The sequence below is a fragment of the Medicago sativa genome, chromosome 4 (assembly GCF_051527215.1).
Source record: "Medicago sativa cultivar Bolivia chromosome 4, Bolivia_mono, whole genome shotgun sequence".
Taxonomy (NCBI): Eukaryota; Viridiplantae; Streptophyta; class Magnoliopsida; order Fabales; family Fabaceae; genus Medicago; species Medicago sativa.
Genome location: NC_140752.1, coordinates 63,014,887 through 63,075,834, shown reverse-complemented (window position 1 = coordinate 63,075,834; position 60,948 = coordinate 63,014,887). Strand labels below are relative to the sequence as shown.

Sequence of the window (60,948 nt, the reverse complement as noted above, 5' to 3'; positions counted from 1 at the left end):
CCCACAAATAATTTTTTTCTGAACAAATTATCAATTTCTATGAAATATAATTATCTATTTTACTTTAATTAATATTTTTCAATTTATCTACATTACTTGAAAAAATAAAAACAAAATAAAAAACAGAAAAAAGATTAGACTAACATCTCACCCCGATCCTAATCCTAAATTAAATTCATGTTTATCATTATATCTAAATTATTCTTGTTAAAAAAGAAACCAAAAAAGATAAGATTATTTTAATTTTAACATGAATCCATTCTAATCCAAAAAAACAAAATTTATGTTTATCCATGCAAACATAGTAGTTTGTTACGTTAACATTATCGTAATTACTGAATAAGTATTGGATGATAACGAGTATTAGTAGCAGATCAACACTAATCACACTCTTTTCAACACTATCTACATACAACAAATTCTGTTACTCTTTCACTAAAATCACGATCCAATATACTTATAAATACACACCTAACCACATGCACTCAAAAACACATCAAAATTTTTCTCTATAAAATTTTCCCTTTCATTTGTTTTTTCGTGTGATCGTTCGATTTTTTGTGTCGTTGCTATGGATATCGATCTTTCTCCTCAATCGGCGAAGAAAGTGTACGGTGGTGATGGTGGATCGTACTACGCTTGGTCACCTTCTGAGCTTCCTATGTTGCGTCAAGGTAACATTGGTGCTGCAAAGTTAGCTCTTCTGAAGAATGGTTTTGCTGTTCCGAGGTACTCTGATTCTTCTAAGGTTGCTTATGTTCTTCAAGGTAAATAAACTTTATTCATGATCTAATTCATTTTTTGTTTTGTTTTTGTATTTGATGATATTTTCTGTTATTGAAGATAATTATTTGTTTTTATGTTGATCCCTCAATTGGGGTTATGATAGCAATTTAAAATTGTGATCGCCATAAATCCTATTCTCCGTGGCACCGACACTTTTGATTGACGACGTATCTGATGTCTGCCACCAACACTTCATTCATAAAAAGTTTTATTTGTCATTATGTTTGGATGATTATAAAAGGGTTAGTTTGTTAGGGGGTTAGTTTGTTAGGGATTATAAAAAAGGTTATTTTGATACTTAGTAATGTAAAGATTAATTTTTACTTTTTAGAGATTTTTCAAAAAAGTTGAAACGGTTTTGTGTTTGGATACCAGAAAAAAATCACTAAAATCGGTTAAAAAAATGAATTTCTGAGAAGGTTCTAAAAACACTTATCATTTGAAGTAGTTTTTAGATTATCATCTTTTTAACATTTGTATCAAACGGATGGAATCATCTATACGTGATTATTTTGTTTAAAAATTACAAAAAGATGATTATTCATGAGAAAAGCTATACCAAAGGGCTCTTTGATTTCGTTTTTGCGATACAGTTAAAATAACTCTATTTTTATACATCATGGTTTCAGTTTCAACTTTTTCTGTGTTTTAATTATTTTATTTCCTATTTTATACTGCTTTTGTGATTACCAATATTGATATTATAGTAGTAGAATTGTTTTTGTGATTACCAATATTGATGGTATAATAGAATTGTTGTGATACTTAATAGTGAGGATTTGTTGATACAGGAAGTGGAGTTGCTGGAATTGTGCTACCTGAATCAGAAGAAAAGGTTGTTGCAATTAAGGAGGGTGATGCTTTAGCACTCCCCTTTGGTGTTGTGACATGGTGGTACAACAAAGAGGACACTGAGTTGGTTGTTCTGTTCCTCGGCGATACTTCAAAAGCACACAAGGCTGGTGAGTTTACTGATTTTTTCCTGACTGGTCCTAATGGAATCTTTACTGGATTTTCAACTGAGTTTGTGGGAAGGGCTTGGGACTTGGACGAGAACAATGTGAAGACACTTGTTGGAAAGCAATCCGCCAAAGGGATTGTGAAGCTTGATGGAAAAATCAGCCTTCCTGAGCCTAAAGAGGAACACAAGAAAGGCATGGCTTTGAACTGTTTGGAGGCACCATTGGATGTTGATATTAAGAATGGTGGAAGTGTTGTTGTCTTGAACACCAAGAACCTTCCTTTGGTTGGTGAGGTTGGTTTAGGAGCTGATCTTGTGAGGATTGATGGAAGATCCATGTGCTCTCCTGGATTCTCTTGTGATTCTGCTTTGCAGGTTACTTACATTGTTAGGGGAAGTGGCCGTGTTCAGGTTGTTGGTGTTGATGGTAAGAGAGTCTTGGAGACCACTTTGAAGGCTGGAGATTTGTTCATTGTACCGAGGTTTTTCGTTGTTTCGAAGATTGCTGACAATGATGGAATGGAGTGGTTCTCTATCATCACTACCCCTAAGTGAGTTTTTCTTAACTTTTAATCAAATTGCAAATACTGTTATCCTTTTGTTGTTTGATATTTGTTGTTATACATGCATACTGTTATCCTTTTGTTGTTTGATATTTGTTGTTATACATGCATGTGATTACTGATAACCGATGCACTCATTATCTGTCTAGTGTATACATAGATTTTGGCTATTCTATACTCCCAAATTTGTGTTTCTTTGAAATTTGAAGTCACTCTCAACATAACACAAGAGCTTTCATGTTTCTTTTTCTGTATGTAATCAAATATATTTACTAGGAAGGATTGAACAATTTAGTTACCACTAGCCTTGTAATATCAAGGTATATTGTTTTTACTTGTACTTTGTTGTCAATTATACTTATGATTTCTTACCGTGGTATTGTTGTTTTTTCAGTCCTGTATTTACACACATGGCTGGAAGTTCTTCGGTGTGGAAGGCGCTATCACCTACAGTTCTGCAGGCTGCTTTCAATGTAGATCCAGAAGTTGAGAAGCTTTTCCGTTCAAAGAGGACTGCTGATGCCATTTTCTTCCCTCCTCCAAATTAAAGTAGAATGGAAATAAGTTTTTTTAGTTTTGTCATGGCATTGGAAATAAGCTTTAATAAGCTGTTATAGACAATAGTTTTGATCTACTTTATAAAGTTTCTGCGCTTTTATTTTGGATTTATAAGGAATTGATTGCCTCAATTGGTTTTAAGGGCTTACCTCTATTTTGATCTGTCTTTGATATTTATATTGCTGCCTTAGATATAGTTATTTTTCTTACCATTAGATACAATTCTTGCATGATGAATACAAATAAAGAATGAAGACAGTAAACAGCTGAAAAAATTTCCTTTTAAGTATAAGTCTGGCTTGAATTCATAACTTGTTTTGGATTTACATTCTTTGAATTTGCAATAGTTTAATTTCTCTGCATTTAGGCTAATTGTGGTGCATTCATGGCAATGTGTTTGATAATGTCTTTTTCAAGATTAGCTTAAAGGCTGGGAAACTCTTTGACTCAATGTTGGGAAACTTAATTTTTGACTCAAAATGTTGTGAAATTTTGGAACTTGAAATTTAGAGAATCTAGTTTACCGTAGATAAGTTCATAGAAATTGAAACAGTGGTAAATATCAAAGGGTAAAGAAAAACTGAATTCACGAGGCTATACTCATCACTCTCTTAGATATATACATTCTTCTTAATTCCCTTTACATCGATTTTCCTCCATCAAGCAATTAAAAATTTTCTTTGGAGAGGTTCTCCACATCTCTAAATTATTTTTGACATGATAATCAGTCTGGTGGATGCTAGCATCACATATCATCTACTTGGTAATTGCTAATTGCTCTTTGTTGGCCTCGTAAAATAGGGACAAACGAACTATATATTCTAATCCCAGGTGTGCAGTATTAAGTATCTTAAAAACTAGGCCACCCACCAAAAACTCTAATTATCGTTAAAAAATAAATCCTATCAACCTATGCAAAATAAATCAAAACAAGCGTTTAAATCTACTTAAAAAAAAAAAAATCCAAAATCATACTTATAGTGAGCTAAAGAGAAAAAAAAAATCCAAAATCATATTTATAGGGAGCTAAATCCAAAATTTATACCTAAAACGATTTTGCAAACATAGATCAAAGAAATGAAAATGATGAAGGAAAAAGAAATAGAAACACATAAACATCAAAATCAGACCCCAAGATCGTTATACAAAGTTCCCTAACCAGCGGATTGATCTAGAAACTTAGTATTCAATTGAAGGTTTTGCATAAAACGGCGAAATTCAATATAAAACTCTATTTACAATCTCTTCATAGGTTAACTTAGGTTAGAGAAAAGGTCTAACCTAGAGGGAGGCTCAAAAGATGTTAGTTAGTTCGATAACAACTAATTACATGAGTAAATGACCCAAAACCCACAATAAGTTCCTCTGCACTTTGATCATTAAAGCGTCTAAACCGAGCTTCACATCCAACATAGACATTGTTGTTCTGCTTCTTAGCTTTCCGGTGCATGCTCACACACTGCAATTAGTTAACTAACATAAGTTATGACTTGTATAAGGATAAAAAGGTTAAGATAAATCTCAATAAAGATCCAAATATAGTACACTATACCAAAAAATAATTATCATGCACTACCGAAAAGACACTAGCATGTCTATTAGTTTGTTTAATTGTATATCCATATTATTGTATTTTATTGTAAAATAATTACGGCAAATAAAAAAAATAGGCTTAATAGCAGTTTTCGCCCTCTAACTTTTACGAAGTTGCGATTTTGGACCCCTAAGAAAAAAAACTACAAAACCGCCCCTAAGTTTTGCAACTGTAGCAGTTTTGGCTCCCAAGGCCAAAAAAAATAACACGTGGCACCTCACTTAGGGTGCCGCGTCAGCGTAGACCGAGTCAAAATTGGCCTTGAGAGCCAAAACTGCCACATGCGCAAAACTTAGGGGGCGGTTTTGTAGTTTTTTTTTAAGGGGGCCAAAATCGCAACTTTGGAAAAGTTAGGGGGCTATAACTGCTATTAAGCCAAAAAAAATATAGCAAGGTCAAACTTACCTTTATAAAATTGTGGATAAATTGTACACAATTAAATTAAAATCAATCACATGCACTCCACTAATTGTACTAAACATAGAATTTCAGTTCTCGTGTGCTTAGCTCAGTTGATATGGACAATCCATTATATATGAAAGCTCAGGTTTAAACCCCGACAAAAAAAAAAAAATTTAAAACAAAGTTAGAGGAGTAAGATTATTTTAATTAATTGTAAGTAACTTATCCATAATTTTTCAAAAATTACTTATAATCATAGAGAAAACATTTTGTTGACGGCATTGTAAGAAAATGGCGCCATTGAACTCTCTTTCGAAAGAGTATCCACTCATCGACTCTAACTTCCAAACTTTCTGCGCTTCCCACGCCATTTATTCTGGTAGTTCACTCTTCCTCTTCTCTTCCCATTTTTCCCTTTTTCATCTTTCAATTTCATCTAACACCATCAATATTCATTTTTCATCTCAGTCAAAGATTTCCTCCTTCATGATCTAGACGCATTATTCGCTTCCGCCGCTAATCACTCCAATTCGCAAAGACTCAACCAGGTTAGGGTTAGGGTTAGCTATACACTCATTCTGCTTTAATCGTTTTTGTAGAATTGTGATTATTATTATTATGTTTTTAATATTCTGTTATTCGTGATTCTAATTTGAATTTTGTAACTGTTTAGGGTATTCATCAACTTCTATCAATAGTTGATGCTTTACATCCACCAGTGCTCAACGGTTTGCAGCTAATTGAAGATGCTAAACGGAATAAGCACGTTTTATCCACTGGTTGTGAAGGGTAATCTCAGACTTAATTCATGCTATAGTTTGATTACGTTGTTAATTAATATATTATCATGCCTTCGTAGTATCTTGCATTGCATTTTGGAAGTAAATGTGTTTGCATACGGCGTTTATGCATGATTTTTCTAATACTTATGATGTGCATATAACCTTTGTGGCACCGACACGACACAACACATGTGATTATATTTAATTAATTTTTTTTTTCTTTCAAATTTTTACCCGTGTCTACGTGTCCATGTCAGTGTCGTGTTCGATGTAGCATGTAAGTGGTGGAACAGGAATCTAGGAAGGTTGAAAGTGAAATGCAACTCATTTACTTTCCACCCTACATAATATAGCAACTTTTATTGCATGAAATTGATATGATTTGAGTGATTCTCCACAATTTTCCACAGTTTGAATAGTGCTTTATTTTGTCTTGCGGGATTTGGAATTTTTGCGGTTTATAATAGAGTTCTTGGTAAATGTTGTATTTTGTTTATAATAAGGTCTAACTGTGGCTTGAAAGTACCACAACTCAGTATATTTGAATCTGTTTAATTTAGGATTGATGCATTGCTTGGAGGTGGGTTACGTGTAGGACAGTTAACTGAACTTGTTGGACCATCCTCTTCTGGCAAGACACAGGTCAGAGTTTAATTTCTATTACGTGTAACTCATATATTGAGTAGGAGTATAGACGGGTTGAGGCAGGTCTGCCTCATCCACAGCCAATTTCTAATCATTGGAGGGAGAGGCTTATTCTGTGGGGGTGGGTTTGAGGGGGGAATGGTATTAATTTGGTACTTTTGTAATACAAATGTGATAGTGATACAATTGGTTATTTGTGAAAAAAATATTCATAATGCAGGGGCAGCCCTGAAACAGGCTAGGTTGCGCAACCTGTGTTCCAAAATGCATGTTACTCGTTTTTAAAAATGGGCATAAACAGCCAAAAACAAATTTCAAATAACCCCGTGTCAGATTTACCATTGAAGAGTCCTAGCCCACTTGCCTACACTTTTTGCACCCTCTCTTCTCGGTTATTCTCTGGTTTTAGGTCCCCTTGTCTTGTTCGAAGGGATAGGTCTAAGAAACTTAAAAGCCGAGGTTGGCATGAAGGGAGGTGAAATTGAAGAGAGTTGGAGGTGCGGTGGAAGATCATGAAATATTAGAGGATGAACTAAATGACCTTGACTTTGGAGATAGTGTAGTTAGTAGATTATGTTTTTTTTTGAAGGGTTGAACGTTCAAACTTTGTACAGCCACCCACTTTTTTGTCATTTGATTTGTGACTTGAATTTTGAAGTACACATAAGATATATCAATTTATACTTTTTGATTATGTACCGTACGATTTATAAAAAAAATTGATTCATGATTCGGAATGCAAGTCATCCTATTCACAATTTGAACCTTGATTCGAAAACCATGGCAAAAAAAGAAAAGAAAGTGCACTACAAAAGAATAAGAAATTTATGTTCTTATTCATCCGATATAAGAGAAAAATCGCAATATAAATAAAGCTTAAGTACAAAAAATGTATTTCATGGGTACTTGCATGGTTATGATCTCTTCTCCTACTCCTAGTTTATCAAATGGTACTGTCAGTATCTCACTTGCCCTATCAAGGCATTTATTTCATCCCTAATTTTGGGTGTCTTAAGAATAAGCGACGCGTATAAACCAAAATGATTTACTTTTGCTCTGTTGATAATATTGCCGCTACCATAGGGTTTCCATCTATATTATTGTTGATATGCACATAATGCTACTGAATCATCTCTTATTTGATAGACATACTATAAATTGTTATCTTCTATTTGTTCTGTTCAAGTGTAACTTGGCTTGTTTATGAATAATTATTAGGTTTGCTTGATGTCTGCCTCAACTGTTGCAAAGAATAAGTGTTCAGTTATATATTTAGATACCGGCAACTCCTTTTCACCCCAGCGTATTGCACATTTTGTCGGACAGTCTTCTGATTATGGCTCAGTAAATCAGGTTAGTCTGGATTCAGACTTGCTGTCCATTGTTTGGTCCTTGTTTTTTTGTTTGTTAACTGGTCATAAAATTGTCTGTAAAAAATCCATCTATTTGGCTGATCGTAGACTTCTACAGAACATATTGGACAGGATAATTTGCTACCCAGTGTTTGATGTATATCAGATGTTTGATCTGCTGCATCAACTGAAGATTAATCTGAGATCCGAGGTTTTCATTGACGTGAATATTTGTACCTGATGCAACTTAATTGGTTTTGTATTTCTTTCCATCAAATAATTGGCTACTGTATACTGGCACAGATCGTCAAATCAGATCATCAAGTGCAACTACTTGTTGTTGATTCAATTTCTTCACTGATTACTCCCATCCTCAGGGGCAATGGTCCTCAGGGTATAGTACATATTTGCATGCAAAATTTCTTGGTATGCTTACCATTTATGATTTTATTCTCTTTTGTATACCTTCATATTTTTTTTCTAGTCTGTTGGCTTTCTTGACATGCTCAGAATTAAAAGATACCATCGGGCACTTGGCTACTTATATTATCGGTTATTCATAATCACGGATCATTCTAGTTGTCCTAGACCCCAGTCAAATTATATAATCTAATGTCAATCCCCAAATTTCCTTGAGTCAAGTACCGACTGTAATTTGCTCAGTTGTGCTGTTGTTGTTCATGTTCGTTATTTAGAATTTTCTATGCTAATGCATTCCTTTTATCAGATTTACTTGTTATAATTATTTGTAGTGAAGGAAATTGCCTGAGTTAATGAGCAGTGCTTGCTCTTCTACATTTTTAAGAAGGATATGCAAGGCTGTCCAACTCTTGAGTGTTACGTAAACTCGGGGAGAGAGTTCATATAATATAAAATTAATCTTAAAAAACTGATAAATGACATCTATACATGATATATTAAGTTAGTAACACATTAATAATTAAACATTTCAACTTCATAATAAAGCAAAGTAGCAAAACACAACATTACCGTAATTTGGAGATTCAGATTAAGGAGGTTCGTCAGAGACTGTACAGCACCTCCTCTGATTTTTATTGGAGATTTGTTGGTTGAAGGTCTTTGCTGGAAGAAGAGAGGCTTATGTTCAAAGGGAACCCGAGGTAAAATTTCTAAGAGGGGAAAAGGTTATGATGAGCTCGGGGTGAAACTTTGTGTAAACAGTTTGAAGGTTTGAGTAGCAGGCCAGAGGTTTTACCTGAAGGTTGGAGGTTGGGTGAGCTTTGATCATAAAGGCTGAAGGGAGCAAATGAAATGCGGTCAAAGGTGTTTTGGGGCTTTTTTGTGTGCTGTCATTAGATTTGCTGACTTAGTAAACTTGTGAGAGTGGGGATATAAGATTGGTTTAGTGGTTAGGGTGGGAGAGTCAAGGAGTGGAGTGATAAGGAGGTTGATGGTTCTATCCCCACCCACAACATACACTAACATAGACCAACATTCTAATGTTTGTCATTAAAAAAAAAATAAAACTTGTGAGTTTGAGATAGTTTACCTGAGTTTACCAAAAAGGAAGTTTGTTGGGAGTATTAACCTGTGTCTGATACCTAGAAATGCACAGTCATTGTGTTAACTTGTGAGTTAGACAACCGTATTGGTTTGATGTTCGTCTTATCACTTACTATGTGCCAAGACAGCAACTTTGAGGACCAGGCTTCAGGTATTATAGTCTGGTAGTTCATCCTCAAAAGTCAAAACTGAATCCTGTTTTATGTTCAAGCATACAATACAAGTCGTTTATCATCTGGTAACCACTTATAGCATTTTGTAATCATGTATCAAATCAAGTGCGTCATCATAGTTTCAAAGTTCAATCCCTAGTTGCCATTTCTATTCCACTGAAAAACATAAAAACAAGAGATTAGATATTCCTTAAAAAAGTATATATATTTTTCCGTCAAGGTAGATTGATTCATTGGACTGTTTCGTAATGAGGAATCGGGTGATATGGATCATAAGCCATTCTGCAAATTGTTGAGGTTGAGATCTTGTCTATTATGTCTTACTGCATTTTAGTTTTGTTGTGATATTTTTTATGCCGTTTTCCTAGCATGTTTAGTCATGTTTTTCCTTATTTTTTTTTTGGTTAAGAGAGGCTTATATGCTGTGATAATAGGTTGGATAATTATTGACATGTACATAAACTTTATTTGCATATTATGGGTGATTTCAGGACACGCTTTAATGATATCTTCTGGGTTTTTACTGAAGCAGCTAGCACATGAGCATAATATTGCAGTGTTGGTAAGTTTTACTTTTGTTTTGCTTCTTTCTTGCCAATGCCAATGCCAATGATAATCTTTCAATGACTGTGAGAAAATTCTAATTAGTTGGAAATTTTTCTCGGCTCCTCTTAATTCAAATTGATATGGAAATATAATTTTTTTTAATTTCTTCAATCTGATCTGTTTGGCCAAATATGATATTTCAATAAAAGGTTTGGCCTGTATCTTTGATATGTATGAGAAACAATAAATGGATTCCTTCTATAGAGTTCTTCATCATGGGAACCGGCTACTGTCTAAACCATATTACCTGACTGTATGCTTTGCAGTTGCACATCTCTTCCTTGTTTCTTCCTCATCCTTTATTTTCTGAGATGTTATTTATTACGATATTATTTTAAAATCACGTTTCTAGCAGCAGTAAATTCTATAGATTTGTTTTTTCATATTAATAGTTTCTACCATAGTTTAGTGCCAATTATTTTTTTTAGTTTGTATTTTTAGTTACTTCTAGGACATTTTACCTTACAAATATTATATCAGATAAATTTACGAACACCCCCTCACTCTTAATTACATCTAAATGTTGCATAACTCTCGAGGGTCTCCACCAACGTGTCTTACCTTCTTAATCAACTGAGTTTTAAGACATCAATCATTATTGGTGGTTGTCAGATGACATCTTATCTGCTGTAAGCTTCTATGGGTAACAATCAATGGTTTTTTTAAACATTTTTGTGCTCTATAATTTGGCTCTAAAATGATTACTGTCCACAGATGATCATCTTAATTGTATTATTTTGTAGCGATTCAGCTCAACATTGTTTTATATATTATAGTAAGGCCGAATCACTGAAGGCACTTTCAAGTTTGGTCATCATTAAAACATAAGAAAATATCTTATAATATCTTTGATAATATATTAGTGTATGTCTTTTCCTAGGATTAGCACTGAACTTAGATTAGTTCTTAGGTTTATTTTTTATATTACTTATTATTATTATTATTATTATTATTATTATTATTATCATCATCATTATCATTATTATTATTATTATTATTATTATTATTATTATTATTATTATTATTATTATTATTATTATTATTATTATTATTATTATTATTATTATTATTATTATTATTATTATTTGTTTCCTGATTTATTTCCCTATTTATTTTAGGACTGAATCTATATATCTCTATAAACAGGGATTAATGTTTAGTCTTTTATATCAAATTAGTATTAAGTATATCTCACTATGAGATTTTGCAAACTTATATACAAGAGAGAATAAGAAAATAAGGAAACTAAATCAATCCTAATAAATATCGAATAATCAACAATTATATTTCTTCTTTTTCTTCTTTTATCTAAAAAAAAAAACCCATAACTTCAACAGTCAGATGCGATTTACCTTGTCTGCTTGCTCATAAGGTCAAAGTGGTGATTACGCTAGAACTGCTAGTGTCTGCTTGTCCTAGAATAATGGTGTAAAAACAGATGGAAATGAAAAAAGATTGCAAACAATTGAAGAATTTCTTATTGATGTGGTGAGATTGAAAGAGAAGATACAAAAGGTATACAATGAAGATGATAACCTTGCACACAAGGCTACCCCAAACCAAAGGAGCACTCTTCTTTTCACACTAGAGCTATCTCGAGCCACTAATCTTAATTATTCAAAGCTATCTTTTCCCTCTATGAATTGAGGACTATTTAAAGACTTTTTAAAAATAAACCCACTTGGGTTGGCTTAGTGGTCTTGGCTTGGGATCTGGGAGTGTGCTCCTCCTTGAGGTCTCAGGTTCGATTCTCTCTAGTGCCAATTTAGGTGGGCTAATTTAGCTTCTTCAAAAAAAAAAAAAAAAACCAAAATAACTACCCTTAACAACCACCTAACAAGCTTATTAACTTACTAACTAACTTCTACTTTAATTCTTAACTACCCTAATTAACCTATACAATATATTCTAACAAGAACCTTCAAAAAGCCCCCCGTTTGATGTGCTAGAATCATATGTTAATGAGACAATGATGTATCGGAGAGAAGTAAGGTGGTTTCTGTCTGGTGAGCTTGTGTCAAACTTAGCCTTATAAAAACAGTATCCAGAAAAAACTATATAACTGATGTTTTTTTGTCATTGATTTCCTTATATGTGTTACAAAAGTACTATATTGTTTTTGTGGATTAAACAAAACAAGAAGACAGAAGTAACGAGGGCACTGTAAAGGCAGACAAGGGTTGAGTCAAAACTTGGCTCAATATTTTTTTAGAAAATTTCAAACATAAATGCAATGATTAGTATTGGCCGGGCTGCTATACATCCTTCAGATAATACATTCAATGGTAAATATTTTGTAGGTGACAAATCATGTGGTGGGTGGCGATGACGGTAATCCTAAACCAGCACTCGGAGAGAGTTGGAAGAGTGTCCCTCATGTACGGCTTTTACTTTCACGTGATTGTGGAAGCAATGTCAGCAACATCTCAATAATAAAACATCCAGCTATGGTAGGTGCCTGATCAGAAAGTTTCTTTATTGTGTGTTTTTTGTTTCTATATGTTAATACTGTTTTTTGTTTCTATTTTTGAACTAACTGTTGATTTATGGGTATCTTACTTTCAATTTATTGGAACTGCATTATTCTTGGGCACCATTGGGATTCTAATTTTCTCTTAAGTGTTTGTCATTAAAGGGTAGTCTGTTCATCTTTAAAAGATTTGAAACAGCTGTTGAAAATGGAAATTAATCAGTCTGAATTTACTGTTCTATTTCAGGCTTCTGGTAGGACCGCAACTTCGACTCGTCTGTTTGTTTGAAACTATTCTCACCCCTAATTGGCAATTCATCAAAGGAATATTGCCTTTTCATAGAAGTGTATGGAGAAACTTGTTTTTGTTACTGTTGTCAAAGGAGTGAGTCTTACATCTTTCTTAATTGGTGCCAACCCTAACTCACTCTTGCAAATGCTATCATTCCTAATTCTATATTGTATTGTATTTTGACACATTAGTGCAGCATTCTAATCATTGTTACTTTGAGTTTACTCGTGTTGGCATTCTACTGTCCAACACTCTATCCCATTGTACAACATCTTTGATCGTGCAACAAATTTTTTCCTCTTGAGCGGTATTTTTTTGGGTTAGCATTTCCCTTTTTTATTATATAAATCACCCGAAACTCTCCTCCCTTTACAGTCACCCGCTTAAATATGTCCTCTATTTCTCTATTACTCCATCCGATTCAAAATGAGTGTCGTTTTAGCCAATTGCACATATATTAAGGAATGGAATAAAGTAGTCAAATGTCGTAGCAATTTTACCAAATTATCCTAATCAACTATTGAAGGGTACAATTGAAAAGAAAAAGTTATTATTGCATTGGAAATTGAAAGTGACATTCATTTTGAAACAATTTTTTTTGGCTAAAACGACACTCAATTTGAAACAGAGGGAGTATTTTTTACAATAGACCTAAGATATTTTCTTTGAAAGAATAGACTCTAGATATTTAAACTATGTGACATACATGGTATGATATGGTCTCAATCTTTCACCTCTAGCTAGGTATGTTTCAACCTTTGTTAACTTACATTTGAAATACTTGTTTTTTTTTTGAGGGAACTTACATTTGAAATACTATGTACGCCTACTTCAACTTGAACATAAGTTAATTATACACTTTTAAAACTTGTCTCTAACCTCTCATTTATTCAACTCTCGAAATAAGACTATATCATCCGGAAGAAAAACATACAAATATCTATCAAGACTCCTGTAATTATGACTTAAGTTAAGTTTATAGAAGGTTCTGGTTATTATGCTCTTAATATTTTTTTGTTAAAAAAACTATGCACACAACACTCAATCATCATGACTAACATAGGTGAGGGTGGACTGGAGGCCTGGAGGGTGAAGCTTGCAAGAGGAGATTATATTGCAAAATCGCTATTTTATTAAATGGAAAAAACACATAAGTTAGTCTTAAATTGACGAAACACAGCACAATTATACATGAATCCAATTAAGACTTCTGCCATGCATGGAAACAACAATAAAAGGAAGCACGTACATGAATCCAGATACCTCATACATCCTACACGTGTTATTCAAAAACCTACTAAAATCCAAGGATTAATAATTTCATTCAAGTGGTCCCACATTTTGTCCTCTCAACTGGAACACACAGAAGATTATGAACTCTTGGAGCAGTCAATCCTGGGCGTTCATCAACATCAATATCACCAACATCATTTAAGATCTTCCCTGTTTTGTGGCCCACAACCTTAAAATCAAAACACTGAAAAATTGCACCAAGCAATGCTGGCACTTCTTGCATGGCTAATGAAACACCAGGACACATTCTTCTTCCAGACCCAAATGGTAGAAGCTGAAAATGTTGTCCCCTAACATAAATTGAATCTCCTTCACCATTTTTCAAGAATCTTTCAGGACGAAACTCTAATGGGTTTTTCCAAAATTTTGGATTTCTCCCAATAGACCAAACATTGACAAAGAGTAATGTGTTTTCTAGGATCACATAGTTTTCAACTTTGCATTCTGCTACGCATCTTCTTGTAACCATAGAAACTGGTGGGTGAAGACGAAATGTTTCTCTTATGATTGCTTGTAGATATGGCATATTTGAAATGTCGGATTCTTCAACAGTTTTATTTTTACCGACGATGTTGTCGATTTCTTCACGAGCTTTTTGAAGTTAAGATGGGTTTTTTATTAGTTCTACTAATGCCCATTCTGTTGATATTGCTGTTGTATCTGTTCCTGCTGTGAAGAAATCCTACAAATCCAAGGCATTATTCGAAGGAATTAGTTTTGTGACTCAAACTTTCTATAAACATTCAAATACATTTTGCATAGATGTTGAATTTGTATTGTTTTCAATAATGATTTTTCTAGATAAATTTTATTTGAGGTGTGATAGACACTAAATATATGTACTTATATTAAAATAATATAATATTAATTGCAGTTTTTAGATGATGAGTCAAAACTTTAAATGATTTATAATATGAGACTAAGGAAGAATATATTTTGTTTTTCGACACAAAAATGAAAATGTATATTTTCTTTTTGCTAAAAAAGGAGAGTATACTTTTTTTTTTTTGCTAAAAAAGGAGAGTATACTTAAAAATGACAAATATGCATGCATGTATATATAATGGATTTACCATAATCAAGGCCTTAATATGAACCCTTTGAATTTTCATTTCAGAGCTTTCATCCTCGACACAATCAAGTAGGATATCAAGAAAGTCTCTTATCTCCCCCTTCCCACTCTCTCCATTTCTCTTCTTCCTCCTCTCTTCACGTGTACAAATAATCCTTTCCACCAACGTATCAAACTTACAAAACAAGTCCTCTATCCTCTTCCCAAACCCTTGGAAGTCAACTTTCTTAAACAACCAAATAAAATCCGAAATATTAAACTCTCCGAAAATCTCGGTCACACCACGGACAACTTCCCTGGCTTCCTCAGCTTCCCCTAAGATCATCTTAGAAATAACATTATTCATCAACTTCAATAATTCCTCAGTTACATTCACAACCTCACATGTTTTGGCTTTCTTAGCCAAAAGTTTCATGAAACTTTGTGTCTCTTGTGATCTCAAGTGTTGGAAGTTGCTTATACTACGAGAGCCTAAAAGTTCATTCATGCTAAGTTTTTTAATGAACCTCCAATAATCACCGTAGGGCGCGAAAGCTAGTGATGAATCATAAGTTAGACGCTTAATTGCCGCGGTTTCAATGCGGCAAATAAAGGCGTGTTCGTTAGTTTGAAGGAGTTGTTTGGCAAAGTGAGGGGTGGAAGCGATCACGCAGAGGACGGAACCCATGTTAAGAGTGAATAACGGACCATATTTGGTGGAGAGATTGTGGAAGGATTGATGGAGGAGAGGACCTAAGAGGTGCATATGGCCAATAATTGGAAGTTTGAAAGGAGGTGATGGAGGGAGGTTTTTGTGACGGTTCAAATATGGTCGAAAAAGTAAGTACCAAACAAAAACTGAAAGCAAGAAAGAAAATGCCAATAGTACTTGAAGTTCCATTTCTTTAATTTTTCTTTTCTCATTGATGGAAGCTAAGTGAATCGAAGTCCTTATGTAGAGGAATTGGATGTGAATAGAACCGTTTAGATTTAATGTAAGTTTATTCTTTTATCGACGTAGAATTTAAAAGATCATGCATAACAATGTCATGTCTCCTAGGGTCATGTTGTGTCTACAAGGATTGATTTTGCCCTCCAAAAAGGCCTAGCGGCACAACTTGTTGCCTTTAAAAACTGAATTGTCGAATCTTCATCAAACAATTGAGTGACAAATGTTAATAGTTATTTTTTTTTTGGACAAGAATGTTAATAGTTATTTTATTTGTTAGTTTAGTTTTTTCCCCTTTCACACAGGTTTGAACTCGAAACCTCAAACTTATTTTCTCTTAGCTCAAATTAGTTGATCTACCCAAATAATAAATTGATTATATGATCTGTAGATAAACATTGATGATATATGATGAAAAACCGAAATAAATTTATCTTCATGTTCTATAATTAATCAAAAGGACATATTTCGTGTACACTTGTATGGATGTATACACGTTAAGAGAGAAAGATAGAGAGTGTGATTGGTTGATATGTTGTGATATAAAAAAGTGATAGAGATAAAGCAAGACGTTGAATAAGTGTAAAAATAAATTATGAGATGTTCAAATATCATTATTAAGTAACCATTCATTTGACATCTTCATATCAGAAATGATAAATGGACACATAAATCCAAACATAATACATACACCATATTGGTATTGTAGCTTTATACATCTTTTTTATTTTATTTTTTTAATTTGCATTCCTTCTCTCTCCTTCAAGCTATCTCTCAACCATCTTTCTCTATGTTAACTGCAACATCTCAGTTGCCACCGTCATCGTCAATTTTTCTTTGTTCTATCCTATTTTCGTGTGATTTTCGAACATATTTGCGACAGTGAGGACGGATCTGAGCTCAGTTTTCTCTCGTCGAAGTTTTAAATGGATCTCGGTTGAGTTTTCTCAGTGATGATTCGTTGCTGGTGAGTGAAGGTGAGAAAAAACACAAGAAGGGGGGTTGAATTGTGTTTTTAAAAAATTCTTCGTTTCTCTAAACAACTGAATACACTGATCAGAAGCTAAGTGAGACAGCTTCTGAAGTGATGATCAGAATCTAAATGCAGCGGAATAAAACAGAGAGAGAGAAGAAGAACGACACAAAGCAATTATACTGGTTCCTTCCACAATCCGGAAGTAGTCCAGTCCCCCTTGCACTTCCAAGGAGATTTCACTATGAGTAATATCTGATTACAAATGCTCAAGCACACAAGCAAGAGACTTCCAATGCTCAAGCACACAAGCAAGAGACTTCCAATGCTCAAGCACACAAGCAAGAGACTTCCTTTGCTCAAGAACACAATCAAGAGACTTCCTGCTCAAGCACAACTGCAAGAGACTTCCTAACTAAACAAAATTACACAGAAAATTGTTTAAGGTTGAACACTTGATATACAATCAGAGGTGCTCGCAATACAAATCAGATACAGACTCAATGGACTTAAGAATTTCTAAGATATGACTTTGAGACACAGAAATTCTAAGTGAATGCAGAACAATTTCAGCAGAGGTTTGGTACTTGTGAAAATCTTGTGAGTCTTTCGTTCAGCGTTCTTGCATTACCAAATCTCTAGGTCTTCACTCCTTTATATAGAGGTGTGAAAGAGACGTTGTGAAATTGCCAGCACACCAAAGAGTCGTTGTTGAAGCTTGATCTTTCACCAATGATCTTTTGCCTGATTTGGTTGTTGTCCTATGAAGAACAAATTTGAAATCCATTCCTTATCCAAAGGAACATCTATGCAGGCGAGACCGTATTCTGGAGCTGTTTTCTTGTCTTGAAGTGCAGACACAAAACAGAGTAGTGGAGAACGTGGTTGTACAATTCGTACAAAGTACAATGTCAACGCTTTCGTCCAAATTGCAAACACACACACCTTCAAACACCTTTGAAATGACCGTTGCAAGCTCCACTAATCCTTTGTTTGTGTTTTCGAATCCAATAGACAGCTTTTGCATTGATGATTCTTCAATTCTTGATTCTTTGCAAATCCAGTTGATATTCAGCTTCTGGTGAAATGACTTCTGATGAGGCAGCTTCTGATGATGCAGCTTCTGATGATGCAGCTTCTGATGAGATGACTTCTGCAGCTTCTGATGATGCAGCTTCTGATGATGTGACTTCTGGACCTCTTGTCTTCAGGAGCACTATTCTTCAGGAGCAGCTTACTTCAGGAGCGCTATTTCTTCAGGAGCAGCTTGACTTCAGGAGCGCTTTTTCTTCAGGAGCAAGTTGCCTTCAGGAGCGTCCAAGCTTCAAATTTTTGTTGTTTCCATAGCTCTTTATTTGCTCATTCAGAACCAATGATGATGTAACTTTAAACTTATGGTCCTGTACACTTGAACAAATATTAGCTAATCCAATTTACAATTTTTAATACCTTGTTATCATCAAAACTCTTTAAGGTTTATTGTTAAACACATTTTGTTCCAACAATCTCCCCCTTTTTGATGATGACAAACAAAAGTATTTAAAATTGATCAATTGTTGTTAATCTAATTAACAAGTTGACTTTGGGGTTCTGAGGTTTGTAAGCTCAACTCCCCCTGAGTCTGATAGTCTTTAAGGTGAGGTTTGTAAGCTCCCCCTAAGTTCTATCCAGGTTAATTAAATTCATTTTGCGCAATAATTATTATCAGAGCTTAAAAGCAAAATTGAATCATTGAAAGAATTTACTTATAGATAAGAAGAATGGTTCAATTAACTTTACTTGAATTTTGATACTCCTTCGTTCATTCATAGCTTATACCAATAAGGTAAAAAGATAGAAGTTTTTCAAAAATTTCAAATGCCATTAATGGGGCTCAGAGCCTTTAAATACTTGTCACATATACTCCCCCTTTTGTCATTATCAAAAAAAATTAGAATAAATTTAAGCATAAAAGACAAAAAGATATGAGAAAAAACTCAAACAGGAGAGAGTATAAAAGAAAATGAACTAAATAAGTCAGAGCAAAAATCATGTATATTCAATTGTCAGAAGCAGCTAAACAGTCAGAATCAGTAAGCATTCAGAAGCAAAAGAAATAAGACAAGATGATTTCAGAAGCAAGGACTAAGAAAATAAAACAAACAACAAACAAAGAAAAACACAAGGGTGTGCAACTAAGGGTTGGTTTGTTGTTGTTTCTTCATCTCTTCCATTTCTTCAATCTTCTTCTTCAACAATTCTTCAAGTTGTTGTTGCCTCTGAAGAAGAGCTTGTTCCCTTTCTCTAGCTTCTTGCTGCTGCTGTGCCATCTGTTTCTTCAGAAGCTTACACAGCCTTGCTTCTCTGGTCAAGTAATCCGTTTCAAAGAAGAAAGGCTGGTTTGCCAAGAGCAGTGTAGAACTTCTTACTCTAAGACTCTGATTCAGGTTTTCCATTAGCCTTCTGACTGAAGCTTGCTTGACTCTGATGCATTTAGCCTTGATTTCTTCAATAACCTCAGCTGCCCGGTTCTGAAGAGATACCCAGGAGTCTTCATATGCACCTGTGAGATCAATCGTCCTTCTTTGATCCACCAGATTGTGCATCTGACTCAAGATTGTCAGAAGCTCAGAATTGATATATCCAGATTCCAGGATGTTTGTGGGTGGATGTTCAAGGATTTCAAGATCAGAATCACTGATTTCTAAGTCTTGAATAGGGTTAGGAACTGGAATGGTAAGGTGTGTTTGTGTGTTAGAAGATGAGGGCTGGTCAGAATCAATGTGTGTGGTGGAGGTTGAGGCTTGAACATTGACTAGAGAGATGTCAACATCCATGGGAGTTGGTTCAGGAGAGTGTTCAGGTAAAGGTTGAAATTCAGTTTCAGATGGTGGTTGTTGTGGTGAAGTTGTTGTTTGAGTGTTGAGTTGGGGGTCAGTGATGGCTATTGGTGATTGTGGGAGTGTTGTGGGTTTTTGTGGTTCAGGTGTTTGTTGATGAGGGTTTTCTGAAACAACTTTTTCAGAAGCAGCTGCTTCTGGAGTTGTTTCAGAGGCTTTTTCTGAGGCTTTGTCTATGGGTAACTCACCTGAGTAGTGGAGAGCAAGATTGTCTAAGACAGAAGTGTCTTCTATTGGTTCAGGTGCTGATGGTGAAGAGGGTGAAGTGGGGATAGAGGTGACTGGAATCTGGATTACCTGATCTGCAGGGCCAGCTTCAGAAGTGATAGTACTAGGTGCTTTCAGAACCGCTTCTGAAGCTTTAACAGCCACTTCCTTGACTTCTTCAGACTTCTTCTTGAAAAATTCATCACAATTCTCCAGACCTGAAGCCTTGAGCCTTTGATCCCTCTCCAAATTGTATTGAGCTTCTTTCCTTTTTAATTCAGCTAGCATCTGAACAGCTTGCCCATCAGCTTCTTTCTCCATATCAGAAGTTACTTCAACCATTGGAGTGAAGATTAGTTCAGATGCCTTCTTCTTGTGCTCATTTGCCTTTATCCCATCAAGAGCTTTATTCAGATGCTCTTCTGTGATGACTGACTCTGATCTGTCCTTGCTTCTTTTTATGGGAATAGAAGCAGCCCTAATTTTCTTCTTCTCCATTCTATCTGCTAACTTATCAGCAGCGTATTCCTTAGCCATCCTTTCCATGACTGGAGTTACTTCAAACATAGAGTTTTTCAACTCAAGAGGAGCTTTCTTCTTCTTCAACTTGGGATCAGCTTCTTCTTTCTCTAACTCGTCCAGAGCTTCATCCAACTTCTCTTTATGGTAGACAGTTTCAGTCTTTCCTCTCTTTCTCTTAACAACTTTCAGTTGCTTGACCTTATCAGCAGCAGCTCCAGGAGCATTTTTAACTTTCTTCACTTTAACAGGAGCAGCTTCATCCTGAGTGCTTGCATCTTCCTCCAAGATGTACTCAGCTACTAAATTGGCTAAGATTTCAGGGTTGCTTTCTTTAAAGATGGGAGGAAAGTCCCTGATTATCTCAGTCTCAGCAGTTGTCATCTCTAACCACTTCTCATCTTTAGGGGCTTCTTTGAAGAACTTCATAGAGTGTAAGCTCCTGCTACTGATAGTCCTTTCAGCAGTAGAGACTTTGAAACATTTATCAGAAGCACTCCTTGTCCTTTTTAAGAACTCCAGCACCCTTCCTTGATGAAAGATTTCAGACAGCAATCTTCCATAGGGTACTTGTTTTCTTTCTCTTGTAATGCTTTCGTTTATGGCCCAGCAGAGATGATCCATTACATATCTTGGGAAGTTTATCTTTTCCAAAATAGCCATGAAGTAGATTGCTAGCTTCTGTTGATTGTTGGGTTGGTCAGATCCTCCTGCTCTTTGAAAGAAGCAATCATTACTGAACTTCACCAACATCCTGTTGTGAATCTCCATTTCAGAAGGCTTTGCATCCTTCTTCCCACCCAAAAGAGTGTTGTAGTAACCTTGTAGCAGGACATCTTCCTTCCTGACTATTTCTTGGAATCTTCCCTCTGCATGCCTTCTACAAGCTTTAGCTATAACTTCCTCAGTGATGGTTATAGGAATGCCCATCACTTCAGACCTTATTTCTAAGCTGTCAAATGATGTAGGATTCATACCCATGACCATTTTCCCTTTCTTTGACCCAGCTTGTTTGCTTACAACTTTTGCAGGCTTTTCATTGTACACTTCAGCTTTTAACCAAAAGTCCTTGACCAAATTCACATATGTTGGCCCATTTAGCATTCTGAAATACTCAGACAGCTCCTGTGTTTCTATTAAACCTTCCATGTTTACTTCGTACTTCTTGAGTGAAGTAAAATCCACTGGTGACTCTATTTGGACTATCAAGGATTCCCATGGAATATCCATAGTCTTTTCTTTGTAGATGGACCCAGATTCTGATACGCTTTGCTTGTTTGATGTAGATTCTGAAACTTTTGAGCTTGATGATGCCATTTGATGATTGACGAAGATTTGAAGAAGATGAAGATTTTTAGGGTTCTAAGGTTGAGAGAATGCGCTTACTTCGCAAGAGATTTGAGAGCAAATGTGTTTGTTGTGAGTGAGTAGTGTGTGAATTGACAAAGTGTTAAAAGTAAAACGATTGCAATTCAAAAGAGACAAACAAACATAACATTAATGACAAAATTGGGGGCGCGTGAAAAGTACTTTCAAAGCTTTTTAAATCATCATTGCCCTTTTAGTTATACACCAACACATACAGGCCACGTAAGAAGTTCACAGAGTAACTACCAAGTTAGTGGGCCAGAAGTTATTTTTTTTTTTTAAAAGGTAACTTCCAACGTTTCCACTAATTCAACTATTCAGAAGCAATAAATCCAGCTTCTGGACTTCAGATGCTGACGTCATCATCAGAAGCGAGTTTTCCTCAGAACCTCAATAAAGAGCTTCTGATGGACTACTGCTTCTGAACTAACTTCAGATCCTAAAATCCTATTCAGGAGCAAGCAAGCATTTAATCAGATACAAAGTGCATGTTCAAATTTTTCTTTATAAAATCAAATCTTTCAACAGTTAAAGGCTTAGTAAATATATCAGCCCATTGATTTTCAGTATCAATGAATTGTATATCTAAAATTCCTTTTTGAACATAATCTCTGATAAAATGGTGTTTGATTTCAATGTGCTTCGCTCTTGAATGCAAAATTGGATTTTTAGACAAACAAATAGCAGCAGTATTATCACAATAAATGGGAATACTGTTAGCAGTTATCTGATAATCTTCCAACTGATGTTTCATCCAAAGTAGTTGTGTACAACAACTTGCAGCTGAAATGTATTCTGCTTCTGCTGTAGACATAGCAATAGTTGTTTGTCTTTTGCTAGCCCAGGATATAAGATTATCGCCCAGAAATTGACAATTGCCACTGGTTGACTTTCTTTCAATCCTATCACCAGCATAATCAGCATCACAGAATCCAATTAGCTTATAATCTAAGGATTTCCTATAAAGGAGTCCAAGATTGGTTGTTCCTTTCAAATACCTGAAGATTCTCTTGATAGCAGTCATATGAGATTCTCTAGGATCTGATTGGAATCTTGCACACAAGCATACACTGAATAAAATATCTGGCCTAGATGCAGTGAGGTATAACAAAGAACCAATCATACCTCTATACAGCTTCTGATCTACTTTAGTTCCTTCATCTTCTTTGCTCAGATTGCACGTAGGATGCATTGGAGTGTTCATCACTTTACAATCTTCAAGTTTGAACTTCTTCAGAAGCTCCTTTGTGTACTTTGATTGATGAACATAGACTCCATCTTTGCATTGATTGATTTGAATGCCAAGGAAGAACTTCAGCTCTCCCATCATGCTCATTTCAAATTCATCCTGCATTAACTCAGAAAATTCCTTGCAAAGAGATGCATTAGTAGAACCAAATATTATATCATCAACATATATTTGCACAACAAGAATATCTTTCCCAAGGGTCCTTCTGAAGAGTGTAGTGTCAACCTGTCCTCTCTTAAAATCATTTTTGATTAAGAAATTACTTAGTCTATCATACCAAGCTCTGGGAGCTTGTTTCAAGCCATATAGTGATTTCTTCAATTTAAAAAACATGGTCAGGATATTTAATATCCTCAAATCCAGGAGGTTGCTTAACATACACTTCTTCTTCTATGACACCATTGAGAAATGCACTCTTGACATCCATCTGAAATAATATTATGCCATGATTAACTGCATAGGAAAGAAGTAACCTGATTGCTTCCAATCTTGCAACTGGAGCAAACGTTTCAGTGTAATCAATGCCTTCTTGTTGACTATACCCTTGTGCAACAAGTCTGGCTTTGTTTCTTGTTACTTCACCTTGCTCATTCAGCTTGTTTCTGAATACCCATTTTGTTCCAATAATGTTCTTGTGCTGAGGTTTGGGTACCAGATCCCACACATCATTTCTTTGAAATTGATTCAACTCTTCTTGCATAGCTAGGATCCATCCATCATCTGAAAGTGCTTCATCAACTGTTGTAGGTTCAATCATTGAGATTAGTCCAATCATTGACTCTTCTTGTCTGAAATGTGATCTTGTTCTTCTTGGACTATCTTTGTTTCCAATGATTAGCTCCTCAGGATGTGAAGACTTGTGTTTGAATGTGTTTCTGGGAGGATCTTCTTGATGTGAGCCATCTTGTGCTTCATCAGAAGCAGTTTCATCTTGCGCTTCTGATGTGGGTTCAGCTTCTGGACTATCTTCAGACTCAGCTATCTGATCAGGTTCTGGAGTAGCTTCAGGAACCTGTATCTCTGCAAAACTTTCACCCTGCTTTGAAGTTTTATCTTCAAGCTCCTTGTCATCAAATTTAACGTGCATAGATTCTTCAACAGAGAGTGTTTCTGAATTATACACTCTGTATGCCTTTGACCTTTCAGAGTAACCTAAAAAGATTCCTCTTTGGGCCTTGGCATCAAATTTCTTTAGGTAGAGCTTGTTGTTCAGAATGTAACAAGTACATCCAAATTGATGAAAGTAAGAGATATTGGGTTTTCTTCCTTTAAAGAGTTCATATGCTGTTTTCTCCAAAATAGGTCTAATATAGATCCTGTTTTGAACATAGCATGCTGTATTCACTGCTTCTGCCCAAAAATGTTTTGGTAAATTGTTTTCATGAATCATGGTTCTGGCCATTTCTTGTAAAGTTCTATTCTTTCTCTCTACAACTCCATTTTGTTGTGGTGTTCTAGGAGAAGAGAATTCATGGAAAATTCCATGTTTTTCACAAAAAGCTTCAAATGGCTCATTTTCAAATTCTCCACCATGATCACTTCTGACTTTCAAAATTTTTGATTCTTTTTCAGATTGAATTTGAGTGCAGAAGCTACTGAATACATCACACGCAACATCTTTACTCTTTATGAATTTCACCCAAGTCCATCTGCTGTAATCATCAACAATGACTAATCCATATCTACTTCCATATAAGGATGCAGTACTTACTGGTCCAAATAAATCAATATGGAGTAATTCTAAAGGTCTTGAGGTTGAAACAATATCTTTTGTTTTAAAAGATGATTTCACAATTTTCCCTCTCTGACATGCACCACAGAGTGCATCTGAATGATAGTCAATGTCTGGTAGCCCTTTCACCAGTTGTAACTTACTAAGCTTAGAGATTAACCTCCAGTTAGCATGTCCCAACCTTCTGTGCCACATCCATTTCTTATCATTCACTGATAGTAGGCAAATCACCTTCTGATCAGCCAGTTCAGAAAAATTGATTTTATAGACATTGTCAACTCTCTTTCCTTTGAACACAATGGATTTGTCTTCCTTGTTGATTACTGTACAGTTGGGTTTTTCAAAAAACACATCATAACCATTATCACAAAATTGACTAATGCTCAAAAGGTTATGTTCAAGACCATCTACCAACCATACATTATTAATCGAGGTAGAGGAGTTACCAATAGTTCCTGTACCTATGATCTTGCCTGACTGGTTGCCTCCAAATTTCACATTTCCTCCCTCTTTCATTGTTAGGCTGAGGAACATGGACTTGTCTCCTGTCATGTGTCTTGAGCAACCACTGTCTAGGTACCATGATCTTTGCTTTGGCACTGCTCTTAGACATACCTGCATCATTGACATTTTTAGATTTAGGTACCCATTGCTCTATGGGTCCTGGAAGGTTAGTACATAAGGCTTTACTCTTCACTTCTTGTACCTTGTGCTGTGAGTTGGATTGCTTCTGATTAACCATCACCTTAGGTTTTGGTACTTCAGAAGTAGTAACTGTCTTCTTCTGAAACTTAGACTTCAGAACCCCAGATTTTGGTTTCACCAGACTCTGAGGAATAGGTTCTGATCTTTTCAGGATCCTAACCTTTGAAGTTTTGGAATCAGATTTGATCATAGCCTTTGACTTAGAGTTCTTTGGCTTTGAAGTAATCTTAGCCTTAGAACTAGAAGCTTCAGGTTCTGATTGAACAACAGTTTCCAACTCAGCCCCTTCTGGTACAAAGAATGTTTTCAGACCTTCCTTGATGCATTCACAACAAGACTTTAGATTGGTTTTCTCCAGTTTCACTTCTGGAAAGCCAATTCCTCTGCCATTGTTCTTGTAAATGCTATAAATCATAGAAGCCACTCTGCTTCTGTCAATGCCAGATATAATAAAATCTTCAAGAGCAATTTCATGGTTACTTAAAGGTTTTTCATTACACTTTTCTTGTAGCTTCTGACATAAGAACCTGAGCTGATCTTCATATGTTTTACACATGAAGTCAAAGCCCCTAAGTCCTTGTTCAGAAGCTTTCAGATCCAATAAAGTTGATTTTTGCTGTTGTACCAAATCAGCATATTTTTCTTTTAAATCCTTCAACTCATTGGTTCTTACTTCAAAATGTGTAAGAAGTTCTTTAAGTGACTCAACAAGTTCATCTCTGGGAATTTTGGAATATACCTCATTTTCATCTTCTGAGTCTGAATTTGACCCAGCTTCTGAAGTTGCTGTTGCTACCAACCCAACAGCTACCTTTGCATCTTCATCAGCTTCCTCTTTATCAGATCCAGATTCACTACCCAAATCATCCCAGGTTGCCATTAAACTCTGCTTAATCTGCTTCTTGAATTTGCTTGGTTTGAATGTAGACCTCTTTGACTTGTCCTTTGACTTTTCTCTTTGAAGATCAGGGCATTCAGCAATGAAGTGACCTGGCTTCTTACAGTTGAAGCATCCCTTCTGATCTTCTTTCCTTGAGCTTCTGGAGTTACCCCTTCTGGAGAGAAACTTTCTGTTCTTCTTGGCCAGATATTGAAGTCTGTTCTAGAGCATGGCCATTTCTGCAGCATCTGGTTCAGAATCTGAACTTGACTGTTCTTCCTCTTCAGATTCAACCACTTTGAGAGCTTTTGATGACTTGCCTTTGGATGGAAGAGCTATTGATTTACTCTTCTTAGTAGACTCATGTTCATTAAGACTTAACTCATGAACTTTGAGAGAACTAACAAGATCTTCGACACTTAAAGTGTTTAAATCTTTAGCTTCCTCAATGGCAGTCACCTTCGGTCTCCATCTGGCAGGTAAGCTTCTGAGAATCTTGCTTACATGATCAGAAGCAACATAGCTCTTCTTTAGAATCTGTAGACCAGAAACTAAGGTTTGAAACCTTGAGTACATCTCCTCAATAGTTTCATCATCCTTCATTTTGAATAACTCATACTGATGTACAAGCAGGAGAGCCTTTGCTTCTTTGACCTTCTTGCTCCCTTCATAATTTGAACAGAGAGAAGCAAACATAGCTTTAGCAGTGGATTTGTCACTCATCTTCATGTATTCAGCTTTGGGTATGGCAGTGACAAGAGCTCCTCTGATAATATGATGCTTCTTGTAAAGTTTCCTCAGTTCTGGAGTATGTTTCTTTCTATCCACAGCAGCTCCTTCTTCATCAAGGACTAAACCACCAACGCCGTCTTCCAGAATATCCCACAATTCTTCATCTAGGCTCATGATGTAACTGTAAAAATTGGTCTTCCACCAAGAGAACTCTTCAGCATCTCCATTGAACTTTGGAACTTTTCCAACACTGGTTTTCTTACTATCACTATAATCATGTGAGACATTTTTATAGCTAGTATCACCATCAGGAGGAGGAGTAGTCATGTTTTTCTCAGATCTTTGACTGTTGCACGGTTAAGTGATACACAACAGACCAAGGCTCTAGATACCAATTGAAGGTGAGAAAAAACACAAGAAGGGGGGTTGAATTGTGTTTTTAAAAAATTCTTCGTTTCTCTAAACAACTGAATACACTGATCAGAAGCTAAGTGAGACAGCTTCTGAAGTGATGATCAGAATCTAAATGCAGCGGAATAAAACAGAGAGAGAGAAGAAGAACGACACAAAGCAATTATACTGGTTCCTTCCACAATCCGGAAGTAGTCCAGTCCCCCTTGCACTTCCAAGGAGATTTCACTATGAGTAATATCTGATTACAAATGCTCAAGCACACAAGCAAGAGACTTCCAATGCTCAAGCACACAAGCAAGAGACTTCCAATGCTCAAGCACACAAGCAAGAGACTTCCTTTGCTCAAGAACACAATCAAGAGACTTCCTGCTCAAGCACAACTGCAAGAGACTTCCTAACTAAACAAAATTACACAGAAAATTGTTTAAGGTTGAACACTTGATATACAATCAGAGGTGCTCGCAATACAAATCAGATACAGACTCAATGGACTTAAGAATTTCTAAGATATGACTTTGAGACACAGAAATTCTAAGTGAATGCAGAACAATTTCAGCAGAGGTTTGGTACTTGTGAAAATCTTGTGAGTCTTTCGTTCAGCGTTCTTGCATTACCAAATCTCTAGGTCTTCACTCCTTTATATAGAGGTGTGAAAGAGACGTTGTGAAATTGCCAGCACACCAAAGAGTCGTTGTTGAAGCTTGATCTTTCACCAATGATCTTTTGCCTGATTTGGTTGTTGTCCTATGAAGAACAAATTTGAAATCCATTCCTTATCCAAAGGAACATCTATGCAGGCGAGACCGTATTCTGGAGCTGTTTTCTTGTCTTGAAGTGCAGACACAAAACAGAGTAGTGGAGAACGTGGTTGTACAATTCGTACAAAGTACAATGTCAACGCTTTCGTCCAAATTGCAAACACACACACCTTCAAACACCTTTGAAATGACCGTTGCAAGCTCCACTAATCCTTTGTTTGTGTTTTCGAATCCAATAGACAGCTTTTGCATTGATGATTCTTCAATTCTTGATTCTTTGCAAATCCAGTTGATATTCAGCTTCTGGTGAAATGACTTCTGATGAGGCAGCTTCTGATGATGCAGCTTCTGATGATGCAGCTTCTGATGAGATGACTTCTGCAGCTTCTGATGATGCAGCTTCTGATGATGTGACTTCTGGACCTCTTGTCTTCAGGAGCACTATTCTTCAGGAGCAGCTTACTTCAGGAGCGCTATTTCTTCAGGAGCAGCTTGACTTCAGGAGCGCTTTTTCTTCAGGAGCAAGTTGCCTTCAGGAGCGTCCAAGCTTCAAATTTTTGTTGTTTCCATAGCTCTTTATTTGCTCATTCAGAACCAATGATGATGTAACTTTAAACTTATGGTCCTGTACACTTGAACAAATATTAGCTAATCCAATTTACAATTTTTAATACCTTGTTATCATCAAAACTCTTTAAGGTTTATTGTTAAACACATTTTGTTCCAACAGTGAGAACGGTGGTGGTCCGAACGGATTTTCGACGGTGTGAGGGGAATAGGATCGCCGACGGCGTGAAGTCGGTTGTCGTGGTGAACAGATGGAAGGGACGATGATGACACGGCGAGAACGATGGTTGTGGTAACCGATATGGATGGTGGTGGTGAACGGTGGCTGACAGTGATGAGAGAGAAAATGTTTGTTGTTGGTCAGAGAGAGAGAGAGAGAGAGAGAGAGAGAGAGAGAGAGAGAGATAGAGAGAGAGAGAGAGGGTGGGTTGGACTTTTATAAAATTGCCCCTCCTTTTAATGTAGAAATGTCAAAATTGCCCATGGTATTGTATTTGTGTCAAATAATTTGTGTTTGGTTATCATTTCTCTCTTCATATTAAGTGGCAGACCTACTTAGAAGACTAGAGTCTTCATCAACTTTTAAGAGTTACAGCTATAATTCTAACTTTTTTTTCCATACTAAAAATCTGATTTCGCACCACTCTTGATGATTTTTTTTCAAGCTAAAGAAAAATTATATTAAATAAAATTTTAACTTTTTTTTTGCACCACTCTTAATGAAAATGAGAACGAAAATACTCTCCAGGTAAGTAGGTTTTGTTTTTCATAAAAGGCCGAAGAGTGATTTAGGGTTTTGTTTTGCACCACTCTTACATCACTATGTTTTTTTCCAGTTAGTTCAATAACAAAAACAATAACATACACAGAAATAACATATACCAGCAACAAAAATAAAAAGAAATAACATATATCACACTTAAGCAAAAATTGATTATATTAACACCAACTGAGAGTCTTTACAAGCACAAGGTGTGTCAGAAAGAACCTCAAAAATTGATTAAATTAACACCAGCTGATGATATACCAACCCAAGACCTAACCATGCTCCACAAAGGGGCGAAAATGGGGCAAGAAAGGAACAAGTGACGCACCGTTTCCAATCCACTGCAACCAGTCACACAAAATTGAGAGTCATGAGAAATGATGTTATGCGTCACCAAATTGTCCCTAGTCAAAAACCTGGTACGAATAAGCTTCCAAACCAAAACAGAGACCTTCAAGGGAACCTATTGGCGTCAAATGAAGTATGAAGTAACTTCCACACTATGAGAGTCTTGACTAGTGAGCAAGTTATACGCTCCCCTACCGAGTAACCATCACAAAGGTCATGCCTTCACAACCACTGATCTGAAATGTTAGACTGCAAAGAAATATTATAAAGTAAACCCATGCACTCCCCTAACAACTCCTCCTCCCACGGCCACAACTGACAGCGCCACTGCCAAACCACCCCTCCTTCCTCCCAAACATATACCACACAATAAAGAAACTTTTTGATAAGCACATACCATAAATTAAAGGCGAGTTCGTTTATCTTGCACCACTCTTATTAATGAAATTTCAATAAAAATGGTGCAAAATAAATGAAAAAAGCTAACGAGTAGGAGTAAGGTTTGCTTGATTCTACCTCCAGATCAAAATGACACGCATACATAAGTGAAAAAAGATAAAAAAAAAAAGAATGAATTAAATAATGTATATTTTTAAAATAATTAATAAGTATTTTCAACGTGTTCCTTCAAAAAAAGTATTTTCAATGTGTGCGCGTCTAATGGCCGGATCCAGATTTTTTTTTTTCTAGTGGTGGCAAGAAAATAGTCCATGAAAGAAAAATATTTTAAGATTTTACCAAATATCCACAAATTCACAAATTTGAGCCAATGTTTTAAGCTTAGTTCCTATGATTTTTTTTTTGAACCAAGCTTAGTTCCTATGATTTAAGTTGCATTATTAACAAATTCACAACTTCATTAACTACAAGAATGAATTTAGGATGATGTGAGGATGGCCCACAAAAACAAATCTAACTACAAACAATGATGTTGAAACACAAAAATATGGGATACCAAATAATACAACACATGTACCGCATATAAAATATGGTAACCAATAATACCTTTTTTCTTTTTATTTTTTTTAAAAAAACATTTTTTTATCAATTATTTTTAAAAAGTTTTTTTTTATTGTAGAGGAGAATTTTGTTGTTAACCAATTTCACCACCTATTAACCAAAAATATGTATATTGTTAAATACTTTTGGAATCTATACACTTATGTCATTTTCTAAATTGTGTAAAATAATTGATCCACACCTTGCATTTTTGTGTTCAACGAAGTAATCTTGTGTAAAATAATTGATCCACACCTTGCATTTTTGTGTTCAACGAAGTAATCATAGTGATTAACGAAATTTATGTTATAAAAGTGGTTAACAACACCTATCCACTTTTTTTTTTTTTTTTTGTCAGGCCTATCCACTTTCCTTAAGGCTTTGTTTGCGAGTTTGGAGGGGAAGGAAAGGGAAGGCTTTGAGGGGTGGAAAATATGATGGAAAATGGAAAAATCTTTCAAATTTTTTAGAAGAGTAGTTTTTTAGAGAACGATAAATTAATGCATATGATTACTATATTTTTAATTTTAAAAATAAGATAACAACATAGATTAAATTTGAAGAATTCATATAAACTCTCCAAAATCCCCCAAAACCCTCCTCCAATACAATTTTTTAGTTCCCCCAAATGAGGAGGGTTTAGTATTATGAAGAAAAGTTAACCCCCCAAAGCCCTCCCTTCCCATTTTCCTCTATTTCTTCCACTTGCTCATTCCTTTTTTCCCAAGATTTCCCCTCCCTTCCCCTCCAAACTCGCAAACAAAGCCTAAATAGAAAAGCGGATGCACTTGTAGACTATGTGTGGCTAAAGCCCCACATGAAATTTCTCCCCCTTTTTTTAATAAAATAAATAAAATACATGTTAAAAATAAGATCTTTTGAATGCTTTGTCACTTGTTAGTGATACCAAAAAATAATTACAAGAAATGAGGGAAGAGAAGAACTTATATCTAAAGTTATTAAAATTTGTAATAAACATGATATTGATGTGCATGATATGGATGCACGGGATGTGCAAAGGAAGAAACCTAGACAACACTCTTCAACTTGTAGTGTTTCTAACTTACATCATTATAAGAATGATTGTTTATTTAGTAGTTTAGAGTTGCGCTTGTAAGAGCTCAATGCTAGGTTTGGTGGAGATGATGATGAACTTTTACAACGTGTTTCATGTTTGAGTCCAGCAAAGTCAGTTGCAGCTTTTGCCGTGAACAAATTATTGAGGATGACTAAGTTTTATCTAAATGATTTTATAGATGTGTTGGAAGTGGCGTTACGCCATCAACTTAAGAATTATGTTATAAATGTTCAATTTGACCCAAAATTTGCTAAGTTGAAAGGACTTTCAAATCTTTGTTCAAAACTTGTGAAAACAAATAAGTGCAACACATTTGGTATGATTTATAAGCTTTTGAAGTTGACTTTGCTCTTGCCGTTAGCAACTGCAAGTGTTGAACGTGTTTTTTCAGCTATAAAACTTTTGAAGAGTCCACTATGTAACAAAATGGGTGATCGGTGGCTCAATGACCGTCTTTGTAACTTATATAGAAATAGATGTTCTTTTAACAATTAGTAATGATGTCATTTTAACTTATTTTCATCAAATGGATATGAGATGATTTTCATTGTAATGTATTGTATCAAACAATATTATTTCTTATTTGAGTTTGTCTAACATGTGCAATATTGCATATGTTAAGGCAACTAAAAGTAGTAACTTTTCATTGAAAAACATCAATTATTTATTAAAAATTTATATATTTAATATAAAATATACAAGTTACAAGACAAACTTGCCATTTAAATTTCTTAACATATGCAAATTTGCACATGATAGAAAAAACCATTCTTATTTTTAATATAGTTTGCATTATTGTTTCTTCAAAATTTTAGCTCCACATATACTAAATGTCTGGATCCGCCCCTGTAAATATTTTTATTCACGTTGTCATTTAATGATCCCAAATATTTTTTATCTCATTTCTTCAACCTCGCGAATATATACACACATTAACGTATAGAGTAATATTTTATGTCCGTCTGTCTTTTTTTGTTACGCTAATGCATATAATTTTTTTAGTGTTGCTTGGTTGAGTGATACCTCACCAATTTTTTTTTGAAAGCATATAATTTTTATATTTTTAAAAACTTTTAACTATTTTACAATTTTTTATTTTTAACTATTTAAAACTAAGTTGATGGTTCATGGTTTTAGAACATTTTTTTTTTGAAAGAAGGAAAAAACAAAACACTTATTCACAGTGGCGAATCTCTTTAGAGACCCACAAGTGCCACTGCACCCCCCAATTTTCCTATAACTACTATATTAGGCATGTTATTACACATAATGTTTGCTTGGCGTGGTGGAAAGACAACATGTCATTCTGGTTGTGGACGTGAGTTTGATACCCCCTACTCACTTTTTTGTTTTTATATTTCTAGTGTATTAATAATGTTTTATTAAAAAAATAAGTTCTCATCCAGACTTGAACAAAAAAAATAAGTTCTCATCCAGACTTGAACCACCATACCCTATGTTGCATTCAAATAGATGAATCGTCACACCTGTTGATAATTTTGCAAAATTTTTGAAACTGTTTGATATATATTTTACAAATATTTGGCACCCCCAACCATAAAATTCAAGTTCCGCCACTGCTTATTCACCTTAAAATGGTGGAATTATAGCAGTAAATTACTTAAAACAAAACAAGTACATTTTTGTGATTAATTCAGTTGCTAAATTAGCTAATGACTTAACTCAATTTTTGTGTTACAAAAATTATTCTCTATAATAAAAATAATTCTTTTTAAAAAAATAAAAAAAGTGAAAGAAGGCATTGTTCACGGAATTGGATCCTCAGTAGCGGCAGACATCTCTGCAGCCGTTTCTGCCGTTCATTATGGGTTGTTTGGTTGGACATTATATGCACGATGAATAGTATCCTAATATCACATTTATTAATGAATAATGCTAGTGGAGGGCCGGCGTATGATGCTGCTGTGACGGAGGAGGACAAGGTGGAGGTTGGTGTGCCGGCGGAGGAGGTGGGGAATGGCTACATTGCGGCATCTCCACCGTCGGGTTTGAGGTTGATACTTGATGGTCAAGGGATGGAGGCCCCAGAAACACCGTGTATGGTGCAATGTGTTGATCCTTTGAAGAAAGTGGAGGCGGTATCTTTAAATGGTATCCAAAACGTGTTGGGTTTTTCGTTCTCTACGCCGAGCGAAGCTAATACCGAAAGGCTAGAAGGTATGAAGGTGATTGATGTCAAGAATAAGGTTATTAGGGAGAGGAAGACGGTGGATCAATGATTATTACAACATTCAATGTTAGAGGTTTGGGGGGGGGGGGGGGCGATCAAGCGTAATAAAATCAAAGAGCTTGTTCGCCATCATAAGGTGGAATTTATGGCAATCCAAGAAACGAAAATGGAGGTGATCAATCAAAATCTTTGTTACGATCTTTGGGGAGGGGAGGATTGTGATTGGGCGTATCTTCCTCCGGATGGCAATAGTGGAGGTATTCTCTCGCTTTGGAGCAAATCCAATTCTACCTTCAATTTTTCTTTTGTTGGAGAAGGATATGTGGGGGTTTGTTTGGATTGGGGGGTGTTGAAACATAGATGTTTTGTGATTAATGTTTACTCCAAATGTGATTTACCCTCAAAAAGGAGGTTATGGGAGAGGCTTATTGAGTTGAGAAGGAGTTTGGGAGAAGGGGTGTGGTGTATTTTAGGGGATTTTAACTCGGTGGCTAGTAGTGATGAGAGAAGGGGGGTGAATGATGAAGTTTCTTCTAGTCAAAGGGAAGAGATCATTCTTTATAATAATTTTGTGCGGATGGTGGAATTGGAAGACTTGAATGTTTTGGGTAGAAGATTTTCGTGGTACCACCCGAATGGGAGATCTATGAGTAGAATTGATAGGGTGCTTATCTCCGATGATTGGGCTTCCTTGTGGGGGGATAATGCTCTTTGGGTGCTTCCTAGAGATGTGTCGGATCATTTCCCTCTTGTGTTGAAAAATGGTGGGTGGGATTGGGGCCCGAGGCCGCTCCACTTCAATAATTTTTGGCTTGAAAATGGTGACTTCAAGGGAGTGGTTGAGGAGGTGTGGAGATCTTTCCCTAGCAATGGGTGGATGGGTTTTGTGTTAAAGGAAAAGCTTAAAGCTTTGAAGTTTAAACTAAAGGAGTGGCATAAAGGAGAGTATGGTGATATGGAAGCTAGAATTTTGAGTTTAGTTCAAGTCATTCAAGAGTTAGATGTGAGGGGAGAGGAAGAGGGGTTGAGTGGGGAGGAAGTGCAACTGAGGAAAGTTTTGTTTGGGGATCTTTGGAAATTGTTAAAAGCAAAGGACGCTAACTTGGTGCAAAGGGCTAGATCTAGATGGCTTAAGAATGGAGATGCAAACTCTAAGTATTTCCATAAGTGTGTGAAGATGAGAGGCAACCGTAATTCTATCAAGGCTTTGAAGGTGGGGGAGGTTTGGGTGCAATCGCCTATGGATGTTAGGAGGGTTGTTGTGGATTTCTTCACTAACCATGTTGCGGCTTCGGTGTGGGCTAGGCCAAAGCTTGACGGTGTGCCTTTCGATCGGGTGGGCGAAGAGGACAATGCTTTTTTGGTGGCTCCTTTTTCCCGAGAAGAGATTGAAGGGGTGGTGGAGGATAGCGATGGCGATTAAAGATCGGGACCGGATGAATTTAATTTTGCTTTTGTAAAGAAGTTTTGGTATTTGATCAAGGATGAGGTGAGGATTATGTTTGACCAATTTCATGGTAATGGGAGGCTCCCAAAGGCTATGTTGGCTTACTTTGTGGCGTTGATACCTAAAGTTAACTCGCCTATGGAGTTGAAAGACTTCCGCCCGATTTCCTTATTAGGTTGTCTTTATAAATTGTTGGCTAAGGTCCTAGCAAGAAGGTTGGCAAGGGTCTTGGGTTCGGTTATTTCTCAAAATCAATCGGCCTTTTTGAAGGGTAGAAATTTGGCGGATGGGGTATTGGTTATTAATGAGATTGTGGGTTTTGCTAAGAAGACAAACTTGGATTGCTTGATTCTTAAGGTGGACTTTGAAAAGGCTTATGACTCGGTGGATTGGGGATTTTTGGTGTATATGATGGAGAGAGTGGGGCTTTGTGCGAAGTGGATTGGGTGGATGAAGGCTTGTGTGTGCGGAGGAAGTATGTTGATTCTTGTCAACGGAAGCCCAACGGAGGAGATCAACATACAAAGAGGTTTAAAACAAGGGGATCCGTTAGCACCGTTCCTTTTTCTTTTGGTGGCGGAGGGATTTAGTGGTTTGATGAGGAACGCGGTACGACTAAATCTTTTTGAGGGTTTCAAGTTAAAGGAGGATGGGAAGGTTTATTCCCATCTTCAATATGCCGACGATACCCTTTGTGTGGGGAAGGCAACGGTGGAGAATCTTTGGACCTTGAAGGCTTTGCTCCGAGGGTTTGAAATGGCTTCTGGGTTGAAAGTTAATTTTTTCAAGAGTTGTTTGTTGGGAATTAATGTTGACTCGGTTTTTATGGAGATGGCTTGTGACTTCTTGAATTGTAGTCAAGGGCGCTTCCCGTTTAAATATTTGGGGTTGCCAGTGGGAGGTAATCCGAGTAGAATTGCAACTTGGGATCCTTTACTTGATCAATTTTCAAATAAGTTGTTTTCTTGGGGGAATAGATACCTTAGCGTTGGTGGTAGAATTGTCCTCCTTAACTCCGTCCTTAATGCTTTGCCTATTTTCTATCTATCTTTTTTTAAGATGCCGGTTAGTGTGGCGAGTAAGATTGTTAGAATCCAAAGGGAGTTCTTGTGGGGTGGTTCGGAGGGGAGTAGGAAAATTAGTTGGGTTAGTTGGAAGGTGGTGTGTCATCCCAAAGATATTGGAGGCTTAGGAGTTAGGGATGTGAGGTTGGTGAATTTGAGTCTCCTTGCTAAGTGGAGATGGAGGTTACTTGAAGGTGACATTACCCTTTGGAAGGAGTTTTTGATGGAGAGATATGGTCGCAAGGTGGGTGATCCTTTGGAAGGAGGGGTTGGATCTTGGCCGAGTAATGCTTCTAGGTGGTGGAAGGACTTGGTGTCACTTTCGAAAGGCGACGAGGAGGATTGGTTTAATGTGGAGTTGGAGAGAAGAGTGGGGAATGGGTCGAGTACGAGCTTTTGGAAAGTGGCGTGGAGAGGGAAGGTGCCGTTTATGATTAAATACCATAGACTTTTTTCTATCTCAATTAATGAAGAGGCGACGGTTCATGATTTGTGTATTCCTATCTCGTTGGGAGGTGGGTGGGCTTTGAATTGGAGGCGTCGCTTGTTCGTTTGGGAAAACACTCTTTTGACGGAATTGTTGGGGGAGTTGGAGGGTTTTGTTGCTTCTAACGACGAAGATAGGTGGAAGTGGAGGTTGGAGGATGATAATGTGTTTTCGGTTAAGTCTATGTATTTGAAGTTGGAAAGAAAAGGGATTGGGGTGGTTGGCACTTCGGAAGGGGAGAGAAGAGTGTTTCGTCAAATTTGGAAGTCCGGGGCACCTTCCAAGGTGATTGCTTTTGTTTGGAAGGCGCTTCTTGATCGTATTCCGACACGCACTAATTTGGAGATTAGAAATTGTCTTCCCCTTGGCATAGGTAATAATTGTGTTTGGTGTGCGGGGGTTGCCGAGTCTACTTCCCACCTCTTTCTTCATTGCGATATGGCGAGAAATATTTGGTTAAATTTGATGGTGTGGTTAGACTTGAATTTTGTTATGCCACCAAATTTGTTTATTCATTGGGAATGTTGGAGTGGGGGACCTATACACAAGAAAATCCGGAAAGGCTTATGGATGATATGGGAGGTAGTTATTTGGGTTATTTGGAGAGCTAGAAATGATCGTATTTTTAATGATAAGCATGCTTTGTGGATTGAGCTAGTGGAGGAGGTGAAGGTGGTGTCTTGGAGGTGGGTGTTAGGGCGTTTCAATGTGCCGGCATGCATGTTTTATGAGTGGTGTTGGTGTCCCCGCGAGTGTTTGTTGAGGTAAGTGGTTTGGAGCAAGTCCGGGAGGTTTTGTGTTGGTCTTGAGGGAGGTTGTGGAAGGTTGCTGCTCCTACTGTCATGCCAGGTTTCTCTTGGTAGTGTTGCTGTCATGACAGCAAGAATTCCCATTCTAGTGGCTTACTGGTTTGCTCCTGGAACTGTTTTGTTTGTTGTTGATCTCCAGATGGTGTGCGGCTTGTGGGGGCTTTGGTTTAGGATGCATGGCAGCTGCGGCTTGTGTAGTGGAGGCTTTATTGTCTGCCTTTCTTCTGGTGCAGCGCGCGGCATTTTGGTAGCTGTTGGTGGCTTTCCTTTCTCGGCCGGCTTGTGTTGGTGTTGACGCACTGATATGCGTGTGGCTTGTCTTTTGTATATGCATGCGTCAGTACTATTATGGGGTTGAGCATTGGTTTTGGGGTGGTTTTTTAAAGGGGTTTTTGTTCGAGCCGGTATTTGTATGGCAACCGATTTCCCCTTCTTTGTATTTTTTTTCTCCACCCGAGCTTTTAGTGCATCTTGCACGGGCTTGTTGGTTAATAATATTTTGCCGTTTCAAAAAAAAAATGAATAATGCTTAATAGTACGATGAAACAAGTTATGCACATGCAAGTGTGCTTAAGAGTGCTACTAATTACTCCATTACTTACTTCTAACTCCAACGACCCTGTGAATTGTGGAATGGGAGAATTATATTTTTATTGAAAAATAATTTTAAATCCAACTACCTTTCTACTGTGGCTATGCACCTAGGATTTAACTTTAACACGTTTCGTCAATTTTCGAACATCATAAATTCGCATCATATATAGAATATCGTTTATTAACCCTCCGGTTCTTTCGCATCATATAGAATATTGTTTATTAACCCTTTGGTTCTTAGGCCAAGAGTACCATAGTAAGAGTTTGGTTAAGAGGTAAGTAAAAATTAATCAAAACTTGTTCTCACTCGAGTTAAACTTGGGTTTTTCTGAATGATTGGTAGAAACTTATTAACCATTTGAGTCACTTGGTTGATGTCATATTTTTTTTTTGTCAAAGTATCACGGTCTATGAAGCTCGAAAACGTGGTACGTGTGCGGGTATGATACGATACAAGTACGTTGATACTCGAAATTTATAAAATGTAGGATACGATACAGCCAATATATGTTAACAAATTTATTATATTAACACTTATATGCATGTGATCAAAATACGCATTAATTATTTTTCATTATTATAAAAGCCACAATTTTTTAAAATAATATATGTGATCAAAATATAAAAAAATGTAAAGTTTTTGTATAAATCATATTCTCTTTTCATTCATATGTTAGGATATTTACATAAGCATCATTAAAAGAATCAAGTGCTCTTTAGGTGTGTGTTATCGGATTGCGTTTTTAGAGAATCCTTGGTCGTATCTCAAAATATAGCTCTTTTCACTCCGGAGTAGTAGATGATGTTCTTTGTATTGTCTGCAGTTTTCCGGTAGCTCGTTAATGGCTTGGAGTGAGATCCTACGGTGCCTCTATCTTTCCGATCTTCGGTGGCTTTAGTTGCTATCTTGGTGCTTGAGTTTTATCTCTTTTGGAGTTATTTTGCATCCTTGTTGTTGTTTGTAGTGTTCAGGGGTTTTGTCTTTGCAATCTTTGATCTTTCCTTGTATTTTGACATTCTTATAGCATATCTTGTGTTGTAGGATGTTTTTATTTTATATATTAATTGTTAGCTTTGCTTCTTAAAAAAAAAAAGGAACTCAACATAAATTTTGTTTATTGTTGGTTAATTGAATCTTCTGTCTCGTTACATTAGTCCACGAAAAATATAATTTTAGGTGGTTTATTGAGAAATAATTCTACAAATTCATATCTAAAATTGAAACATGTACATCTTTACCGAATTTTGACAACATTGTCTCACTTTTTTACCCTCATCTTTTTTAAAATATGTATATGTGAAGTATCATATAAGTATCTTTATGTATTTGTAGAGTATCCTAGAAATATTCTAGTATAAATATCCAATAAAATATTTTAAAAAAATTAATTCTAATACTTTGTGGGTTTGTATCCGCGAGTATCCATAGAGTATTGATATTAATATGCATCCGATACGGATACATCTCCAAGTTTAAAGTATAAATTACTCTCTCCAGTCTTAATTATAAGAAAATTATCAAAAAAAAAAAGTTTCTATATACTCCCTCCGTCCCTATATGTAAGCACTCTTTGTCTCTAATAAAAGGGTGCTTAGATATAAGGACGGAGAGAGTATAAAAAAATGGTTTTGCTAACCAATGCCCTAAGGGCAATGATTAAGGATGTCAAAAATATAAAATTTTAATTAAAAACAATATTTTTTTGACTTTCATAAAGCTAAACATTCAACTTTTCATCAATTTCCAATACATAATTTCTATATTAATCTTCTTAACTAATGTCCTTAGGGCATTAATTAACATTTGTCTTTTTAATAGTATGAGTTTCGTTAACGAGTGCCAGCTTGAGCCACTCTTGAAGCATTCATAATAAAAAAAGGGAAATGTTAACTTGTGCCCTTAAGGCACAAGTTAATGTGTCAAATGTAGAAAGATTTTGTTGGAACTTCTGTATTGAATTCAACTTTTTAACTTTTAATTAATTGAATGCACAAAATTTAAAAGAATATTTCTATTTCTGGGTTGCTTAACATGTGCCCTTAGGGCATAAGATAACATGACCCATAAAAAAAATTATTCTTTAAAATAATTAAAGACTTCAATTTTCAATGCAATAAAAACACAATCTTTAATAAAATCTTATCAATTTTGGTGCTTAAAGAGTATTGTGGGAGCACTAGTTAACAATTTCCTTTTAAAATTAGTAGATATATTTAATATTTCACAACTTTCTATAAGACTATATTTGGAAAAATAATTAAAAAGTTATAAAAATTAATAATTGTATTGATTTTGATGTTTTGTACTTAGGAACCGGGCGCACACAGATTACCCTTAAATTGACAAGACATCACACTTTTTTTTTTTGAGGAAAAAGACATCACACTTATTTCTGAGCATGTACCCCAATTTAGCTGGCAAAAATTTATTATACGACCCAATTACTTGTGGTCACGTACGTTTATTACTATACAACTAACTGAAATACATCTCTGTAGAATTTTTAACCGTTCATTTGGTATTTTATTTTCATAGTCCAACTCCTTAGTTTGGCCATTAATGGCTTGTTTGGAAGAAGAGAAGAAGATGAGAGAGAGATATGGGCGAGAGAAGTTGGAGAGAAATGCTTCCTTTCTGCAGTTTGGAGCATCAGAGAAATTGGGACGATAGATTAAAATGGGCTGGGACCCACACTTTTTTTCATCTCTCCAAAATAGCAGAGAAACACGAGAGAGATAAATAATATCATTACTTTTCCATTTTTAGCCTTTTGTTTTCTTGTTTTCAATTTATGCGGTGCAAATCTACCAACTTACTACGTGAGTGTTTTATCTTTTGTAAGTGTAAGTTTTTTTTAATTGTTGATCAAAACGAATCCATACATTTTGTTAATATAAGCCCTAGATATTATCATTTCAAATCAGTAAAGTTGAATTAAAAAAACATTTATTTACAGAAAATAAGTCAAATTGAATGTGTATAAGAATATGAAATAATAATAACAAAAACTACTATATGAATTATTTTGCACAAAAAAAATATTGTAAATGATATGTATTATTACTAAAATAATAATTAAATTAATTATATAAATTATAACAAAATTAAAAATTAAGTTATGTTAAAATAAAAAATCAATCAATTTTAAATGCAAGGATATTTTTGTCTTTTTAAAATCTAAACACACTTCTTTCTCTTCTATTTCTCTTTTCTTTCTCTTATATCAAACAACTCATCAAATCTACTCTATTTCTCATCTATTTCTCTCTTTTCACACTCTCTCTCACCTATTTCTCTCTTGTCACTTTCTTCTCACAACCAAACACACCCTAAGTGATCATAATTATCCATTATTTGGTCAAATTAAGGGTGTAAATACTTGAGATTTTAGTTCAATTTGTGAAAATAAGTTGCTCACGCTTGATTGATGAATGTGAAAGTTGCTTTTCTCTCATCAAAAGTTTTCTAAACATACATGTTAATTACCCAACGTTAGTTAACCACTGTTGAGTAAACCGACAGCAGTTAATTATCGTTTTGTTTTTTTTTTTTTTTCTTCAAAGTTTTGCATTTTTGAAAAATATTTGGGGCATTTTAACACTATTGTTTGTTTGTTGAAAATTGTTTTTTTCGATCAATCTTATTTACCACTTTCAATCATTCTCAATACCTTTTAAAAATGTTCATGTGCTTAATGGTAAATATGTCTTAGAAAGATGAATTCAATTCATACACAAGTACGCAAAATCAATTCGAAAACAATAGACATTCCTCGGTTCCAACGCCTACTCGGGTTCCAAAGCCTATCTTGGTTCCAACTACTTATGATCCATCGAGTCATATTCATTACACGCTAAAATTCATGAGACCATTTATTGAAAAAATTGTGGATGTTAAAAGCGATGAGAATTGTTGGTTTAGGGCTATAGTTGAGTCCATGGGTTTGACGGAAGAAATAGGAAATAGGAACCACTACATTGAACCACTACATGCGGATATATGAGGGCGAAGACCGTTATAACTATATCTTAAATGAATTGTATCCTCCCAAAAATGGTAGTGGTATTACACCTCTAGATAAATGGTTGACATTGCAGGATATGAGTCACATCGTTGCGACTTATTAAAATAAGCATGTGGTGGAGATAACTAGTCTTGAAATTGGAATTTCGGAGACTTTTTACCCAATTAGAGGTAGGCCTCCGATTAACCAGAAAAGCCACATCATGTGTTTTGGGTTAATCCCAAGTCATTTTGTTCTTCTTTTTTTGAAAGATGATTGCCACTACCTCCATCATCTGCGAAGTGGAAGCTACACAAGAGCGAAGAGGCGTCCTTATGGGAATTTGAATTTTTGGATCTACAAGATCGCTTCAAAACTCATGAAAATTGAAAGAGGAGACAAACCGTCATCACCCAAAAAAGAATCAAACCGAACCAATTCAATTTTGTGTGACACTTTTGAAAAAGCAAATGAAAAATTTGAATTTATTGCAGAATATGAAGATGATTCAATTTCATTTGATGAAATATGACACTTTTTGTCGGTGTTCATCCTTTTTTTTGGTCGATATTACACCGACATATATTTTTTCAATATATAATATAACACCATTTTTTGTGGCCAATATATAACCAACCTTTTATAATAAAGCCATTTTTTTGTCGATATTCATCCTTTTGTAGGCAGAGGATACGCCTCTCCATATGCACCTACAGTTTCCATTCCACCGTCTTATGGAGTAAAATGTGAGAATAAAGCCTTGAAAATAACCATCAATAGCAAAATAAAATATTTCTAGGATGTGATTAGAGCATCAACGGCAAAATAACAAAAATAAACAACAACACAAATAAACCATGTAATTAGACTTTTTCTAGTCACGCCCCAGAAATATCTGGTTGCACCCAAATATAATTAAAATTGAACTATTATACCTAAACTACCCTTATTCATATAAATTTGTTCATGTACACTCTTTTCATCTTTTGCTCTCAATCTTTGCATCTTCCTCATCTCTCTCTCTCTCTCACAAACATCCATGGATATCCATGTATCAAACAGAATCAAAGGTTTTTTATTAGTTTATTTTATAGGTGTAGATTTCTGGATTTTAGGGATGTCCGTTTTCTTTTTCATGTGTCTGTAAATAACACGTGAACATAAATCACGTAAGAATAATTAAAATCAAGTTTACGCTTGTTAATGAAATCAGTGTTACGGAACCAACGTTAAATTAAATCACGTACGTTAACGTTAACTAAGTTAACGTGTTTGGTATTTTTTTTTTTTTTTGTTGGAGTGTTTGGTATATTATTATTACCACATAATTAAATCCGTGGCCTTATTTTGAAAGAATGGCAGAGAAGAAGCCACACAGGGATGATTGTGTCAAAGGATTTGACTCAGTATAATCACAAATAGTAGTTTAATTGCTTTGACTCTCAGCCGATCATGTAAACATATAAGACCATAGCATGGTACCATGAAAATCCAAAGCAACACTGACAACAAACTGCCTAACGAGTACATCAAGGTTTCATCTTCTATGTAAATGCAATTAACAAGAAAGTCATGATTGCAAAAAACAATAAGGAAACTTAAATGAACAATCAAATAACAAGAGAAATTGAAAAAAAGAACTCAACCACATTGAAAAAATAACAAGAGAAATTGAAAAAAAAGATAATTGGTAGATTACAACTTGATTTTGATAGAAAGCAAGAAAGAAGGATCGAAAGAGATAAAGGGATTTGGAAGACGAAGGAGATAAAGAATTTTGGGTTCAATTGAAAATTTTAGTGCACATTAAGGGTACTTTGGTCAATTTGGGGTGTAACCTGATTTTTTAGGGGTGTTATTAGAAAAAGTCATGTAATTATTATGATATGAAAATTTCCAACAACACAACGATCATGCCCCTTCACATGCTTCCCCGATTAGAGCTTCTTGAAGTGCTCCATAACTCATGCATACAAACACAATAATATCAACACAAGTATATACAAACAAATATTTCATCATCACATTCACATATGCAAACACAATAATATCAACACATTTATAATATGCCATGGAAAAGAAAAAAAATACTACCTTAAGTAGAGACATGTAACCAGCAATGGAGCCAACTCCCAGGTTCCAGAACTGTCAGCGGGTCATACCTAAACTGAAATACAAAAAAATAAAACAAACAACAACCCGTTAAAAATATAAACATTTGATTAAGTAAAAAAGACATAACAATTTAATCTTAAAAAAACAAAAATTAAAATAAATATTAAACATTTTTTAACATAACAATTAAATCGTAAAATTAAAATAAACACTTAAATATGACAATTGAATCGTTAAAAAAACAATTTGCATAAATAAAAAAATAAAATAAACATATCAATTAACAAAAATTAAAATAAATATTAAATTTCTTTTAACATAACAATTAAATTGTAAAATTAAAATAAACACTTTAATATGACAATTGAATCGCTAAAAAAACAATTTGAATAAATAAAAAAATAAAATAAACATATCAATTAAAATAAACTTATCAATTGAACTTAAAAAAGAAAAATAAAGAAAGATAAACACTTTAATATAAAAATTGAATTGTTAAAAATAAAAAGAGAATAATTAAATAAAATTGAACAATTAAGCTTACTACGGCGTCACTCCAAAACCTACAGGCCAAGTGTCTATTGAAATTCGGTAGAAGCGACATGTTAGTAGGGCCCTTAGGAAAACCCTCCAGTACAACCTCTTGCTGAGCCTCACCCTCCTGATGATGAGGCTGTTGATAATGCTGCTCATACTACTGTTTGGGGTCCACTACTTGGGACAGACCCGCCTGAGACGACGTCGACCCCTCCCCATCCCCACTCCTACCACCATGTCTCCTTCTGACAGGAGGGTGTGCCTAGACTGCCTTTCGGCCCGTGCACTCCCTCTCATGGTCTCCCTTCCTCCTCTTAGCCTATCCGGTCTCTCAGACATATCTACGGAACATAAAACAACACATAAAATCAATGATTTTTTCATAGGGACAAGGACATTGTGTCATTTCTAACTAATCAACATCAATACACATTGCACTCAAACTACCACATTGTGTCATTTCAAACTCTAAACTACCACATTGCACTCAAACTCACTATAATCAACATTAACAATCCAATTTCTAACTAATTTCATCATTAACAATGCAAAAATCAAACAAATTTTCATTGAGACATTTTATCAAACATCTAGAGTTCAACATAAAATCTAACAATTTCTAACTCTAAACTACCAAATCGGAGTGAAACTTACTCTAAACAACATCTAAACTTCAATTTCTAACATATTTGATCATTAACAATAAAAAAAATCTAACATGCAAATAAACCATAAAAATCTAAAGTTTCATAATTTCCTCCAGAAACTCTAACATTTATATAAAAAAAAAAACCAATGTCAAATGATTATAAACACTTTCTTGATGTTGGAGTAGAAGTTGAACATGATTTGCTTGAGTGTGTGAGAATTCGAATTTGGGAGAATTGAGTTTGATTTTGGAAAAATGAATGGTTGTTATTCTGAACTCACATTGGCTCAACGTGACTTAACTCATGTTGGAGGTAGCAAATGTGACTTAAGTCATGTTGGGGTTATTTTAGGCAGTTTGAGGAAAGAATGAACAAATTTGATTAAGAGAAGCAATTTTCTAATAATACACCCATTCAAACAAATAATACATTTTAATTTATGGATTCGATGGACATCCATCCGTTAATAATTTAATAATAGATGGATCGGATGTATTTTATATTTAATGGATTGGATTGGATGAATTTTTTAGAAACATATTTAGTTGATTTTAATGGAATAATAGATTTTTTTTATCAATCCATTAAGATTCAAACTCATATCTATATCCGATATATCCATTTTGCCACCCCTAATCCTAAACATAAAATTCATTCAATCCATCTATTATCGAAACCGAAGGGACATAAAGGAGTAGAAGCGGAAGAAGGACTCGTCAACACAAGTTGAAGGAGGGAGAAGAGAGGAAAAGCACATGAATCATCAACTGTGAATTTCGGTGTAAAGAATGAGTTGGGGGGGGTGGGGGGTGGGGGGTGGGGGGAGCTCTCCTTTTATAGGCAGAGTTCGTAACAAAAAACGAGTGACTGAAGGATTAAGTCAGCTTAAACTTAACCTTAAGCTAATGGGTTTCTGTTTCTTAGTTGGATATATCCGGATACGCGCTTTCGGATTGGATCAGATTTGTTACGCGTTTTGGATTGGATCGAATTTGTTACGCTTTCGGATAATGATTAAATTAATTAATTAATTAATTTATCATTTTCAAGTGACAAAAAAAAATATATCTTTTGACCCAAACCCATGCCCCAGCCGGCCGGCGGCGTCGCGCGTGATATATATGTTTTTCTAAGCGCTCACCCGTTTGTAAAAGTGGGTACCCCAAGGGGACACCCTTGGAGGTCACCCCACCGTTATATAAATACTTGCTAGTTGGTATGGCTCACCAATGTGGGACATTTTTAAGTCACACACTAGTTTTTAGATAGTGTTTTTCTATCCAACTTTTCATCACTAGAATTAACTAGTGTTCCAACAATATATAAACATTTATATTAGTTTTTTCAAAAGTACATATAATCACTAATTAAAATTCATCACACAAAACACAAATGTTTAGATATATTTTTGTAAGCTGAAGACATAAAGTTCATTCATGACATATATAAATTGAAAGAGACCCTACTAATAGGAAATATATGCAGAAAGGTGCAAGAGAGTTTCAAGTCCATCAGTGTTATGTTGTTGACCGTTGACCGGAAATGTCTTAATAATAGCAAATCCATTAGCATTCACATACTTTCCAGTTCCTCCAATGATTGCAAGTTGTGATTGTGAAACTTGTGTTGTTCTGTGGACTCCAAAGAAGCTGAGACTATCTTCATAACCATTCTCTTCAAACTTTGCAGTGAATGCCATTACTTGACTTGTTCCTTCCACTGAACTTGCTATATAAAATCCTTGAGCTTTTCCAACTAATCTTGATCCCAACTCTTCACCTTCTGTCAGTTCATCATCAAACACTGTCATTGTACCAAACATCAGCTCCTGCACCGTCGTTCCCTGCGGTATCTGATTCATATTCGTCACTGGGAAATTGTTGTTCCCATTGTTATTGTTATTGAACACATTCCCTGTGTTTCCACTAAGTCCTGTTAGGAAAGGGAGATTGTTGTTGTTTAGAATTCCATTGTTGTTATTGTTCTGTGGAATGCCGTTGTTTAGTGGAAGGTTTGCGCCGTTTGGTTTTGCGAACGCTACTTGAGCGTTGAGGGCCGGATTTGTAACGACTCCGGTCACTGCTCTTGCTGTTGGATTGGAGCCGCCTAGAATGTCATGCATGAAAAATGATAGTGTGTGGTGCTGATCAGGAATATCAGTACTGGTTGTTGCGGCTGTTATCGGGGCGGCAAGTGGAGGGAGAATGGTGGAAGATACAGGAGATTCTGCTGAATCAACAATTGGTTCTTCTAGTGTTTCTTGTTCACTAAGAATTCGAGTTGAAGTTGTGGAAGTGAATGTAAGGAATAATATCAATGCCATAAGCAGTATGGATTTGAGAGGCATAGTGGTAAAAGGAGTTTCAAAGCGTGCCATGTTTGCTAGGGTTTGATAATTTGATTGTGTTTTGATGAGATGATATGATAGACTTATAGGAGCTGATATCCATACTAAGAATTCAATGATATGGAGTTGATGAGAGGAGTTGTTGTGTATATATGGAGCTGATATCTCTCTTTGTAGTAGTAGTAGTTATAACTAAACAGCAACAAATATTATATATGAAACTTACAAATAATCTGTGTCACTTGGAACCTGAAGCAAATAAATTATAAAATACTGATTTATTCTAAATATTTTTCGTATTTTCAATATGCAAAATAGATATATGATAATAAACAAAAGTTGAAGTAATAATCATACCAACCATAGCTGATGAGTCATAGATTAGTATATTTTAATGCTTTATTTAGTTTAGTTTTAAATAAGATTTGATTTAATTATATTGCATTTTATTTCCTTTTAGAATAGTTTACTTTAAATTGTCTTTTATTTTATTTTAGGAGCGAATATATGGTGGAAGGTGTCTTGGAGCAAAAGAAAGAGGACTGGAGCAAATACAGTGCGAAAATACGAAGATACGGAACAAAAATATGTTCCCACCAAGTCAGAAGCTTGGCACGGCCAGTGCCAACATGTGGCACGGCCGTGCCACCTCCAGAAGCCCCTTTTGCTGCTTTTTCTTCGGGCCCAAGTTACCCTGTTGCAGCTTTACTGTTTTACCCTTTTAGTTGCTTAGTTTCTAAGTCGATTGTAAAGCTATAAATAGAGTAGCTCTCCACCATAAACATTCACCTTTTACTTTGAATATTTCAAGTCTTTATTTCAATAAAAGTTCTTTACTTTATTTACTTTCTTCTTTGCAATTTACTTTTATCGCATTCTCTCTTCTTCCCCCATGTCTACGATGAACATGAGTGAGTAGACTTCTTTGTCTTGGGATCGTTGGATAAGTCTAATGACGTAATCCGGATCAAACCAAGCCTTAAACCCTAATTATTTGTTACCTTAATTCCTAATCTAAATTCACCGTTTTAACATGAATTAATTATTATCAAACTGTGGAAGCGAACGCGGAGGGTTTGATAATGGTTAATTCATCATCACAGATATCAATTCATAAAGCGAACGCGGAGCTTTGATATCCGATCAAGTGAATTTAGACAAGGTTTGCGAAACATGAGAATAGCCTAGCAAACCTTGGGACACATAAAGTTTCGATCTTCAAGGGTCCTAAAGGCAATCACCCATGAGAATAGGTGTGGTTGTTGGAGGGATACACTCACTGACTTCGAGAGGAGCTGTGATATGCTAAAGAGAGACTTGTCCTTAGTAATTAGGATTAACGTTTAATTATAAGTTTAAGGCCTGCTTGTGAAAAGATTCGTTATTATGATGAACCAATGATCCCAAGGCTTTTTAATATTATTGTTATTTACCTTCAAAAACTGCACTCTCCAACATCTTATTTCTTTCTCTTCTAATCAATTTCTAAAAGCTAATTGGATTGACCAACTCCCTAGCGGAACGATAACTCTACTTACTACTATTACTTCGATAGGCCGTGCACTTGCGGTTTGGCCATATCAATAGCCATTATATATTTACTACAAAAACAAACACAAGCACCAAAACCACATCCAATCCCACTCCATCAACATTGAAGTTACTTCTTGAAATGCTGAAGCATAGTTGCAAATAGTGGCATATAAATGAACACAAAAAATAATATCTAACTGCATGTTTGTATACAACAATACCGGATTATATTTTGAACAGTAGTGCTATATCTCCCGATGGATTTTGCAGCGAAGGCCTCGCGAACAACTAAATGGCCAATTAAAATCATGCCTGGCCACAAAAAACGGGGTTACTGTTCCTATAATTTTGGATGTAGCAGTTAATCAAACAATTACAAGAGATCAAATGGACAAAAATGTGCCAACTCCTTCCCAAAATTTCACGAATTTTAATTTCGCTTTACATAGCATTTTCCTATTTTGAATGAGACACCAATCAAACATTAATTATAAGTCACCTCACATTTTGACAAAAATAGCGGGTTATTTTTTAAGTTTTTTAAGTTTTAAATAGGTAGTTTAAGTTTTTTTAAGTTTTAAATAGATCATTTTAAGTTGTTAATTATATATACTTATTTGAAGTTTTGAAGTTTCAAATAAGTTTTTAAAAGGGCAACGATGCAATAAATCAACAACATAAATGACTTATTTAAAACTTCAAAAACATAAAGGACTAATTCAATATTTTTATTAAACTTAAAGGACCAAAACATGTATTTGGCCTATAATTACCGCAATAGACCAAAATCTGTCATAGTTCAAAATTACAAAATTTGTACCACTACACGTAATAGTAATAAGTAATAACCTCTCAATTCTTCCAAATACTAACATTTGACTATTGTTTTTTACAATTTAAGGCAAATAAAAACCAATTAAAACAAACATAGCCCAAGATACTAACATTGTATTCATATAAAGACGTGTTTGATTTTTTCAAATATGGGTGTCACTTTTACAATCTTTCATTGCTAGTTTGCAAGTCCTGAGTCCAAGGCTTCACGACTCTTTGGAAAATATATCAAGTTTTGTTGAGTTGAAGGATCATTCTCATGATGATTAAGCTCATTTGTAGAATGAGTACTCTCTAACCTTTCTACATTCTCCTTTAGAGTGTGCTATGGAATATTTTGAGATAATGTAATTTTTCGAGGTAATTCAAATTGTTCTATATAATTTTAACGTTTGGATGATTAAGTTTGAGAATTTTTAAAATAATGAGAATTTAAAAAGTATTATGTTCAATATAAATATAAGAAATTTCAAATGACACCTAAAAGTTCCCCGACTCTCCTTTTTTTTTTTCTTCCGCACTACTCAATGTGGGACTTGGTAAGTGTCTAGTTTGGCACAACACTTTTTTGAGGAAAAAATGTGATTATGGTCTCATACAAATTAGAAATAATATGTTTTTAAGTCATTTTTCTTTAAATATAACATTGTCTTGCATGCTACTCTTGTTACATCACGTGGAAGAGGAGATTGTTTGTGTGGAAGGAGAAGTAATTGGATGTGGAGTGTTTATCTTCAGTTATTTTGCAGGATGAAGTGGAGGATCATTGGTCTTGGAAATTACATGTCTCTTAACGTTATACGGTTAGTAGTGCTTATGCTAACTTAATTGAAGGGGAAGACAACTATTATTCCGGCAAAAACTCATGGTCAAGTGGTTAAAAGAAGTTCCTCTAAAGATTTATATTTTGATCCGCGGTTGCTTTTTAACCGCATCCCAACAAAAGATAATTTGGCTTTGCGTCGTATTATATATATAAATGACCAGGGTTGTTCGGAAGGTTGTGGCTGAAGGTGAGAAAAACACAAGAAGGGGGGTTGAATTGTGTTTTAGAAAAATTCTTCGTTTCTCCTAAAAACTGAACACACTGATCAGAAGCTAAGCGAGACAGCTTCTGAAGTGATAATCAGAATCTAAATGCAGCGGAATAAAACAGAGAGAGAGAGAAGAAGAACGACACAAAACAATTATACTGGTTCCTTCCACAATCCGGAAGTAGTCCAGTCCCCCTTGCACTTCCAAGGAGATTTCACTATGAGTAATATCTGATTACAAATGCTCAAGCACACAAGCAAGAGACTTCCAATGCTCAAGCACACAAGCAAGAGACTTCCTTTGCTCAAGAACACAATCAAGAGACTTCCTGCTCAAGCACAACTGCAAGAGACTTCCTAACTAAACAAAATTACACAGAAAATTGTTTAAGGTTGAACACTTGATATACAATCAGAGGTGCTCACAATACAAATCAGATACAGACTCAATGGACTTAAGAATTTCTAAGATATGACTTTGAGACACAGAAATTCTAAGTGAATGCAGAACAATTTCAGCAGAGGTTTGGTACTTGTGAAAATCTTGTGAGTCTTTCGTTCAGCGTTCTTGCATTACCAATTCTCTAGGTCTTCACTCCTTTATATAGAGGTGTGAGAGAGACATTGTGAAATTGCCAGCACACCAAAGAGTCGTTGTTGAAGCTTGATCTTTCACCAATAATCTTTTGCCTGATTTGGCTGTTGTCCTATGAAGAACAAATTTGAAATCCATTCCTTATCCAAAGGAACATCTATGCAGGCGAAACCGTATTCTGGAGCTGTTTTCTTGTCCTGTAGCGCGGACACAAAACAGAGTAGTGGAGAACGTGGTTGTACAATTCGTACAAAGTACAATGTCAACGCTTTCGTCCAAATTGCAAACACACGCCTTCAAACACCTTTGAAATGACCGTTGCAAACTCCACTAATCCTTTGTTTGTGTTTTCGAATCCAATAGACAGCTTTTGCATTGATAATTCTTCAATTCTTGATTCTTTGCAAATCCAGTTGATATTCAGCTTCTGGTGAAATGGCTTCTGATGAGGCAGCTTCTGATGATGCAGCTTCTGATGATATGACTTCTGCAGCTTCTGATGTCGCAGCTTCTGATGATGTGGCTTCTGGACCTCTTGTCTTCAGAAGCACTATTCTTCAGGAGCAGCTTACTTCAGGAGCGCTATTTCTTCAGGAGCAGCTTGACTTCAGGAGCGCTTTTTCTCTTCAGTAGCAAGTTGCCTTCAGGAGCGTCCAAGCTTCAAATTTTTGTTGTTTCCATAGCTCTTTATTTGCTCATTCAGAACCAATGATGATGTAACTTTATAATTATGGTCCTGTACACTTGAACAAATATTAGCTAGTCCAATTTACAATTTTTAATACCTTGTTATCATCAAAACCCTTTAAGGTTCATTGTTAAACACATTTTGTTCCAACAATCTCCCCCTTTTTGATGATGACAAACAAAAGTATTTAAAATTGATCAATTGTTGTTAATCTAATTAACAAGTTGACTTTGGGGTTCTGAGGTTTGTAAGCTCAGAATCTGAGGTTTGTAAGCTCAAACTCCCCCTGAGTCTGATAGTCTTTAAGGTGAGGTTTGTAAGCTCCCCCTAAGTTCTATCCAGGTTAATTAAATTCATTTTTCGCGCAATAATATTATCAGAGCTTAAAAACAAAATTGAATCATTGAAAGAATTAACTTATAGATAAGAAGAATGGTTCAATTAATTTTACTTGAATTTTGATACTCCTTCGTTCGTTCATAGCTTATACCAATAAGGTAAAAAAAATGATAGAAGGTTTTCAAAAATTTCAAATGCCATTAATGGGGCTCAGAGCCTTTAAATACTTGTCACATATACTCCCCCATTTGTCATTATCAAAAAAAAATTAAAATAAATTTAAGCATAAAAGACAAAAAGATATGAGAAAAACTCAAACAGGAGAGAGTATAAAAGAAAGTGAACTAAATAAGTCAGAGCAAAATATATGAACATGTATATCAATTGTCAGAAGCAGCTAAACAGTCAGAATCAGTAAGCATTCAGAAGCAAGAGAAATAAGACAAGATGGTTTCAGAAGCAAGGACTAAGAAATTTTAAAACAGACAACAAACAAAGAAAAACACAAGGGTGTGCAACTAAGGGTTGGTTTGTTGTTGTTTCTTCATCTCTTCCATTTCTTCAATCTTCTTCTTCAACAGTTCTTCAAGTTGTTGTTGCCTCTGAAGAAGAGCTTGTTCCCTTTCTCTAGCTTCTTGCTGCTGCTGTGCCATCTGTTTCTTCAGAAGCTTACACAGCCTTGCTTCTCTGGTCAAGTAATCCGTTTCAAAGAAGAAAGGCTGGTTTGCCAGGAGCAGTGTAGAACTTCTTACTCTAAGACTCTGATTCACTTGCTCCATTAGCCTTCTGACTGAAGCTTGCTTGACTCTGATGCATTTGGCCTTGATTTCTTCAATAACCCCAGCTGCCCGGTTTTGAAGAGATGCCCAGGAGTCTTCATATGCACCTGTGAGATCAATTGTCCTTCTTTGATCCACCAGATTATGCATCTGACTCAAGATTGTGAGAAGCTCAGAATTAATATATCCAGATTCCAGGATGTTTGTGGGTGGATGATCAAGGGTTTCAAGATCAGAATCACTGATTTCTAAATCTTGAATGAGGTTAGGAATTGGAAAGGTAAGGTGTGTTTGTGTGTTTGAAGACGAAGGCTGGTCAGAATCAATGTGTGTGGTGAAGGTTGAGTCTTGAACATTGACTTGAGAGATGTCAACATCCATGGGAGTTGGTTCTGGAGAGTGTTCAGGTAAAGGTTGAAATTCAGTTTCAGTTGGTGGTTGTTGTAGTGAAGTTGTTGTTTGATTGTTGAGTTGGGGGTCAATGATGGCTATTGGTGATTGTGGGGGTGTTGTGGGTTTTTGTGGTTCAGGTGTTTGTTGATGGGGGTTTTCTGAAACAACATTTTCAGAAGCAGCTGCTTCTGGAGTTGCTTCAGAGGCCTTTTCTGAAGTTTTGTCTATGGGTAATTCACCTGAGTAGTGGAGAGCAAGATTGTCTAAGACAGAAGTGTCTTCTATTTGTTCAGGTGCTGATGGTGAAGAGGGTGAAGAGGGGATAGAGGTGACTGGAATCTGGATTACCTGATCTGCAGGGTCAGCTTCAGAAGTGATCTTCTGTGGATCAGCAGATTGAGAAACTGCTTCTGAAGTTCCCTCTTCTGGAGCATTTTCAAAGACGGGCATCATATCGTCTTCCTCATTGTCTTCAGTAGGTTTACCAGCAATGGCTCTTACTTCAGCCAGTTTATCTTTGTAGAACCTATCACAGTCCTCCAATCCCAAAGCCTTGAGCTTTTCATCTCTTTGATGAATGTATTGAGCTTTTTGATCCTTTCTTTCTAATATAAGATCAGCAGCACGTTCATCTGCCATCCTTTTCCTTATTCGAGTCATCTCAACCATAGGACTCACAAGTTGAAGGGGAGCCTTCTTCTTCTTCAGCTTGGGATCAGCCTCCTCTTTCTCTATTTCTTCAAGAGCTTCATCCAGCTGCTCTTGAGTGATTACCAAGTCTGCCTTACCTTTTCTCCTCTTCTGTGGAATAGAAGCAGCACCAACCTTCTGCATCTTTCCTTTTTCCTTGATAAAAACAGGTTTAGCAGCTTCTGACTCAGTACTAGTTCTGGCCTTCTTTCCTTTAGTAGGAGCAGCTTCTGATTCAGAACTAGTTCTGGCCCTTTTCCCTTCAGGTGCCTCAGAAACAGCAGCTTCTGACACAGCAACTGCCTTGGCCTTCTTGCCTTTCCCTTTAGCAAGAGCAGCTTCCTCCTGAGACCTTGCATCTTCCTCCAAGACGTACTCAGCTACTGATTGAACTAGGAAATCAGAGTCACTTTCCTTAAAGATGGGAGGAAAGTCCCTGATTATCTCAGTTTCAGCAGTTGTCATCTCTAACCACTTTTCATCTTTAGGGGCTTCTTTGATGAACTTCATAGAGCATAAGCTCCTGCTACTGATAGTCCTTTCAGCAGTAGAAACTTCGAAACATTTATCAGAAGCACTCCTTGTCCTTTTTAAGAACTCCAGCACCCTTCCTTGATGAAAGATTTCAGAAAGCAATCTTCCATAGGGTACTTGTTTTCTTCCTCTTGTAGTGCTTTCGTTTATGGCCCAGCAGAGATGATCCATTACATATCTGGGGAAGTTTATCTTTTCAAGATTGGTCATGAAATAAATTGCTAGCTTCTGTTGGTTGTTGGGTTGGTCAGACCCTCCTGCTCTTTGAAAGAAGCAATCATTACTGTATTTCACCAACATTCTGTTGTGAATCTCCATCTCTGAAGGCTTGGCATCTTTCTTCCCACCCAGAAGAGAGTTGTAGTAACCTTTTAGCAGGACATCTTCCTTCCTGACTATTTCTTGGAATCTTCCCTCTGCATGCATCCTACAAGCTTTAGCTATAACGTCCTCAGTGATGGTTATAGGAATGCCCATCACTTCAGACCTTATTTCTAAGCTATCAAATGATGTAGGATTCATATCCATGACCATTTTCCCTTTCTTTGACCCCGCTTGTTTGCTTACGACTTTTGCAGGCTTTTCATTGTACACTTCAGCTTTTAACCAAAAGTCCTTGACCAAGTTCACATATGTTGGCCCATTTAGCATCTTGAAATACTCAGACATCATCTGAGTTTCTATCAAACCTTCCATGTTTACTTCATACTTCTTGAGTGAAGCAAAATCCACCGGTGACTCTACTTGAACTATTAAGGATTCCCATGGAATATCCATAGTCTTCTTTTTGTAGATGGACCCAGATTCTGATACGCTTTGCTTGTTTGATGTAGATTCTGAAACTTTTGAGCTTGATGATGCCATTTGATGATTTACGAAGATTTGAAGAAGATGAAGATTTTAGGGTTCTAAGGTTGAGAGAATGCGCTTACTTCGCAAGAGGTTTGAGAGCAAATGTGTTTGTTGTGAGTGAGTAGTGTGTGAATTGACAAAGTGTTAAAAGTAAAACGATTGCAATTCAAAAGAGACAAACAAACATAACATTAATGACAAAATTGGGGGCGCGTGAAAAGTACTTTCAAAGCTTTTAAATCATCATTGCCCTTTTAGTTATACACCAACACATACAGGCCACGTAAGAGGTTCACAGAGTAACTACCAAGTTAGTGGGCCAAAAGTTACTTTTTAAAAGGTAACTTCCAACGTTTCCACTAATTCAACTATTCAGAAGCAATAAATCCAGCTTCTGGACTTCAGATGCTGACGTCATCATCAGAAGCGAGTTTTCCTCAGAACCTCAATAAAGAGCTTCTGATGGACTACTGCTTCTGAACTAACTTCAGAACCTAAAATCCTATTCAGGAGCAAGCAAGCATTTAATCAGATACAAAGTGCATGTTCAAATTTTTCTTTATAAAATCAAATCTTTCAACAGTTAAAGGCTTAGTAAATATATCAGCCCATTGATTTTCAGTATCAATGAATTGTATATCTAAAATTCCTTTTTGAACATAATCTCTGATAAAATGGTGTTTGATTTCAATGTGCTTCGCTCTTGAATGCAAAATTGGATTTTTAGACAAACAAATAGCAGCAGTATTATCACAATAAATGGGAATACTGTTAGCAGTTATCTGATAATCTTCCAACTGATGTTTCATCCAAAGTAGTTGTGTACAACAACTTGCAGCTGAAATGTATTCTGCTTCTGCTGTAGACATAGCAATAGTTGTTTGTCTTTTGCTAGCCCAGGATATAAGATTATCACCCAGAAATTGACAATTGCCACTGGTTGACTTTCTTTCAATCCTATCACCAGCATAATCAGCATCACAGAATCCAATTAGCTTATAATCTAAGGATTTCCTATAAAGGAGTCCAAGATTGGTTGTTCCTTTCAAATACCTGAAGATTCTCTTGACAGCAGTCATATGAGATTCTCTAGGATCTGATTGGAATCTTGCACACAAGCATACACTGAATAAAATATCTGGCCTAGATGCAGTGAGGTATAACAAAGAACCAATCATACCTCTATACAGCTTCTGATCTACTTTAGTTCCTTCATCTTCTTTGCTCAGGTTGCACGTAGGATGCATTGGAGTGTTCATCACTTTACAATCTTCAAGTTTGAACTTCTTCAGAAGCTCCTTTGTGTACTTTGATTGATGAACATAGACTCCATCTTTGCATTGATTGATTTGAATGCCAAGGAAGAACTTCAGCTCTCCCATCATGCTCATTTCAAATTCATCCTGCATTAACTCAGAAAATTCCTTGCAAAGAGATGCATTAGTAGAACCAAATATTATATCATCAACATATATTTGCACAACAAGAATATCTTTCCCAAGGGTCCTTCTGAAGAGTGTAGTGTCAACCTGTCCTCTCTTAAAATCATTTTTGATTAAGAAATTACTTAGTCTATCATACCAAGCTCTGGGAGCTTGTTTCAAGCCATATAGTGATTTCTTCAATTTAAAAACATGGTCAGGATATTTAATATCCTCAAATCCAGGAGGTTGCTTAACATACACTTCTTCTTCTATGACACCATTGAGAAATGCACTCTTGACATCCATCTGATATAATATTATGCCATGATTAACTGCATAGGAAAGAAGTAACCTGATTGCTTCCAATCTTGCAACTGGAGCAAACGTTTCAGTGTAATCAATGCCTTCTTGTTGACTATACCCTTGTGCAACAAGTCTGGCTTTGTTTCTTGTTACTTCACCTTGCTCATTCAGCTTGTTTCTGAATACCCATTTTGTTCCAATAATGTTCTTGTGCTGAGGTTTGGGTACCAGATCCCACACATCATTTCTTTGAAATTGATTCAACTCTTCTTGCATAGCTAGGATCCATCCATCATCTGAAAGTGCTTCATCAACTGTTGTAGGTTCAATCATTGAGATTAGTCCAATCATTGACTCTTCTTGTCTGAAATGTGATCTTGTTCTTCTTGGACTATCTTTGTTTCCAATGATTAGCTCTTCAGGATGTGAAGACTTGTGTTTGAATGTGTTTCTGGGAGGATCTTCTTGATGTGAGTCATCTTGTGCTTCATCAGAAGCAGCTTCATCTTGTGCTTCTGATGTGGGTTCAGCTTCTGGACTATCTTCAGACTCAGCTATCTGATCAGGTTCTGGAGTAGCTTCAGGAACCTGTATCTCTGCAAAACTTTCACCTTGCTTTGAAGTTTTATCTTCAAGCTCTTTGTCATCAAATTTAACGTGCATAGATTCTTCAACACAGAGTGTTTCTGAATTATACACCCTGTATGCCTTTGACCTTTCAGAGTAACCTAAAAAGATTCCTCTTTGGGCCTTGGCATCAAATTTCTTTAGGTAGAGCTTGTTGTTCAGAATGTAACATGTACATCCAAATTGATGAAAGTAAGAGATATTGGGTTTTCTTCCTTTAAAGAGTTCATATGCTGTTTTCTCCAAAATAGGTCTAATATAGATCCTGTTTTGAACATAGCATGCTGTATTCACTGCTTCTGCCCAAAAATGTTTTGGTAAATTGTTTTCATGAATCATGGTTCTGGCCATTTCTTGTAAAGTTCTATTCTTTCTCTCTACAACCCCATTTTGTTGTGGTGTTCTAGGAGAAGAGAATTCATGGAAAATTCCATGTTTTTCACAAAAAGCTTCAAATGGCTCATTTTCAAATTCTCCACCATGATCACTTCTGACTTTCAAAATTTTTGATTCTTTTTCAGATTGAATTTGAGTGCAGAAGCTACTGAATACATCACACGCAACATCTTTACTCTTTATGAATTTCACCCAAGTCCATCTGCTGTAATCATCAACAATGACTAATCCATATCTACTTCCATATAAGGATGCAGTACTTACTGGTCCAAATAAATCAATATGGAGTAATTCTAAAGGTCTTGAGGTTGAAACAATATCTTTTGTTTTAAAAGATGATTTCACAATTTTCCCTCTCTGACATGCACCACAGAGTGCATCTGAATAATAGTCAATGTCTGGTAGCCCTTTCACAAGTTGTAACTTACTAAGCTTAGAGATTAACCTCCAGTTAGCATGTCCCAACCTTCTGTGCCACATCCATTTCTTATCATTCACTGATAGTAGGCACATCACCTTCTGATCAGCCAGTTCAGAAAAATTGATTTTATAGACATTGTCAACTCTCTTTCCTTTGAACACAATGGATTTGTCTTCCTTGTTGATTACTGTACAGTTGGGTTTTTCAAAAAGCACATCATAACCATTATCACAAAATTGACTAATGCTCAAAAGGTTATGTTCAAGACCATCTACCAACCATACATTATTAATTGAGGTAGAGGAGTTACCAATAGTTCCTGTACCTATGATCTTGCCTGACTGGTTGCCTCCAAATTTCACATTTCCTCCCTCTTTCATTGTTAGGCTGAGGAACATGGACTTGTCTCCTGTCATGTGTCTTGAGCAACCACTGTCTAGGTACCATGATCTTTGCTTTGGCACTGCTCTTAGACATACCTGCATCATTGACATTTTTAGATTTAGGTACCCATTGTTCTATGGGTCCTGGAAGGTTAGTACTTAAGGCTTTACTCTTCACTTCTTGTACCTTGTGCTGTGAGTTGGGTTGCTTCTGATTAACCATCACCTTAGGTTTTGGTACTTCAGAAGCAGTAACTGTCTTCTTCTGAAACTTAGACTTCAGAACCCCAGATTTTGGTTTCACCAGACTCTGAGGAATAGGTTCTGATCTTTTCAGGATCCTAACCTTTGAAGTTTTGGAATCAGATTTGATCATAGCCTTTGACTTAGAGTTCTTTGGCTTTGAAGTAATCTTAGCCTTAGAACTAGAAGCTTCAGGTTCTGATTGAACAACAGTTTCCAACTCAGCCCCTTCTGGTACAAAGAATGTTTTCAGACCTTCCTTGATGCATTCACAACAAGACTTTAGATTGGTTTTCTCCAGTTTCACTTCTGGAAAACCAATTCCTCTGCCATTGTTCTTGTAAATGCTATAAATCATAAAAGCCACTCTGCTTCTGTCAATGCCAGATATAATAAAATCTTCAAGAGCAATTTCATGGTTACTTAAAGGTTTTTCATTACACTTTTCTTGTAGCTTCTG

The 60,948-nt window shown here is 35.8% G+C and overlaps 4 protein-coding genes and 2 pseudogenes across 7 annotated transcripts; 4 read left to right on the top strand and 2 right to left on the bottom strand.

Annotated features, from left to right (window-relative positions):
* The first annotated feature begins 493 nt into the window (after window positions 1–493).
* Window positions 494–3,022, top strand: LOC146930565 (RmlC-like cupins superfamily protein). Its single transcript, XM_085702046.1, has 3 exons — window positions 494–767; window positions 1,578–2,298; window positions 2,705–3,022. Exons 1-3 carry the CDS (start codon window positions 572–574, stop codon window positions 2,856–2,858), a joined length of 1,071 nt encoding a protein of 356 aa, XP_085558172.1. The 5' UTR covers window positions 494–571; the 3' UTR covers window positions 2,859–3,022.
* Window positions 3,023–5,092: 2,070 nt separating this feature from the next.
* RAD51D (DNA repair RAD51-like protein) lies at window positions 5,093–13,018 on the top strand. 3 transcript variants are annotated; one of them, XR_015006421.1, is made up of 10 exons: window positions 5,093–5,243; window positions 5,333–5,412; window positions 5,538–5,653; window positions 6,207–6,288; window positions 7,510–7,644; window positions 7,762–7,854; window positions 7,947–9,637; window positions 9,832–9,902; window positions 12,247–12,396; window positions 12,664–13,018. XR_015006421.1 is itself a non-coding variant. In XM_085702045.1 (10 exons), the coding sequence occupies exons 1-10, from the start codon at window positions 5,156–5,158 to the stop codon at window positions 12,703–12,705; spliced, it is 948 nt and encodes a 315-aa protein (XP_085558171.1). In that variant the 5' UTR covers window positions 5,093–5,155; the 3' UTR covers window positions 12,706–13,018. The 3 variants fall into 3 exon arrangements, 2 of the variants coding, with proteins under 2 accessions (XP_085558171.1, XP_085558170.1); XM_085702045.1 differs by having other exon boundaries at window positions 7,947–8,037; XM_085702044.1 differs by having other exon boundaries at window positions 7,762–7,866; window positions 7,947–8,037.
* Window positions 13,019–13,846: 828 nt separating this feature from the next.
* On the bottom strand, window positions 13,847–15,956 carry LOC146930563 ((2S)-flavanone 2-hydroxylase-like). Its single transcript, XM_085708307.1, has 2 exons — window positions 15,075–15,956; window positions 13,847–14,683 (listed from the first exon to the last, which is right to left on the bottom strand). The coding sequence occupies exons 1-2, from the start codon at window positions 15,951–15,953 to the stop codon at window positions 14,603–14,605; spliced, it is 960 nt and encodes a 319-aa protein (XP_085564433.1). The 5' UTR covers window positions 15,954–15,956; the 3' UTR covers window positions 13,847–14,602.
* Window positions 15,957–30,120: 14,164 nt separating this feature from the next.
* LOC146930562 (uncharacterized) lies at window positions 30,121–32,728 on the top strand (annotated as a pseudogene).
* A 1,804-nt stretch (window positions 32,729–34,532) lies between these two features.
* LOC146930561 (uncharacterized) lies at window positions 34,533–35,789 on the top strand. The gene has a single exon (XM_085707571.1). The coding sequence runs from the start codon at window positions 34,533–34,535 to the stop codon at window positions 35,787–35,789; it is 1,257 nt and encodes a 418-aa protein (XP_085563697.1).
* Window positions 35,790–47,381: 11,592 nt separating this feature from the next.
* On the bottom strand, window positions 47,382–48,493 carry LOC146930560 (dirigent protein 10 pseudogene; annotated as a pseudogene). The gene has a single exon (XR_015006420.1). The product of XR_015006420.1 is annotated as a dirigent protein 10 pseudogene (transcript).
* Window positions 48,494–60,948: the final 12,455 nt, after the last annotated feature.

Excerpts from the sequence above, each read along its gene's own strand:
- RAD51D (XM_085702044.1), top strand. The coding sequence starts at position 5,156 with ATGGCGCCATTGAACTCTCTTTCGAAAGAGTATCCACTCATCGACTCT. Across the intron at positions 5,244-5,332 it reads TTCCCACGCCATTTATTCTG|TCAAAGATTTCCTCCTTCAT; the intron begins GTAGTTCACTCT and ends TTTTCATCTCAG. Across the intron at positions 12,397-12,663 it reads TAATAAAACATCCAGCTATG|GCTTCTGGTAGGACCGCAAC; the intron begins GTAGGTGCCTGA and ends GTTCTATTTCAG.
- LOC146930561 (XM_085707571.1), top strand. The coding sequence starts at position 34,533 with ATGGAGGTGATCAATCAAAATCTTTGTTACGATCTTTGGGGAGGGGAG.
- LOC146930565 (XM_085702046.1), top strand. The coding sequence starts at position 572 with ATGGATATCGATCTTTCTCCTCAATCGGCGAAGAAAGTGTACGGTGGT. Across the intron at positions 768-1,577 it reads GGTTGCTTATGTTCTTCAAG|GAAGTGGAGTTGCTGGAATT; the intron begins GTAAATAAACTT and ends TTGTTGATACAG. Across the intron at positions 2,299-2,704 it reads TCTATCATCACTACCCCTAA|TCCTGTATTTACACACATGG; the intron begins GTGAGTTTTTCT and ends TTGTTTTTTCAG.
- LOC146930563 (XM_085708307.1), bottom strand. The coding sequence starts at position 15,953 with ATGGAACTTCAAGTACTATTGGCATTTTCTTTCTTGCTTTCAGTTTTT. Across the intron at positions 14,684-15,074 it reads ATATTAAGGCCTTGATTATG|GATTTCTTCACAGCAGGAAC; the intron begins GTAAATCCATTA and ends TTGGATTTGTAG.